Source organism: Panthera onca, chromosome D4 (genome assembly GCF_046562875.1).
Source record: "Panthera onca isolate mPanOnc1 chromosome D4, mPanOnc1 haplotype 2, whole genome shotgun sequence".
Taxonomy (NCBI): domain Eukaryota; kingdom Metazoa; phylum Chordata; class Mammalia; order Carnivora; family Felidae; genus Panthera; species Panthera onca.
In genome coordinates this window covers 88,504,710-88,555,861 of record NC_138351.1, presented here as the reverse complement: position 1 = coordinate 88,555,861, position 51,152 = coordinate 88,504,710, and the positions used below count along the sequence as shown (strand labels likewise).

General features: G+C 59.0%; 1 protein-coding gene across 1 annotated transcript; it reads right to left on the bottom strand.

The window, feature by feature from the left end:
- Positions 1–3,081: 3,081 nt before the first annotated feature.
- Positions 3,082–44,716, bottom strand: PRRX2 (paired related homeobox 2). The gene is made up of 4 exons (XM_078436384.2): positions 44,203–44,716; positions 5,667–5,857; positions 4,420–4,598; positions 3,082–3,548 (listed from the first exon to the last, which is right to left on the bottom strand). Exons 1-4 carry the CDS (start codon positions 44,498–44,500, stop codon positions 3,413–3,415), a joined length of 804 nt encoding a protein of 267 aa, XP_078292510.2. The 5' UTR covers positions 44,501–44,716; the 3' UTR covers positions 3,082–3,412.
- Positions 44,717–51,152: the final 6,436 nt, after the last annotated feature.

Genomic DNA, 51,152 nt, shown 5'->3' with positions numbered 1-51,152 from the left:
ACGTGTTCTTACCCCCATTTTACAGAGGACGAAACTGAGGCCCGGAGAAGTGCTCTGCCCAAGGTCAAACCGGTCTGTTTCTCAGGTCTGGGGTTTTCCGAGAGCCGGACTGCCTTTTCTCTTTCTCCCAATCACCTTCCTTTATTTCAGACGGACAAACAAAAAATAGAGGCAGATGCTTGCAATCTCCTCTCCCAAGCGTGCTTGGCCAAAGGGGCAGAGGGAGGCCAAGAGAGGAAGGTTCCAAGTTCTCCCAGCCTGGGACGGGGCCCGGGGTACCTTATCCTCATGGAAAATTCTATCCCAGGACGGCTGCCCACACAGCCCAGCAATCAGGGCTACAAGAGTGACAGCAATGTTTGAATAGATTTTCTGTTACGGGGGGGGGGGGGGGGGGGGGGCTGCTGTGCTCCCCTCCCTCAGCTCCCGGAGCAGCATATGTAAACGATTAAGACGGTTTGTTTTCTCTAGCGTGCTTGGGAGGAAGTGACACCGAAATCCTGGTGGCCCGACGGCAGGGCCAGCGCCTCCGTGGGAAACGGGCCCCCAGCTTTTTCTGCAGCGGGTGTTGTTGGGACCCGCCTTCCCCCCACCCCCCAACCGGAGCCCTCCGCCCAGTGTGACCCCATCTCCGCCGCAGGCAGCCCCGACCTGGCGATGCTTCGTGAGACCCTCCCTTTGGATGAGACATAAACCGATGGGCCTCCATCCAGTGGCGAGGGCACCGCTCTGGACCCCGCGGGCCGGCCCTTCCCTCGTGCAGATTCCTGGGGTCGGGGGTGGGGGACACGGTCAGCTCCTCACGGGGGAGGACGCCACTCCCTGCTTGGAAAAGGACGGCCCAGCTCTCGTGTGGGTAGAAGGGCAGGCCAGCGTCTTCCCGACACCTCTACCAGGCGGGCCCCGCTTCCAGAATCTCTTTCTCCCAGGCTCATCCGCGTGCCTAAGCCACATCCTGGCCACCTGGCCGTCTCCCTCAGCCCGTCATCTGGTCATTAACCCCTGCCCTGCTGTGTCCGGAATACCTCCCAGATCTGCCCGCTCTGTCCCCATCCGGTCCGGGCTCCTGTCCATCCAGCATCTGCCCTGGCCCCCGCAGGGGCCACTCTGCCTCCACTCTCAGCCCTGGGGCCACTCCTCCACACGGAACCCCGGGGGGCGTGTCCCTCCGCCACGGCTCCCCACCGCCAGGATGACATCCAGAATTCTCCATCTGGCCCCACGGGCCCCACTTAAGCCAGCCTCTGCTCCTCTCCGCCTTCATCCTGCATGAGGAGATCCAGCCCGGGAACTGTCCCCGCTGGCCCCGAGAGACAGCTTTTGGCTCGTCCCGGGGCCTTCACGCACGCTGTGCCCTTAGCTAGAAACACTGTTCCCCTCCCCACCCCCACCCCCGCCTTGGCCTGGCAAACTCTTCGTCCTTGCAGGACGCCGCTTCCGGGAAGGCTGCCCAGATGTCTGAGACTAAGTTTGGGGCTCCCCGGGCCTGGTGTGGCCTCTGCCCCGAGGGACCCTGCGTCAGTTCTCTGCTCTCTCCTCACACAGCGTGTCATGTTTGTTCAATGAATGAGTGGCAAAGGGAGGCCCAGGAACCACTTACCGGAGGCAGAGGCCACATGGAGGAAGACGACGCGGCTCTGGCCGCACACACTCCCCCACCCCCACCCCACCCCAGTCCAGGGCACAGGTGTCTCCCCCGCTCTGGCCCTCGCAGTCAGGGTGAGCCCGAGCCCCCTCAAGACATCCGCAGGACGCCCCCCCCCCCACGCCTTCAGCCGGAGCCCGTGCCTCCCTCACCCTCAACGGTGCCCCACGCTCTCCTGCGGACGGAGTCCCAACCGTCCAGCCGCAAGGCAGTCACACGGGGAGCGTCCTGGGGCTCGTCTGCGCGTCCGAAGGAGGCAAGAAGCTCAGTGCGCGAGAACCCCGTTTTCGTGGCGAAATTCCAGCTGAAGGGTGGGGAGGGGTCCTTGTCTGACTCGCAGGTATGATTACCATACCTCCCAAGACACAAATGGGGATCGTCCCCGACACAAGGATTGTCCCCGAGGCTTTGACCCGTTTGGGGGTCATCAGGGGTGTGCAGCTGATGGGCGGGAACACGGACGCTTTGGGGCCCTTGGCTGCAAGGGCAGGGCAGACTCCGGGACAAGAGGTCAGCTGATCTACCCCATGGGCTGTGACCGCCGTGTCACCGCGAGGGCCATCGCCAGGAGGGACTGGTCGCCTTCGTGCCCTCTGGGGGTCGGGGAGCGCTGTCCTACTTACTTGGGGGCTGACTGAGGGCCCCCTCAGCAGAAATGACTCTGAACTTCCCTGGAGGGTGCGCCCCACAGAAAGAGTGGTATGGGGCCAGGCGGAGGGGGCCCGGGCTTCCCGCAGACTCCCTTACAAGTGACGTCATTGGCTGGTGGCACATGTGTCGTCTGTGACCCTTATCGTCTGCAAAAAGGCGGGTGGACTTGGGTAAGGTCTTCTGGTGTCCTTGGCTGTTGGGACCACTCCTCCATCCCGGGGGGCCACCCGGGACCTCCACTCTGCACTATGTCTGGGGCATTTGTCTCGGCCGCTCTACAGTCAAATGCCCAGGAGGGTCCCCTACGTCCTGCAAGCCCCAGAGATAAGGAATTGAATTTCTAGCACCTGCCTCACACACTGTCAGCTCAGCCCAGGAATCCATGGTCACCTACCCTGCCCCCCACCATAGGGCAGAGGGGATACTCCCTGCCCAGAGGGGATACTCCCTGCCCAGAGGGGATACTCCCTGCCCAGACAGGGAAGGGATCCCGCCCAGTGTCACACAGCAGGGCTTTCTCCCAGATGCCTGGGTGTCCACGGGGTCCAGGGCCGGTCTCTGATTTCCTCCCCCACTCCCCAGCCCTGGGGCTCTGCAGGGTGATGGAGAGCTTCGTGCAGAAGAAGGCTGGGACATGAGGGCATCTGGTCCTGCCATGGCTGCTGGTCCGAGCATGGCCCAGGGCCGCCCCCACGACGGCTGCAGGCCAGAGCAGGGTCCCAGAAGGCCATCCCTCAATTACTTTGCTGCCCTCGTCCGCCCGCCCTTCCTCAACCTTTTTGGGGTTTAAAAAAAAAATTTTTTTATTTCTTAAAGACAAAAGCTTTTTGGTTTTAATACACAAAATAAATGCAGTCCTTGTGGGGTTCCTGCTCCACCTCTGGCCCAACCCCCCCCAAAGGTCATGGGCCAAAGTCTCCCACGGCTGTAGACGGGGGCCTGAGCCAGGCTCCCGGGATCTCAGCAGCCTCTTGGGCCCGGGAGTCCAGACTGGAGAGAGGGCCCAGGAGATCCCTGTCCTGGAGACAGGGGACAGGAGAAGGGCACTCTCCCGCACGTCTGCCCTCTCTGCCGTTGTGAGACCAGGCGGGCAGCTGGGTCCTGGTGGGCCGACCATCAGTTCACCGTGGGCACCTGGCTGTGGTGCAGGCTGAACTCCTTGGCCTTGAGACGGAGGCTGGCGATGCTGTTGGCCATGTTGACTCCCGGGGTCGCAGGGCCTGAGCCTCCAGGGCTGTAGGGCGGCACCGTGCTGGGGGCGACAGAAGATACCAGGACACTGGGCTGTGGCTGACGTGATGCCCGAAGCTGACCACTTCTGGCTGCCAGCCCTGGACCCCAGCCTCTGGTCCTCCCGCCTCCCTTCCTCGGTTTACCTTCCCGGCAAGCCCTCCCCGCCACGGGATGGGCATGATCGGGGCTGCAGAATTTGGGGAGGAGTCAGAAATGCCCACAGACAGCACGGGGACACAGGCAGCTCCTGTGGATCTGTAGGCGTCCCTCCCTGGATCAGGAGCCTCCGGAGAGCAGGTCCTGGGTCCCGTCCCCGCCCCCGCCCCCCTCCACCCAGCACCTGCACTGGGCCTGGTGCACAGCAGGATGGAGACACGGCAAACCACCTCTTGGTGGCCCTTCCGCTCCGGGTAAGGACAGGGCAGGAGAGCTGGCCAACATGGGATCACGAGGACTCTGACCCCACAAGCCGACCCGCCGGATCTTGCCTCCCACAAGACCAGGGCTCCAGCAGAGTGACTCACACAGACTAAGGGACAGGTGTCACCCTTGGAGTTGTGGGCACAGAAAAACGACTCCCTGGCACCCCTTCCCTCTTCCTTCCTGCCCTGCCGCCTTTTTCCAGCTTTGACCAGGACAAAACTGCCCCAGAACGTGGCTCTGGACCCCAGCCGGGTCCCTGGGACAGGGGAGCCGTGCCCTCAGCCCTCCCTGGCCTCCCAGGGAGATCGGCACACACACGTGTCCCCACACGGAAGGCCCAGGCTTCAGGGGCGCCTGGGCACCATGCACAGCTGTCTTGAGATGCTCAAAGGAGCCCCGGGCCCTAAGAGGCCGCACGGGTCGCCCAGGCTGCTCCCCCTCCCGCCAGAAGGGGTTCCTGCTCTCACCTGTAGGGGGACGAGGCCGTCCAGGAAAGATAATCGGGGCTCAGGGTGGCGGGCCGGGGAACCACGGGCTGCTCGATGGCAGCCTCCTGGCTGTAGGACTTGAGCAGCGAGGCGGAGCGGTTGGCCAGCATGGCCCTCTCGTTTCGGCGGAACTTGGCCCGGCGGTTCTGAAACCAGACCTGGGGGTGGGAAGGCGTGCTGAACGGGGCACAGCAGGCTGCAAGGGGGGACCCCAAGTCCTTTGGGACGGCGGTGCGGGCCCGCTCTGCCACCAGCTCTGGACGGGCAGCCCCACGGAGCCTCAGCTTCCTCCTCGGGAAGATGGGGATGCTAAGGCTGCTGGGTAAGCGTGTGCAAAAATGAGCACTTCACCGTGGTAAGGTTGCAACTAGAGAGGGGCACTTGGCTCAGAGCGGGGTTGAACGCTGCAACACGGCGTTTAGTCACCCAAACCTTCCACGCCGGGCACGGCTCCAAGCCCGCTGACAAACATATTAACCAGGGGCGCCCGGGGGGCTCCGTCGGTGGAGCGACGGACTCTGGCTCAGGTCATGATCTCGCGGTCCGTGAGTTTGAGCCCCGCGTCGGGCTCTGTGCTGATGGCTCGGGGCCTGGAGCCTGCTTAGGATTCCGGGTCTCCCTCTCTCCCTGCCCCTCCCCCGCTCATGCTCTGTCTCTGTCTGTCTCAGAAATAAACATTTAAAAAAATTTTTAAGGGGCGCCTGGGTGGCGCAGTCGGTTAAGCGTCCGACTTCAGCCAGGTCACGATCTCGCGGTCCGTGAGTTCGAGCCCCGCGTCAGGCTCTGGGCTGATGGCTCGGAGCCTGGAGCCTGTTTCCGATTCTGTGTCTCCCTCTCTCTCTGCCCCTCCCCCATTCATGCTCTGTCTCTCTCTGTCCCAAAAATAAATAAAAAACGTTGAAAAAAAATTTAAAAATAAAATAAAATAAAAAAATAAAAAAAAATTAAAAACTCCCAAATATATCCACTACTTTGGTTCTCGTAAGAACCCCAGGAAATAGACCCACGCGATCCTCATTTTACAGGGAGGCACCAGAGAGGTTAGGTAACCTGCCCAAGGCCACACAGCTGGGAAGTGGCAGGGCTTGGCCTCGAACCTCGAACCTCGGTGCTCCGGGCCTCGGACGCTCCCGCTCTTAATTACCGCCCCTCCGCAGCAGCTGCGCCCCCCAGACGGCGAGGGGGCTGCGCGCTCCCGCGGGCGCCCGCGCGTGCGCGGCGCTCACCTGCACACGCGCCTCGCTGAGGTTGACGCGCCGCGCCAGCTCCTCGCGCACAAAGGCGTCGGGGTAGTGCGTGCGCTCGAACACGCGCTCCAGCGCCTGCAGCTGGCTGCTGTTGAACGTGGTCCGGTTCCGCCGCTGCTTCTTCTTCCGCTTGGCGGCGCCGCCGCTGCGCCCGGGGCTCGGACACTCACCTGCGGAGGGGATCGGGTGTCAGCAGGTGCAGCCCCGCCCCGCCCCGCCCCGCCCCCGGAGGTGCCCAGGGGGTCCCGACCCCCCCCCCCCCCCCCACTGGCTCGGCAGCGTGCGCTGAGCGCTCTCCTTGTGTCTCCCGCAGCGGATGGATGGAGGGTCCAGCCCCGAGGGCGGGAGCAGATCCCTTGAATTCTCTCCTTCACGCATCCCTTCATTCATCCATCCGTTCATTCTTCAACACGTATTAACTGAGCAGCTACTGTGTGACCGGCGCAGTGCTAGGGCCCACGGGGAATATAACAGTGAACAAAAGCAGGCAGATTCCACAGGAGGTGGAAATGAGCCAGAGGGTGAATCCCAGCAGAGGAGCCGACCGAGGGTCTGTGCTGGCCTCTGGTTCAGAACGGGCGGCTCAGGTAAGGATGCCCAGCACAACCTTAGGGAACGCACGGGGTCAGCAACCCTTACCTTTTAGGTCCACCCTGTCCTTTGAGAGGACGGGTTGGGGGCGGGATTCAGCCACTATTGCCACATCGATGGGCAGAACTGTTGACTCTTCGTCCCCAAGAGCCCAGGTCATTGCCCACTCCTCCAGGCAGCCCTCCGGATCACCCGGGTCCACGTGGGATCCCCTCCCGCGCTCACGGGCACCACCCGCGACACTGCCCAGGTCAGCCCTTCCTCACCTATCCGATTTTCTTATTAAAAACGTACATGATAGTAACAAAGTAATGTCATTGCTGGTGGCAGGAACGGATTCGAAAACCAGAAGGGGGTAAAAAAGTGACACGAAGTACCCTCCTCTCCCCGCGCTTTACCAGATTACAAATGTACCTTTAAAAAACTTACAAGCATGAGACCGTGCTGAACACATTGGTGCTTCAACTTCCCTGTTTTTTACTTGATAATATTCCAGACATTCCATCTCGCAGACAGCAAACACAGCCCTCTTTATCTGGATTGTTTTGCATACTCTATTTTCTCTCGTGTTCCCTCCCTCCACGCGTAGGGACTTAGTTTTTTTAGGTCCGTTTTTGCTTTTGCTGGAGCATCGCTCTTTGCAAATATAATAAAATACGTACCATATTTTTCCTATCAAAAAGTCGCCTACGACGTCCTGCCCCCCCACCTCACCTCTTCCCCACTTAGCACCTATCTCAGGGATCCCTCCATCCAGGGCCCAGAAATCATTCACATTCCTCTCCCCAGCCCCCCCAAGGCCCTTGGCTGGGGGACCGTCCCCTGGTTTATCCTCCCAGAGTCCTATGGATGGGCCTCTGGCGTGTTTCCAATCTTCCGCAACTGAAAGAGTGCCATGATGAATAAGCTCGTGAAGACATGATTTTCTATTTTTGCCAGTGTCTGTTTGGGATAGATTCCTAGAAGCGGGAATCGCCGGGCCAATAAAAAACAAAAAAACCCCAAAAAACCGCTAGATGTGGCCAGGTTCCCGCACCAGCCTTCCCACCAGCGGTGTAGGCGAAGGTCTGTTTTGCCCAGTTTGGACAACAGAACGTATTGTCGGCCTTTGGGAGTTCAGTCCACGCCTTGTGTTTTTTTTTGCTTTCCCCGGCGACACGTTCCCTTCATACATTCAGTGTTCCCTGCACAATGCCGGGTATTGGCTCTGCTGAGCATCTAGAACATTCCAGGCCCGGCAATGGCTACCACTCAGTCCCTGCTTTCAAATAAGATCCCACGCGAGCAGGGTTTATTGCCTCTGGGGCAATCCACTGATTGGACTTGAGGCTGAAGTGGTCCACGGGACTGGTAAATGATCGTGGGGGCAAAGAGGGGGTCTTCTCAGGCAGGACTCAGGGAATGCCCCGGGCACAGATGACCTTACAGCTGAGTTTGGACCAGAAGTTCCCATCTGAGGGCAGTTCTGCCTCCGGGGGGACATCTGACAGTGTCTGGAGATAGTTTTGATTGTGAGGACCGGGGGGCGGGAGGTGCCATGGGGATTGAACGGGTGGAGGCCGGGGGCTGTCGCTAAATACCCTTCAGGACGAGCACAGGCCCCCACAGCGAAGAATCTTCTCGTGCACCATGCCCACGGCCCTGGCTCAGCGGGATGTTCAGGATGGTTGCAAACACAGGAGACACAGGCTGGGGAGCGACGGGGAATGCGAGTGGTCCCAAGGGAGCCGCCGCGTCCCCTGGCCTGGCTCCAGCCTTCTCCCCTCCCCCCCGGAAAACGGAAAAGTGGAGGAGAATGCCTGGTGCCTGTGACCGTGTCTCTGCCCCGCATCCCTGTCCCCTGGAGCGGGAGGAAATCTAAACCAAAACAACGAGGGCCCGTGAGCTGAAAACCGGGGGGTGATCAACAGCCCCGAAAGCGGGGACAGAAGCTTCTGGAACACCAGCCAACCCAGAGACGACTTCCGTCCCCCTTCAGGCAACGCCGATTGGGCACACACCCAACGCAGGAGGCATTTCGGCCAAAAAAGGAGACTTTTTCGAGAAGTTTCCGAGCAATCCCAAACGGAGGGTGTCTAAATGAAAACCATTCTTCAGCTTCTGCCCCGCCAAGTGGGCGTCGGAAGAGACTGGGCTCTTTCGTCGCCGGTTTAAACCGAGTAGTGACTTGGAGCCGGAACCCTCACGCAAAGGCATTTGTCGCCAGGTCCCCGACAACCTGCCACACCAGCCCCAGCTGGGCTCCTCGCCGGTCTGGGGTCCGCTCTCTCTGGGGTCACAGCAAGGCCGCTCCGACGGGGGCCGCTCAGCCAAAGCTGGTTTGGGGCCACGGGGGGTGCCAAGCGGGCCACCCGCTCCCTAACCCCCACCCTGGGGGGTGTGACCCCATTTCACACACAGGGAAACTGAGGCCAAGGTTGCACCTCTGGGTTGGAATTCATGTTTGTCAGAGGCTCGGCCGGCCCCGGGGCTGTAGGCTCGGCCTCTCCTCCCTCACCCGCCTTGCTCCCAGGGAAGGTGACGCAGGGGTCTGTCACAATCTCAGTCCTGGCTCTAGGAGGCCTAAGTGCGGAAATGCCCTTGGGTCTCCATCCCAGACTGTGGGAAGTACGTCCCTGGGTCCCGCTTTTGTTCCGAAGGAAGACGTCACCTCTGGAAGCGGCAAGGGACAACACACACCGTGCCCAGAGTCACATAAAGTTCCTAAGAGGAGCAGAGCTTAATTCCGTGCCGAGAGCATAGTAAGTGCTCAATAAATAGCGGCTGCCCTTAGCATTGTCGCTTATGAGGGAGCCAAGGGTCTTTCTCCCCAGCCCTTGGGTCCCCTCGTCCCAGCCCGCAGTAGAAAGACGGGTCTGTAGTCCCTGCTGGGCAGAGGCTGAGAGGTGGCCGAGGCCGAGGACGACTGAAGCATCGTCCTGAAGGTGACCCGGGGCTCGAACCCACCGGCTGGCCTTCCCACCGGCTGGCCACCGGCTTCCCAGCGGATGTGCTGGATATTTGTTACCCTAAGTCCCTGAGTCACCGCCTGAGAAATGTATTGTGGTGGGCGTGTGTCCCCCTGGGGGCTCCACGCTGGGACTTTGAAGCATTTGGAAAAGAAATAAATACTCACTAAGCCTCAGGCCAGCGATGGCTGGCCCCGCCCCCCCCTTTCCAAGTCGGGCTAGTCCCCAAGTTTCCTTTTGTTCGGTAAAAGTCCTGCTTTTCTCTGGGGTTGAAAAAGAAAGCCTGAAACCGCCTCTCTCTCTCTAGGGGGAGAGAGAAAGGTATTCAGACGGGGGAGGCCCGCCGCCCACGCTCCCTCTCTCTTAAAACCCCCTCTCCCTTAAAACCGAATTACTTCGTCCCCCGGTTACATTACAATAAAAAAAAAAAAAAGAATGACTTGTGCACAGTTTTCTGCCATTAAATTATTTCACACGTACCATTTATTTAGCTGACTGAGGGCCAAAGACATTTAAAAACTCCACTCTCAGCCAGATAATCGAGTGGTCCTGGCTTCTCTCTCCTGCACCCATGGTTTTTCTTATTCCGTGTAATTTAAGGGTCTAAATAGTCTGGAGGGAATTAACTGCAAATTCTTCCTAAGACAAATAAACCCAGCCTCTTCGTTTCTGCCTTCCTCAAGCTGTTGAGAGACACCCTCTGTTTGTTTTTGCTTCAAATAGTCAGTTTGTGCCTGACCCCGGGGCCGCGGCGAGCTCCAACCCAAATAAATAACTTTTATTAATTAGCATTTATTCTGACCAGAAAAGCAGCCCCTCTCCTCGCCGCCCCCCCCCCCCCCAATGTGATCTCTGCCAACACGTTCGCAAAAATAAACAACGGGTCCCCAGGACCTTGATGTGGATTTAACAAATTAACACCGGCCCTTGGTCAAAGGAGCTCCAAGCTGCAGAAATATTTACAGCCGGGAAAGTCTGAGGAAGACTGGAGAAAAGAAGGTGGAGGGCCCGGAGGGGCCTGCAAAAGCTTCGGGCCCACCCCCCAGGTCTCCTGGAAGGGACGAGGGTTCCTCTGAAAGACCCCTGGTTCTGCCTTGTCGGGGCTCAGACGGGAACCCTGGAATCTGTCCTTAGCTGTCTCCGGTGCCAACAGGGGACACCCGAAGGGAAATGTGTCGCCTCTTCAGGTGAGACGTGAGAGGCCTACAGCCCCGTGGCTGAGGGGGAATGATCTCCAGCAGAGTGGCCAGGGCAAATCTGTTAGCGACTCCCAGCCTCTGGAATCTCCCGGAAAACTGGGAACAACAGAAATGACCTCATTAACCCTCCTATGGGCCTTACACGAGGGCCCCTAGCCCACGATTCTACAGATGAGGCACCTGAGGCTCACACGGGACAGCAACATGCCAAAGCCATAGGACTCGTCAAGGCCGGAGCTGGGATTTGAACCTGCCGATGGGCACCAGGCCCAGGTTCTTGAACACCTTGGCGCGGTGGGGGGACCGGCCCTAAGAGGCCCGCACCCTCGTTCCTCCCGCAGCGGGATTCTGAGAATCTCTCCGTGGGCTTAGGGTGAACCAGGAGGAGGGACACGGAAGGCAGCAGCTGGAGAAGCACAGGAGAGAAGGGTGCGCGGGCCGCCCAGCCTGGGAGACAGGGCCAGAGGGGAGCACGGCACCCAGTCAGGCCTACGTTCGAAGGAAGAACAGAAGCAAAGACGGGAGGGGGGAGGAGGGAGAAAGGAGAAGAAACATGGTCCCTGGAGCCTTCTGGAGAAGGGCTTCCCTAGGCGGCCGGCCCCACTCCAGCCAGGATCCCAAGCGAGGAACCTTAAGAGCTGGTTTCATGTCCGGCCAAGCTGGCATTGGTCCCGGACACTGAGGGACCAGGCCTAAGACACAGGGGAGGGGCTCGGGTCCTCGGGTGAGATCACACAGGCAGACTTTCCAGCATCACCTCCCCGGAGGCCCCCAACAGCCTCAAGAGGGGCGGGCAGGGAGGGCTGTCTCTGTCCTACAGAGAAGGCAGAGGGAGGCCCAGAGAGGGGCCGGGACCTACCAGGGGTCACGCAGCAAGGAAAGCCCACTCCCGCGGCCCTTTTTCTTCTCGATACATCCCTGGTAGCCAGTCGTCTGGGATAATGGAGAGAGGAGGTAGCCCGCCCCCCAGCCCAGGGCTGGGCAAATCCAATGATGAGCACAACAGAAGGACAGAGGCTTTCTCTTGAGGGCCTTTCTGGCTCTATCCAGTGGATGGGGCCACCCAGGCCACCCTGGTGGGCAGAGCCAGGGCCTGGACCTCAGGAGGGCTGGTGGTACTCACATTGGACGTGCCCACCCCTCACTGCGGACCCCTTCTGCATACCATTCCTGGGCTTTCCACCGCCCCCCTCTGTCCCTCCCTGACTTTTACCTTCAGCAGCAGAATGCCCCCTCCTCCAGGAAGCCCTCCCAGACCCCTGTCATAGCTGTGCCACACTGTAGAGTAGACGTGGGGTCATTCGTCCAGCAGGGACTGGAACTTACTGGGTTTTGTCTCTCTGGAACCCATCACAGGACCTAGCTCAGGGTAAACTCTTCACAAATATTTTTTTGAGTGCTGGGTGAACGAGGGAATGAAAAACCTGGGACTGTCACGCCCATACTCCCCTCACAGCCCCCAGGCCAGTGACCGGTGTGGCTACAAGGGGGCCTAAGCAGGCTTCGGCCGACCCTGGAGTCTAGAGGAGGCTGGGGGAGGCTCCCCCGTGTCCCCTAGAAACCTCAGCAGAGCCCTGGAGGCAGCTGCCACGCATTGGGGTCTCTCTAGGCTCTGGAGCCTCTCCTTCACATGCACAAAGGTCTTGGGGTGCTGCATATGCTTCCACAGGATGACTGGACCCCCTCCCCACCCCAAGAAACCCAGTGCACCAATGGAATCTACCCTACAAGACCACATGAGCTCCTCCCCACCTCAGGGCCTTTGCACATGCTTTTCCCTCTGCATTCCTTCTGCCTCATGCTTACCCAGTTTTTAGTCTAGACCTAAATTCCCTGCCCTGAAAGGCTTTCCAAGCCCCCAGGCCAGGCCAGATCTCCTCGCCACAGGCTCCTGGGCTGTCTCCCTCTCCTGAACGTCTGCAATGAAGTTGTTCTTCTGTTCTGGTTCTCCACTTTGTGCTTGTCTCTTCCCTTTAGCTCAGCTCTAGGAGGTAGGGACTGTGTGCGCCTTGTCACTGCTATATCCCCGGGACTGGGCAAGAAGTTTGGTCTCAAAAAGATGTCTCAATATAAATGAAGGAAGGCCTCCCTCCAGAAAACAATGGGAAGTCCCAGCATCCAAACCCAGTTCCCCCTGCCCTTCAAAAGGCCAGACAATGGTTACTTAGATGGGACAACTCAAAGCACAAGCCAGTAAAGAAAGGAAGATAAATCAGACTTCATAAAGATTAAAACTTTGGTGGACACCATCAAGAAAGTGAAAAAGGGGGTCGGGGCGCCTGGGCGGCTCGGTCAGTTGAGCGTCCAACTTCAGCTTCGTCACGATCTCACATCCGTGGGTTCGAGCCCCGCGTCGGGCTCTGTGCTGACGGCTCGGAGCCTGCCTGGGATGCTCTCCCTCTCCCTCTACTCTGCTCCTCCCCCACCCTCTCTCTCAAAATAAATAAACATTAAGGAAAAAAAAAGACAGTAAAAAAGACAACCCAGAGAACGAGGAAAATATCCACAAATCGCGTATTCGGTAAGGGATCGTATTTAGAAAATATGAAGAATGCTTTCCACGCGACAATAAAAAGGCAAACCATCCCATTAAAAATGAGCAAAAGGTCCGCATCGGCGTTTTCCCAAAGGAGGCATGTGAATGGCCAACAAGCATGTGAAAAAAGTGCTGGTCCTGAGTCATCAAGAAAACGCAGCACGCAACCACAAGGAGATGCCGCTTCACACCCAGTATGACGGCTAGAATCAGAAGGCAGATAATAACAAGTGGGGACAAGAATTTGGAGACATTGGACCCCCCCCCCCCCCCCCCCCCGTGCACCGCTGGCGGGAAAGTCCAATGGTACAGCCGCTCTGGAAGAGTCTGGCAGGTCCTCCAAATGTGAAATTCTGAGTTACCATCTGACCCAGCAGTTTCACTGCTAGGTATCTACCCGGGGCGGGGGGGGGCGGGGTGAATGAAACCTACGTCCACACCACGATACTCCAAACAGCCCGAACTTGGAGACAACCCAAAAGCCCGGCCAACTGATGACTGGGTACACAGAATGTAGTCTGTCCACACAATGGAATGTTTTTTGACCGTAAAAAGGAACGAGGTGCTGATTCATGCTCTGATGTGGGCGAGCCTTTAAAAACGTTATTTATGTTTAAAAATACCGTGCTACGTAAAAGCAGCCCATGCCATCCAGGAAGGGCCGCATAATGAAGGATTCCGAGGACGAGAAACGTCCAGAACAAGCAAAACCTAGAGAGACAGAATGTCCGTCGGCGGCTGCTAGGGCCTGGGTGGGGTGGGGTGGGGTGGGGTGGGGGGGATGGACAGTGATGACCGAGGGGTGCGGGGTTTCTGTTTGGGCTGCCGGAAAAAGCTCTAAAATCTTGGCGACGGTTGCACAAGTGAACATATTAAAACTCACTGGCGTGCACACTTTAAGGGGATGATTTGCATGGCCCATGCAGTATATCTCAATAAAGTTGGTCTATAAAAAGAAGTACACAGGAAAGGCTGGGGGCAGAACGTCTCCATGGGAGAGGGGACATGTGGGGCTGCCACCCCTGGGGGAAGCCAGGGGGCAGATACAGATTAGGCCAAAGCCTCTTCTCAGGCCCAGGAGCCTTTTGAGAAATGGCGTCACTGGGCCCAAGCGGGGAGCAGAGACAAAGCTACTGGGCAGAGAATATCTACGTCCTACTCTCAGGCACAGAAAAGGGCCAGGGGGTCAAGGCCAGCTACAGCTGGCCATCTCAAAAGCTCTGGGTTTCCCAAGCCACCTCCTGTGTCCCACACCCAGGCCTCTGGCTTTAGCAGCCCAGGAAGGAGCCAAGGGTTCAAACTTGACATCGGCGGTCGGCCCAGCCTCCTCCGCTCCCCACACCCCGAAACCACCTCCAGAAAGTGGGAGCACAGGAGGGAAGGGAGTCGGGGAGTCATTCAGGAGGAAGAGGAGCAGGCCCCCCCCCCTCCCCCGTTCACAAGTTGGTCAGAGAAGGAGGGCAGTGTCTGTCCCGTCTGGTTTTAATCTGAGGCTGGTGGCCCAATGCCAAATTTATTGTCAGACCTCCATTTTAATAAGGGGTTGGTATTTGGAGGCAAGCTGCCCTCGTTAACCACTTCCAGACCGGGGTGACGTTGCCGCTCAGGGGCCAGCGTGGGGTCCTGCCTCCCAGTTAGGAGCCTGGGGAGGGGGGGCCTGGCAAAGCCTGCAGCCGGCACCTGCTGGGAACCGCGGTGAGCCCTGATGGTCAGGGAGAGAGACGTTCGGAGAGCTCGGTTCCGAAGAAAACCCGCCAACGGCCCTGGGGGCCTCAAGCCTGGTACTCTCGTCTTCTCGAGGGCTCAGACCCGCAGGGCCCTCACAGCTCATCTGTCAAAGGCCTTTATTTTTGTAGATGCGGAAATGGCGGCAAGGAGGGGGGCGCTGGCTTGGCCAAACGCTCCCAGCGAGGCACTGGGGTCCCACGTTCTGCCCCCGGAGGCGAGGTGCGATCCCCGAGAACACACGTGTGCCTACCCCCCCCCCCCCCACTCCCCGCGTCCCTGGGTTCCCCGGGACCGGGGAGGACGCGGCTTACCCTTGACCCAGCCATGGGGCACACTTGGGGACAGTGGGGGAGGGGCAACCCGCAGCCCACCCAGAGAGCAAATGACTGCCTCCCTCTGCCCCCCAGCATCTGAGAATGGGGAAAACTCCCCTGTCCCTCGCTTCGGGGCCCTCAGTTTCACCATCTGTGCGCTGGGGTGAGAGGAGTTACCATCGCCCCCCCACCCCGTCCCCGATGGAACAGTCTGGGGCTCCCCCGAGAGCTCGACACAGACAACCCTTCTCCCCGCTCTGACTTTTTTCCCCAAGGGAAACCTAGGCCCTGGCGCACTGGTCCTCCCCCCCCCCCCCCCCCCCGTTTCGACTGAGAACCCCTGGAGGAATCTGAGGAATTCTACGGGTCCTTCCCAGAAAAACACAGGTGCACACAAAATTCTGCATGGAACCTCGTTCGGGTGATTCACGGACTCGGAGAATCCGGTCCGCAGACCCCACCCTGTAAAGTCAGCGTGACGGAAAGACAAGTCTCTTTTGCCCCAGAAGAACCCGCCCCCTCCGCCCCCTGTTCCATCTTGGGGTCCCCACCGGTCGCCCCCTCCCACCCCAAGGGAGCAGGCAAGACCGAGGCCGTGCCCATTAGCCCCTCTCCCGAGGCCGGCGGGACCTCGCGGAGCCCTGGCTCTGGGTCCACGCCGCGCTCCCAGAGAGGGTAACCTTTAAAGCACCGCCAGAGGGTTTTTATGACCCGCTGGTGAGTTCCAGGCCTTCTGGAAAATGTGTCTGAGGCTCAGCTCAGAGGAGCTCCAAGGCTGTCTTGACTGTTAGGCTGCCCTCGTCACTGCAGCTGGGCCTGTGGGTGAGGACATGGGACTCCTCCCCCTCCCTTTTCTTTTCCTTTCCTTTCGTTTTCTTTTCCTTTCCTTTCCTTTCTTTTCCTTTCTTTTCCTTCTCTTCTCTTCTTTCTTTTCTTTTCCTTCCCCTCCCCTCCCTTCCCTTTTTCTGTTTTCTTTTCTTTTCCTTCTCTTCTCTTCTCTCTTTTCTTTTCCTTCCCCTTCCCCTCCCCTCCCTTCCCTTCCCTTTTTCTGTTTTCTTTTCTTTTCTTTTCCTTCTCTTCTCTTCTTTCTTTTCTTTTCCTTCCCCTCCCCTCCCCTCCCTTCCCTTCCCTTTTTCTGTTTTCTTTTCTTTTCTTTTCCTTTCTTTTCTTTTTCTTCTCTTCTCTTCTCTTCTCTTCTCTTCTCTCTTTTCTTTTCCTTCCCCTTCGCCTCCCCTCCCTTCCCTTCCCTTTTTCTGTTTGGCCTCCGTTTACTAAACTTTATTACGTGCCTGGCCCTGGGTTATAGAGCCCTGCCTTCGGAAACGTGGAAGGCACCGTTATTAAGCCTTGTTCTCAGTGGGGGATGGGGAGGTTCAGAGAGGGGAAGTCACCGACCCGGGTCACCCAGCCAGGCTATGAGGCAAGCAATTTATGCCTAGTCTCTCTCGGTCCCCAAAGCGGTTGCTCCCTGGAGGAGAGGGTCTCCGGTTAACCCTTTCGGGACCAGGGTGAAGTTGCTGCTAAGGGCCCAGTATGGTTTCCTCTGTCCCAGTTTTTTTTTTTTTAATTTTATTTTTTTAACATTTTATTTATTTTGGGGACAGGGAGAGACAGAGCAGGAACAGGGGAGGGTCAGAGCGAGGGAGACACAGAATCCGAAGCAGGCTCCAGGCTCCGAGCTGTCAGCACAGAGCCCGATGCGGGGCTCGAACTCCCGGACCGTGAGATCGTGACCTGAGCCGAAGTCGGCCGCTCAACCGACGCAGCCACCCAGGCGCTCCCGCTCGGACTTTGCGGCAAAGTCTCTCCCACCCACAAGTGTGGCCACCGCGGGCTTCAGGGCCGCAAGCTGGGGATGGCGAGGCACGACACGAAAAGCAGCGATGGGCGCTCTTGCTCTGCCCCGTCCCATGCGGTAGCCGCGAGCTCCGCGCAGCCGTCTCCGTTCACACCGATTCGAATGAAATAACAACATAAATCCCGTTCCGCAGTCACCCGAGCCACGTTTTCAAGGGCTCGACGGCCACAAGTGGGACGGCACAGACAGGGAACATTTCCATCGTTACGGAAAGTTGTATCAGCGGGAGCTGCTCTGGCATTCCAATTTTTCTTCTTCTTTTTTTTTAATGGGGAGGGAACAAACCACAACAAAGACCAGCCCTGAAGGACCTTTGAAAGAAGAAAAATCACCCCTCGATCCCACCATGCCAGCCTATCGGTTTAGTTTTTTGCGGACTTTTTGGCCCGCGTCCACACGTATCCAGCTTGCACCTGAGTCCACTTAACGGTGCGCATGAATAACATTTTCTTTTTGGGACGAGGCATTGGTGAAAAGGCCAGGATTAAGATCAGACATGCGCAGCAGAGACAGCATGTACGGTTGCACAGGTTGTGCACTGCGCAACTCCAAGGGCACCATCCCCATAGACTATAGTGTACCTGGTGCCCCTATAGTTGTGCAGTGGACAACCCGCTAGACCGCCCTCTGCTTTCTGGAAATAGCTGCATTCAAGTTCTGGCTCCACCTCGCACCAGCCACGGGAGCTCTGTGGACACGTGGCTTCACCTCCCGGAGTCTGGTTGCCTCACTGTAAACGGAGGCAGCGGTACCTGACGTGCTCGGACAACGCCCCTGGCACCTCGGAAGTGCCCAAGTCACTTAGCTATTATGTCGGCGACGACTACCACCTCACGATTTTAGGGGGCGGGTTCCCCAAGATTCACTCCCTTTTGCTGTGAGCCGCACAGACCGGGGCTCAGCACGTGTTGGTTGATGTTCATTTAAGCTCCGCCCTCTTCGTCAAGCTCACCGTGAGCGGCTGCATCATTTCGCCTCGCGGGGGTCCTAAGACCACCTCCCTAGTCATTCCCCTCTTGTTGGACACCTACGTTCTGCCCGATTTTCCTCTGTCGTCAACCGCCGCGGAAATGGCTCGAGTCTTTGTCCTCCCGCTGGATTTCCAAACTCCACCCACTTCGGCGGAAGTTCCTACAACCTCTCTTCCAGGACCTTCTGGGCTCTCTCCTGCCAGAACAGGTTCCCCCCAAGAGTATTGAAGCTGATGCACCCAGCACGATGGTTAAAAGCTGGACTCTGGAATCAGCCTGCCCGCCCCCTCCGCCCGGGGTTCGAATCCTAGCTTCACTGCTCAGGACCCTGAGTAAGTTACAACCTTTCTGTACTTGGGTGCTCCCGTCTAGAAAACGGAGATGACCACCTATCCCTTACGCGGATTGAATGAGTTCACATTTATACAATTCTGAAAACAGCGTCTGGGACCTAGTACATGCTACGTCACATCAGCCATGAGTATATTATGTGGGGTCAGATGGGTCTCAGTTAGAGTCCCAGACTGGCCATCTAGTGGCTGGGCGACCTTTGGGCGAGTTACTTAACCTCTCTGAACCTCACGTTTGCATCTGTGTTGTGGAGACCTTGGCTACTGAGAGGTCTTGGCGCACTGAAGTCTCACTCCCAAACACTCCGAAAGGTCACCTTTGCCCCAGGGCTGGTGCCTTGCCCCCCCCCCCAACAGAGGCTTCCCCGAATGTGCCCCCAAAAGTCTGTCCTTCGCGGACGCTTCCACAGAAGCTGGGCTGCTTCCAGCAGGAAGCCCTCCCAGTCCCAGACTGAACTTGCCTCTTTATGCTCAGCGCCTGGCACGTAGTAGGTGCTCAATAAATACTGGATGAATAACTATATGAATGACTGATTGCAAGAATGAGTGGATGGATGGATGGATGGATGGATGGAATTGGGGGCCGAAGGGGAGGTAACCCCAATTCTCTGGCCACCCCAATCCGTGAAGACTTTTATGCACTATAGATCGGGGTGAAGTGTACGAGCTTTCCCACTCTCCCGACCCTCCCATCTGAAGAAACGAATGTATTTATTCTCTAAATTTGGGGGCCAGAGCCTGATCCAGTGGGCCTGGGTCTCCTCACGAGTGACGTGCTCCAACGGTCCGGCGGTGGCGAGAACGGGAGCCTCCTCTGCAGCAGGGGGAAACGGCCAGCCGGTCGGCCACCCGCGTCTTGCCCTCTCCACGCCATCCCGAGCCCCTGGGGATGACGCAGCAGGTACAGGAGCCCTCACCCCACAGGCACCTGCTTCCGGGCGCTGGTGTTTACGGGGCGGATGTTCCCTTCCCCCCACTCAGCGTCCCAGCTCCCCACTTCTAGGAGCCTGGAAGGCCAGGAGCAAGCGCTCTTCCCACATATCTTCAAAGGTTTTCTGTGCAACACTCTTCCCACGAGTCCGGGAAGGACTGCAAACCGAGGGGACCACCCCAAACCCCAAGGCCCTGGGTGACGCCCGCCTCCTCCGCAGCCAGACTTGGGCCGGCCCAGACCGACAGCGCCACCCTGTCCCGTGCTTCCTCTCTGCTCTCCACGAGGCCTCCATCTCGGGGGACCAGGGTGCCCCCTCGCCACCCCCGCCCCCATCTTCCTAACTTCCCCTGCTGGGAGTGGTCTTCTGCTGGGGGCCCGGTCCCTTGCTCACCACAGGACCCCAGAGGGGGCCCAGGGAGGGAAGGAGGGAGTCCGGAAAGGCAGGGCACCCCAAGCCGCCAGGGGAGGCTGAAGCCCGTCCTGCGGTCGATGCCGATTTGTTGCCAAGCGGGGACAGGCCTCGCTGAAACCCTTGCCTTTACCCCGGCGGCGGGCGAAAAGCCCCCTCGCGCATCCATGCGCTTCCAAGCGGCCAACCCCCACGTTTCCTTCGCCCCGTTTCCTGCTCCCCTCCCTCCCACGCTGGCCTGTCTCAGTGTGGCCCAAACTCCTCATCTTAGGGGAAGCTCTGACTCAGAACTTGAAAAATCTTACGCACTGACTTGAGAAAACAAACTTGGGGGGCGGCCGGGAAGAGTCCCCGGTCCTTGGGGGGAGGGGGGTGGGGCTCTCCAAGAGGCCATCCTTCCCTCCCGGGGATGAGGCCAGCGGGCTGGGCGGACCCCAACCGGGGAAGCCCCGCGCCCCGGGGGTCGCTTTCCCCGCCGGGCCGGGCGGGGCGCACCGGCGCTCGGCTGGCGGGTGGCGGGTGGGGGCTGGGGTCGCTTTTACGCACACGCGGGGCCGGGGTCGACCCCGAACCCCGGGGGGCGGGGGTGGGGGTGGGGGTGGGGGTGGTGCCCGGCCCGGCGCGCCAGCCGCCGCCGCCCGCCCCGCCCGGCCATGTGCGCGCCAGCCCGTGCGTGCGAGCGCGCCGCGCCGGTGGCGGCCAGAGCGGCGCCGCGGCACATCTGGTTCCAGGCGAGCCCCTGGCGCCTGCCTCGCCGCAGACCCGCGGCCCAGACACACAGACGTTAATAGATCGGCGCGCCCAGCCCCGCGCGGCCCGCGCCCGCCGCCGCCAAGCCGCTCAGCGGGAGTGCGAGGCGGCCGCCCGCGCGGGAGGGCGGGCGCGCAGGGGTGGGCGCGGGGCGCGCGGGGGCCGGCGCGCCCGCCCTCCCCCTCCCCCCTCCCCCCTCCCCCCTCCCCCCGCCCGCCCTCCGGCTCCGACACCTCCCTCCCACCCCCGCCCCCCAGCCTCCGCTCCGTCCCCGGCTTGGAACCGGGACCGCCCTTTTCCCGTCCCGGGAACCCGAGTTCACGGCGGCCTCCGCCAGCCGGTGACCGGCGCTGCCCGCTTGCCCCCGCGCGCACGGCCGGGCCAAGCGCGGGGGTGCGGGCGCCGCGAGGGCGCACCTCCGCGCACCGTGACCCTCTGCGAAGACGCCGCTGCCATCGCGCGTCCATTTCCCGGTCGGGAAACTGAGGCTGGAGCGGCCGGTCGCACCAAGGTTACCCATCGGGAAGGCACCCCAGCTGGCCTCCCACTGGGGCGCAGGACTCCGCTCCCCCCACCCCCCCACCCCCCCAGGCGGCTCGGCATCAGTTTTGCCGCCTCCTCAACTCCTCACGCGCACACCCGGAACCCAAGGTCACTGGCAGTCGGCGAGGCAACACCGGCCTTTGCCTGGGGCGCCCACACCCCCTTTCTCGGAGGAGAGCCTGTCCTCAGCTGCCACCCCTGAGGCTTCGGCTGAGGTCCTCCGACCCCAACACCTGGAGGCGGTGAGGCTTCCGGGGGGGGGGGACAGCTCAGCAATGTGGGTGGATTCTTTCTCTCGGTTCCAAGCCGACTCCTCCTCATTCCGAAATGCTCCCGAAATCAACCCTGCAGCCCCGGGGTGCGCTTCAGGCCCACCCCGGCTCCTCCGGAGGAAGCCGCCCCGCTTTGGAAGCGCCTTATTTTTATTATTCGAGGGTAGACGGCATGTCCATGTCTGTTTTGCCTTTAAAAGGAAGCTGTGAGCCCCCCCCCCCCCCCCAGTGGCTCAGTCGGTGTAGCCTCCCACTTCGGGTCAGGTCGTGATCTCACAGTTCGTGAGTTCGAGCCCCGCATGGGGCTCTGTGCGGACAGCTCGGAGCCTGGAGCCTGCTTCGGATTCTGTGTCTCCTTCTCTCTCTGTCCCTCCCCCACTCGTGCTCTGTTTCTCTCTCTCTCTCTCTCTCAAAAATGAATAAATATTAAAATTAAAAATAAAAAGGAAGCTACGATCTTCAAAGGATCTCCATCTGAGCGGGTTAAAGTGGGTCGGCCAGTGGAAGCGGGTTTCCTTCTCTTTAGACACACACACACGCATATACACTACGGCCTTTAGCCCCTAGAGGTAAGCACGTGTGCTTGCAAATTGTAAGTAATTTGTTGGCTGCAGGTTAAATTTTAGCATTTCCCCCCCCCCTCGCAGGGGACTTTATAAGAAAACGGACCCACATCAAAGTGCCACGTTCGCCCTTAAAACTAGGAGAAGAGCATTTTTTTTTTTTTTTTTCCCGGAGCTGCTTACACCACGGGGGAGTTCTGTTCAGAACTTTCCCATTAATACCCTCTGAATTCACTTGGGGGGCTTGTTAACGTGGGCCATCAGAAACTCTGGGTTTGAGAACAAAACCACACTTTTAAAAACTTCCCGGCCCGAAGGCTGATAGGCTCTGCGACGACGGCCTTGGCGAATGCGCCCAGGCGTCCAAAGCCCGTCTGGTTTGACTCTCCAGCCCAAGCCCCACGTTAAAGTTCTGGGCTGGGGGGGGCCCCATCCCCCACCCTCGCCACCCAGAACGGGGTGCCGGGAGAAGGGCAGCCTGGTGCAGGAAGGGGAGGCTCCTGCAAACTGGGGGCTCCTAACCCAGCTCCCAGCCCTTATTCCCCCCCCCCCAGAGTAAGATATCCACCCCCCCCCCCCCAACGGTAAGGCACGCCGAGCGGGCCTGGGGGCCACTGAAGGCCAGGCCACTGGCCGGGACTAACAGACAGGGGTTCCGGGTGTAAAAACCAAACCAAAGAAGCAACCTGGCCGAGTAGAGCCTGGAGTAAATGACAGTGAATTTGGAGGGAGGGATTCTACGAAGCGGCTGCCACTCCCTAAAGGTGGTTTCTTTCTCCTGGTACTGAAGCTTGCGACAGTTTCTGGTCACAGGGGTCTGTGACCAGACCTTCCATCTGGTGGCCTCCCCCCCCCCTCCTTCCTTAGCCAGAAGCCTCTGGACAGGATGCCGACCGCAGGTGCCCAGGGTGGGTGGCTGGGGAGGGGAGGGGCGCTGAACCTCCCAAGCCAGAGGCCCGGCCCAGCTCTGAGGCCTTTGCTTGACCACCGGGGCCACGTGCCGACACCGTACGAGTTCGCGTGACCCCGAAAGGGGCTCCCGCAGCCACCCTCCACGGAGACCCCTGTGTGCCGGACCCCCTGCACCCGTGACTTTCCAGAGTCCCCACATCTGCAACCCCGGGAACCAGATACCCTCATCAACCCATTACACAGATGTAGACACAGGATCTGAGAGGACGAATGGCGTCTCCAAGGTCACACAGCCGGTTAGCGCGGGACTAATCAGGCACGCGACCCCGATGCGCCTTCCAACACCCCTTCTAATCGCCTGGTACAGCTGTTTGGGACACTGTGTTAAGGAAGATCCTGAGGGGCCCTGGTTGTTTGCCATGGGCTCAGGAAGGGGGGTCTGATTGGAAGGCGAGCATCTGTCAGTCCTGAGCCTGGCTGCAGCGTCCTTGTCGTACAGAAGCAGAAGACAAGAGACCAGGAAGGAGGCACCGTGTGCTCAGGGGCGCGGGGAGAGTTCCAGACAAAGGCAGAGAGGGGGGCGTGGGTTTTGCTCCCCTCTGGGGGCTCTTTCCACCTCAAGGGTTGTGTCACATGGGCCATCGTCTCACTGCCCCTTGGCCCCTGACACACTCATCTGTGACACGGCTCACAGAGGTGCATTTGAAGAGACGTATGTTCGGTTCTGCCTCCTTAAGGAAATAAATGAGCGGCAATCTGGCATCTCCAGGAGGCAAGCCCTTGTCCAGGGCCCCAGTGGCGGCGAGAAAAGTCGTCCTACCGCCTTTGACGTATTTAAAATAGGGATGGGGCGCCTGGGTGGCTCAGTCGGTGAAGCACCCGACTCTTGATTTCGGGTCGGGGCTTGAACTCACGGACCGTGAGATCTCACAGTTCGTGAGTTCAAGCCCCGCATCGGGCTCTTCACCGACAGCGCGGAGCCTGCTTGGGATTCTCCTCTCCCTCTCTCTCTCTGCCCCTCCCTCGCTCACGTTCTTTCTCTCTCTCTCTTCCTCAAAAATAAATACACACTAAAAAAATAAATAGTTAAAAAAAAATAAAACGGGGACCATATTCTGCCCACTGCACGGGAATATCACATTGCTAGTAATGTGGGCAAGCCAAGATTCACCTCGAGAGAACAATTATTTTTAAGACCGTACCATGAAAAAAGTTTTTTACAAAATTATATTGTAACCAACCCAAGTTTTTTTTTTAATTTTTTAATTCTTATTTTTGAGGGAGGGGGGAGAGAGAGAGAGAGAGAGAGAGAGAGAGAGAGAACATGAGTGGGGGAGGGGCAAAGAGAAGACACAGAATCGGAAGCAGGCTCCAGGCTCTGAGCTGTCAGCACAGAGCCCGACGTGGGGCTCGAACTCATGAACTTTGAGATCATAACCTGAGCCGAAGTCGGATGCTTAACCGGCTGAGCCACCCGGGCGCCCCTAAACAACCCAGGTTTACTCTCGTTCACGGCTGGTGGGCATACAAAATGGTGCAGCCACTTTGGAAGCCAGTTGGTCAGGTTTTTTTTACGAAACTAAGCCTGCTCTTAACCATGTGACCCAGCAATCGCGCTTCTTGGTATTTACCCAAAGGAGTTGAAAACCCACGTCCACACCAAAAGCCGCACGTGGACGCTCACAGCAGCTTTATTCATAGCTGCCAAAACTTGGAAGGTGAGCAGATGAACCGTGGTCCATCCAGACAACAGAATATTATTCGGCTTTAAAAGAAATGAGCTATCAAGCCAGGAAAAGAAATGAAGGAACTTAAAAAAAATTTTTTTAATGTTTATTTTTGAGACAGAGAGAGACAGAGTGTGAACATCGGAAGGACAGAGAGAGAGGAAGACACAGAATCCGAAGCAGGCTCCAGGCTCCGAGACATCAGCACAGAGCCCGACGCGGGGCTCGCACTCACGAACTGGGGCTCGAACTGCGAGATCGTGACCCGAGCTGAAGTTGGCCGCTTAACCGACTGAGCCACCCAGGCGCCCCAAGAAATGAAGGAACTTTAAATGCATCTTACTAAGCGAAAGAAGTCAATCTGAAAAGGCCACACCCTGTATGATTCCAACCGTATGACATTCTGGAAAAGGCAAAACTATGCAAACAAGAAAAAGGGGTGGGCATCCGGGGGAGGGATAAACAGGTGGAATACGGGATTTTTTAGGGCAGTGAAACCATTCCGTAGGATACTGTAGTGGTGGGTATCTGTCATTATCCATTTGTCCAAACCCTACGGGCGGGGTGCCAATGATGTGCCAGTGTGCGTTCCTGAACTGCGACAGACAAACGTAGGAGGTTGACACTGGGGCCGACCGTGTGGGAGGGGCGGGGGACGGGGATGAGAACTTCCTGCTCACCTTTGCTGTGACCCTGAAACTTCCCTAAAAAAAATAAAGTCTATTTCGAGGGAAAACCAAAAACAATTTTTTTTTTTTCAAGTTATGGCTTGTGGTATGCTGCTAAACGTGTCACAACCTAAACGTGTCACAACCAGTGACCCTTGATTTATGTTTGCCAGTTTCTGGGGTATAACTGCTTCCACCACAACCAATTTCTAGCTACAATGTAACACCAGCGAAGGCAAAACCAGGAGCCACGCAGAAGCACAGGGCAGTCTAGTTATTCCCGCTGCCCAGATCCCATACATGCAAATGACCCCAAGGATATAAATAATAGTAAATGTAGCAAAATGATAAGAAGGGAGTTTGGAGTAAATGTTGCCCTTGCTTTAAATATAGCTTGTGTAGTTGGGAGTTTATGTAATTGAACTCCCGATGGCATCTGTGTTTGACAATCAGCTTCCAAAATCCTGCACATTTTTAAAAATGTTTTTTTTTTAATTTATGTTTGAGAAAGAGAGAGAGACAGAGTGTGAGTGGGGGAGGGGCAGAGACAGAGAGGGAGACACAGAATCGGAAGCAAGGCTCCAGGCTCCCAGCTGTCAGCACAGAGCCCGACGCGGAGCTCGAACTCGGGAACGGTGAGATCGTGACCTGAGCGGAAGTCGGACGCTTAACCGACTGAGCCACCCGGGTGCCCCTAATACTGCACATTTTCTAGCTGGCACTCCTGAGCCACTATGGTTTCTGGCCCACCCAAGGGAGGTGTTTGGCCCAGTTACCCACCTCCTGGTCCAGGCACATCCGATTTAGGATTTTGAGAGCAGGTATTGTGTTGACAGTGATAGGTGCATCTGTCCCCCAGAACTGTGGCCCTTGGGCGGCCCTGTCAAGCCCCGGATCCTGCTTACCTGGTCACTAAGGTTCAGATCCTTCCCAGCAACCTGAAGCAACCTGTGTGTCTAACATCACCTGCCCTGAACACAGGGGGCCTTTCTAAAGCGAGTCATTACCCTCAAAAGTGTGCCCAAAGGGCTGACAAGTTCTGCCAGAGAAGACTCAGGTTTCGTGCTAATTCTCAGGGAAAGAGGGACGCACCCCGCAAAACACAGGCCACGAGAGAAGCAGGGGATGGGCTGGGGAAGGTGGGAGGGATGGGGGCTGCAAGCTGAAACGGGGGTCCTAGCTGTAGGTGCTCAGCACAATCCCTGGGGGGTGGGGTGTCCGCCTTCGGCTCAGGTCACGATCTCACGGTTGGTGAGTTCGAGCCCCGCATGGGACTCTGTGCTGACAGCTCAGAGCCTGGAGCCTGCTTCGGATTCCGTGTCTCCCTCTCTCTCTTTCTCTGTCCCTCCCCCGTGCGTGCTCTATCTCTCTCTCTCTCAAAAATAAATCAACATTAAAAAAAATAATAATAATAAGATGCCAAGCCGCACCCAGCCCTCCACCCTCAAGAGTCTGACTCAACAGCTTTGGGCTATCACACAAGCCAGGGTCGAGAACCACCCACAGACAACGCCAAATGCATGGTCTTGGAGTCGAGCCCCAGAACTAGGCCACTTAGCCCAAGCGGGCCTAGTTCTCCATCTGCAAAATGGATCGTCACCGGCGATAACTCGGGTAGCTAACCCCACGGCGCCGGGCAGAAGGCAGGGGACTGAGAAATGATGGGCTCTGGAGACATCTGCGGAGCCACCCTCGCGTGCAGGGCACCGAGCCAAATGCACCACCCTGGGAGACGAACGCTGTCGCTTACCCCGGTTCTACGGAGGGGGCAGCCAAGGCTCGGGGAGAAGGAGGGCCTGCCCAGGGTCACCCAGCTAGCTGGTCGGCAGCGTTAGGATTCAGACCAGAGCGGGCAGGCTTTTGCTCTAGATGTGAGTGCCCGGGGAGCCCAGAGAAGCCAAGAAAGCTTAAAGGGGAGAGATTTGGAGAGGAGGTGGGGGTGCGGTAAGGAGCGTGGGAGTGTCTCCCGGTGCCACGGGACCAGTACCTGTAAGCCACGGGCCTCTCGGCAGACGGCAACGTGCAACGTTCCCGCCAACGAGACCCTCGTTGTCCCTACCTCCCTGGGAGCCTCAGCGGAACAGTCAGAGCGAGCCACGTGGACCCGGGGAGCCCTCGCCCCCCTTTCTCCTTCAGAGTCGCTGAGCCTCACGCTGCTGTCCGTGGTGCTTCTTGGAGAAAACAGGAGTTCGGTGTGCTATCGCGGGGGTTCTGGGGGTGGGGGCAGGAAGGCGCGGAGAGGCATGGTCCGTGCCCGCACCGTGGAGCCCGGGTGGAGGGTGGCTCTTCAAACAGCCCTCCTTCACTCCCGGGGACCCTTCCGGCCCTCGAAGCCCTTTCTCACCCACCCTTAGAGACGGTGCAAGGGGGATCCGGTCATCGACTGGCTTTACGAAAGGGGAAAGAGCCCGGGAGAGTTGACGTGGGCCGCCCAAGTTTGCCCAGCTGGGATCTGAGCTCGAGTCTGCCCGCCCTTAGCTCCTGGGCCGTGCTACCTTCCTGCTTCCCATCTCAGGTGGGTATAAGAAGACCGCCATCCTCGCTGGGTGCTTAGGATGATTCCATGGGCTCGGGCACAGCGGCCAAGGTGGCCTGCAAATCAGGCTGCTGGTTCTGCCACCTCGGCAAGTCAGTTCGTCGTTCCGCGCCTCAGTTTCCCTGTGCGCACAGCACACCTCTCAGGGACTGTTGTGAGGGTTCCGAGGGGTGATGCCCGGAAGGCGGTCGAGATATGGGACCCGCAGGTGTCACCACGGCTGACAAGCATGCGTCCGGCCCTCTGTACCCCTCACCGGTCCGGAGGGGGGGGCAGTCGTACAGGCCAAGCTCCCTGCCGAGCCACGAGGCCCATCTTTGCCCCCCTCCCTTCCACGAAGCATCCTTGAATGCCGAGGGCAGCCCATTCGGAGTCTGACTCGGAGTCTGGCAGGCTCCCAGGACTGAGAAAGCAACCTGCTCCCCACCCCCATCATATGTCCCCAATCCCCCCGCTGCCGGCGGCGGGGGGGGGGGGGGGGGGCTGCGCTGCGGGTGGCTGTCCCTCAGCCGGCACCAATCAAATATGGAAAAGAGTCTGCCACAGGTTGGGCACATTTGCTTAATTCTACCCTAACCAGGGCCTGGCCCCCACCTGGGCAGCTCTGATTTCATTAGCATTTTGCCGAGACCCTCTCCCGCCACCAGACCCACGGGGGGCCTGGCTAGAACTCTTTTCCACCTTGCCCAACCCAGTCTTCACCTCTCACCTGGGGCACCACTTCCCGTGGGAACCCTCCCCTCCCCAGCCCAGAAAAGCTTGGGGACCTGTCTGCCTCCCCCCACCGCTTCACCATCACTGGTTAAGCTCCCTTGGACGGCACCAGCCTGTTTCCCTCTGTCCCTGTCCAGGGTCATCTGCTTTGACAATGGTGCCTGGTGCTAGGTAGGTGCTCAATAAACACCGGATGAATTAATGAATGACTCACAGCCCAGCTCCGTTTAGCCTTTAGAGCCACAATGTCTAGGGCCCAGGAGCTTTTTTTAAGAGCCCAGGAAAATGAAAGATGGGAAATACAGTTTTTTTTTAAGTTTATTTATTTATTCTGAGAGAGAGAGAGAGAGGGCACAAATGCAGGAGGGGCAGAGAGAGAGGGAGACACAGAATCCGAAAGCAGGCTCCAGGCTCCGAGACATCAGCACAGAGCCCGACGCGGGGCTCGAACCCACGAACCTTGAGATCATGACCTGAGTCGAAGCCTGACGCTTAACTGAGCCACCCAGGCGCCCCTGCGATAGAGTTTTCTATAGAGGCTCCAGGATCCAATGTGGAAGGGTCATTAACAAATGGGGGAGGGCACGTTGACCGCACATGACGGCAGGTCAGCCGGACAGGCAAAGTCCGCCACCGCTCTCGGCTGTGGATAAAGGGTACTTGCCATGGACTCTTTGCTGTCATGGGAGGGGGACACCGCTACCGGAAGGGGGTCCTATGTCCAGCAAGACCCTGACAGGCCCAGCTGCCAGGCGAGGGCAGTGACAGCCCCCTTCTGAAGCTACCTCCGTGTCTTCCTGCCACCAGCCTTCAGCCCAGGACACAGAGTGTTCAGATTCTGCAGGCACTGCACAGACCCACGTGGCCAAATGGACTCGCTCGGCCCCGAGAGGGGGGGAGCACGGGGCCTCAGTGACACGGCTGCCTGCCCTGCTGGAAGGGGACAAGACGGCAGAAGGGTGGCCCCGGTGCCACCTGGAGAGACACTGGTTGCTTTGAGGGTCACGGTTGAGACACGAGGTCCAGCTCCTCTAAACACGGGCTGGGTGACCTCGGGAAAGTTACTTGACCTCTCTGAGCCTTGGCTTCCTCGTCTCCAAAGCGGGCACATAAAGGCCCCCCTGTGAGTATTAGGTGAGATAATACATGCCAAACAAGCACAGCAGGCCCCCGTGCTATTTGGGGAACGCCTCCTTGTAAGTGCAAGCTCTGTTGTGTCGGGCTGCACCCCTCTGGAGGACCGGCCTCCTTCCTTTCCTCCTGGCCCAGAGGGTTTGGGCGAAGCCTCTACCCACACAGCCCAGCCCTCGGCCAATCGGCACGAAGCCCCTCTGTGATTGGTTCGGACGTGGGCAGGGACCCAGTCCTGGCAGAGCAAGACCCTGGGGGGGAGCGATGCTGGCCGCTCCATTGTTGAAGCCCTGGATGGAGCCGGGCCTGAAGTCCCGCCCTGCATTTTTGAGTTACGCACATCACGATCTTGCTTTCGCCTAAGCTCCTCGCTCAGGGCCAGTTTTCTCTCCGTTGTGGGTGACCGCACTGACTAGCACACTGCTGGAGCCTCACCTACATCCCTAGCCTAGCAGCACGAGGGCGGCGGGCCCCCCCACGAGGGGAACCCCCTTCCTCCAAGTACAGCACCGGAGAGACCTGTGGACCCGCCTTTGGCAACCGGCCTCCTCTGCTCGTAGCCCTGCCCCTGCCACGTGGGCGGTCGCGGACCCCTCTCCCAGCTACGGTGGGCCGGGGATCTTTGCAGCCTGTTCGGAGGGGCTCTCGTGAGCCACAGCTCGCACCACGGGGAGGGCAGGGATCCCCCTGCCAGGGGCTGGCTGTGCAGTCCTGGGACGGCAACTCCCGTCTCTGAGCCGCGGAGGCCCCCCCTGTGCTTCTCAACTCGGCGGAATTTACTGGCACTGGACTCAATTCCCCGTCTGTGTCATTATCAGTTAATTGCCTGTCTCCCGTTACCTGGAAGCCGCTTAAAGGCTGACGGCTGGATGTCTGCCCCGTGGCTGCACATCGCATGGGGCTCAAGAAGTATATGTTGAGTAGAGGAACCTCCACTTCTCACCTGTAAAATGGGAGTGTTGACAGCCTCCTGTAAAGACGGAGGTGCGGGGGGGATGTGTGCCCTGGGCTTAGGCCTGGGTGAGAGCTTCCTCTGGGGGGGGCGTGATTTGTCACTCTTATGAAGGGGGTCCCCGCAGGGGCTCTCTGTGGACAGTGACGTCACCCAAAGAAGCGAGGTTGATGGCTCGCCAGAGCAGGGCCAGGAGCGGCCTGGGGGGGTGGGGTGCCCACCGCGGAGACCTCGGCCTGTTGTTTGCATGTCCCCTCCTCTCCCGCCCGTGCCAGGGCCAGCAGACAAGGGGAACAGACGAGCCCCGACTCCCCCTGCCCTGCCCACGGTGGGGCTCGGGGTGGGCAGAGAGCTGTTGCCTTAATATGGAGCTAGTCTGGGCTGCGACAGTTTCTGTCCCTTGCTGGCGAGAAGAGGGACCCTAGGGACCGGCAGATGCCGGGGTGGGGCGGGTTCCTCCTCCCATTCTCTCAGGGCCCCGCATGTGAGACGCTAATTACAGCAATGGCAGTAATGATGGAGCACAGCCTAAGCGCTTCCCAACTCTGCGTCCCCACAACCCACTTGTCATTATCCCCACTTTGCGGATGGAGAAACTGAGGCCCGAAAGGGAAAGCCCTTCGCCCCAGAGAGCCGTCTGGGGTTGGTCGGACTCACTGGCCCCCACTCTGGACCTCCTCTCCCTGGGGCCCTTTGGACACACAAGGAGGCCACCAGGCTGCAGGCTTGGCTACGAACTCCTCAGAACTTCTGCCTTCCTGACGGCGGCGGGGGGGGGGGGGGGGGCATGCATGTCAGAGACCTGCCTGCACCGGGGGAAGGTAGAGACGAAAATCTGCCGTGCAGAGGACACCGGTTTGAAGAAAGCAGCGAACATTCTTCACGATCCGCTGAGCCCAAGAAGCTACTATGGAACTCTCCAGAACCCTGAGGCTCTTCTGTGGGGGCTCCGGGTTGACCCCTGGGTGCCGAAGGAGATGCACCCTGCCTCCGGCCCCTTTGGAATGGGACAGGCCCAGCTCTCCTAACCACCTCTCTGACTGGGGCTCCCTCCCATGCCGTCTGCCCTGTCCACGGACCCACTCTTCACTTAGATTTCCATCCGGGTCTGGTTTTTCAGGGGTGGAGGGAGGAGAGGGTTTAGGGAGAAGCTGAGAGCTGGCAGCCGGCAGACGTAAATCTGGTACCTTCTTTTCTTGGTCCCCCAAGCTCTGTGAATTTCCCCCTGCCATCTGCCCCCATGAACTTGGGTGTGCCTGATCGTCACAGAACCTGCTTCCGGTGGGCAGCAGGAAACTGGGGTCCTGAGCAGAGAAAGGAGCCCGCATCGAGATCAGCTTTCCCACGAAGGCAAACACCGTGTCTAACCCAGCTCTGCTGGAGCCCTCGGATCAGTTGAGAGTGTGTGTGTGTGTGTGTGTGTGTGAACACCTGTTCTAGATATGTGGCAAGAACCCATCCGTAATCCCTGAGGGAGCATATCTGAATATCTCAGCCTTCCTCCCTGAGCCATTTTATGCACAGACCTTCTAGAAGGGGCAATTGATCTCTCATTTGAATTTTTAACCTCAAATGCCACATTATAAACATACTTGCGTTGTGTTTTATAGACGGCATTTGTCATGAAATTATACGTATATATACAATATGGGCCACGGGAAATAAAGCAAGAGGCTCGCTCTGCACGGGAACAAGCAGCCCGTATCAGCCAGGCTGGGGCTGCAGCAAATCCGTGCCGTCCTTCCAGAGAGGGGACCCCAGGTCACCAGGCAGGGCTGGGCAGGGGCAGTGGGGCTTGGGTCCTGCGGGGGTGTTGGGGGGGGCACCCAGGGCTGGATAATCTGTCCCCTCTTTGGAAAGCATAGTTAGATCCCAGCAAAGGCCGCCAGAGCCAGCTCCTGGGACCCAGAACTCTGTTCCTGATCTCAGCTCCTTTTCCCGTGGGGCCTCGGGAAACTTCTCCCTCCTTGGTTTCTCCATCTGTGGGAGGGCTTGGCAGTCCTAAACTGGGCTGCTTCCTCCTCCCACGCGGCAGAGAGAGCGAACGCGGAAACAAATTGGCCAGGGGGGCAGAGCACTGAGCCCCGAGCTGCTTGATTTCACCAACTCTTCAGGACAATCCAAGCTCCGGCTGCTATCGTTACGCCCATTTTGCAGACGCAGAACATGAGGCTCAGGGAAAGAAGGCACTTTCCCAAGATCGTCAGAGATCGGGGGGTGAGGCTGGGGCCAGAATCCCACAGCCAGGCCAGACCCCACCAGCGACATGTCCGGCCCCTGACAAGGCAGGGGAGCCACTGGGACCAGCTGTCTGTTTCTATGCCGGTGTCGCCATGGAGCCACACAGGGGTCCAGGGAGGCTGTCCCTGTCCCAGGGTCGAGCTGGAGCCTCTGTTCTCTCCCATAAGCAAAGCCTGGAGAGGCTGGACGAGGTCGGAGTGAGCACAGCCCCAGGGGCCCTGGGCCAGCCAGGCTGAGAAACATGCTGACAGCAAGGGCCTCAGACCCGGGACCCCCGTGTCCTCAGTACATAGCTCATCTTTCTGGGCCTCAGACTCCCCGTCTGGAAAACAGGGCCAGAAGACTACCTTCCTCCTAGAGTCTCCGGGAGGGATTGATGAGAGGAACCACGGAGGGTTGAGCAAACAGCAGGTGCACGATAGATGGTCCGGACTGGTGGATGATCGTGATGAACATGAACATGCCCACAAATCAGCCGGTCCCACTGCCCCGACCCAGCCACGAGCACCCCAGGTCCCCTCCGTCCTTCCAGGGATTTGCGGCTGGACGGCCTGGGCCGACCTTTCGCCTTGTTAACGGACCCGCGGATGAAGCTTCGATCTCAGGATTGTTGCAAAGTCTCTCCTCCCCGACTCGGGATCCCAGATCTCAGGGTGACTGGGCCCTGGGCAGCCAGTTAGGGCTTGTGGTCAGCTCCTTTGGAGACAGGGGCACCCTGGGCGCTCTGGGCAGCCAGGCCACCTGCTGTTCCCAAGTGAGCCGCTCATATCCCACACGACAGGCTCACTGGCTCACCAGGAGAGCTCCTGGGGAGGCCCTGGGTGCTCTGGATACTCCAGGCACCCACAGACGAGCAGGAAGCGTTCTCACCGCTCCTCATACAAAAAACGGCGGGTCTTGGGTCAGGCCTTGCTCGCTGGCCCACCGCCACGGGGCTCCCTCACACCCCTCTGCTCCTGGAACAGCCGATCTCTTTCCTACCTCTGAGCCTCTGTATCCGCTATTCCCGCCACCCGAGACACCCTTCCCCCACCTCTTCTTCTGGCTAACTCCACTCATCCTTTAGGTACAGTCTGAAATTCCGCCTCCTCCAGGAAGCCTTCCCAGAACCTCCAGGCCAGGTAGGGGGCCCCTTTATCTGTCCTCAGGGCAGCCAGGACATCTTCGTGGCGGGGACCACACTTCCCTTGATCCCGCTGGGACCCCAGGACCTAGCCCACCCCCCGACATGGAGTAGGTGCTCGACAAATATTTGTGGAAGGAGGGAGGGAAGCGTTCACGGGATGCCTCCCCCATTCTCTTCCTCCCTTGAGAGAGAAATCAGCCCCTCGAAAAGGCCGCCCCCTTGGGAGCTCTGCTCGGCCCGGACTCGAGTTCACGGCAACAGCAACGATCGCCTTTCAACAGCGACCTCGCTTTCGGCCGCGTTAGATCTTCGCCTTTTCCTCTTCCCTTCCCAGTGAAACCAGAGCAGTCCATTTTTACTTCTTGTCTCCGGCAATTTCCCGCTTCGAGCCCTGACACTCGCCCTGCCTGGGGGTCAGCCTGGGGTTGTGATGGCAGGGCAGACGGCTCTGGGGGAGGGGCCTTCCCGGGGAAAACACGACGTGTCTGGGAAACACGAGATTCCCAAAGGCTGGGGTCCCTTCCTGGCCCCCCCCCACCCGGGCCCCCGGCCCCAGCCCCTGCGTCGCAGCACAGCCCGGAGTCCCCCTGCCGGACCGCTGGGGGCGAGGCTCTGCACAAGGGGGTCCCTGGAAAAGCAGCGCCCTCCTCAGGGGCACTGCAGAGGTTTCCAGGTGAGAACCAGGAAGATGGGAGACGCAGTCCCTCCCTGTCAGGGCTGCTTGGCCACCTGGGGGCCCGGCAGGGGGTGACCAGCCTTGTCCCTAGGCTCTGGGGATCACCGCACATTTCCTCAGCGGCTTTGGGCCACCTCACTCTGCCTTTCTGAGCCTCAGTTTCCTCATCTGCAAGATGGGGATAATGCTTCCCTGCCCTCCTAAGGCCGCTGAGAGAATTCAGCAGCGGGCTGCACGTGAAGTGCTGTGCTGAGCCAGGCAGGTGGGGACGGCCGGCTGAGACCGCAGGCCGCGACCCTGCCTTCGCGCTCTCCTCCCCGGTGAGAGACCAGGGCTCCCCCATCCCCCTGGTGTTTTCTCCCCGCACGATGTCTCGGAACAACACCACGTGTGCCCTGAATGAACGGGCAAATTAACGCGCCCCAGCCCGTCACCTTGCAACCCCAAAGCAAGGCATATCTTAGAGAGGGATGGGGAGGGCTGGGGCTTAACGGTCTCTTCGGGGGACGACGAGAAGACCTGTTTTCTGTAGCTTCACCATGACGGGAAACAGGGGACAAAGTGCCAATCTGTCTCTTCTCCCACCGTTGGGCTGTTTTCCCGGACGGCCCTCCCTCGGTCTGGGAAGCGGCCAGAAGATGATGCTCCGGGTCCCGGGAGGGGGGTGGCGCTCAGGTCTCCCGGCCTCCGTCTGGGCATCCACAGGCCCCTCTGCCTTCCGGGCCCGTGCGGTTAGTGGTGGGGACTCTGAGGGGACGTGGGGCCTCCGCGAGGGCAGGGCTGGCCTGTGCTGTCTCGGGCCTCGCTTCTCCGCCCCCTGTGTAACCCCAGGCTAGTCGCTTGACCCCTCGGAGCCTCCGTTTCCCCGACGGTAATCAAAGCAGCCGACACCCTTGCTGGCCACCTCACGCCACGTATCCCCCGCCAGCCAGCTCTCGTGTTTCCCCAGATCTGTGAAACGTGCCGAGGCCACACGGCTGGCGGGGGGTGGGGGGGGAGGACCCCGCTGCACTGTCCACCCCCCACCCCTGCAAACACACCTTCGGATGACTGCTTCTCATCAACAGGGAGAGAGTCAGAGGAAGGAAAGGCGGAGAAGGAATCCCCCGGGCCGCACAGGGTGCAGGGGCCCAGGAGAGACGGGGGACGGGTGCCCGGCTCCCCCGAGGGCCCTGCGACCCCCCCTGGGGAGGGGGGCGGCCAGAACCCGAGCCCTGATCGGCCTGGCTGCCCGCTGGCTGGACCGGCCGCCCGCGACAGCATCTTGAGAACATTAGGGGCTGCTGTTAACAGATGTTTTCTGTTACGTGTTATTTGTTAGTCTAATGAAAAGAGGTGCACTGGCTTTCAAGACCTCGGCGTTCCGCGGGGGTTTTATATGGGAGGCCGGGGCGCGGAGCTCTGGCGGCGGAGAGGCCCAGACCCCTGCCAGGCGCGCCCGGCGGCTCGCGCTTTGATTCCGAGGTTTGCAGCCATCCGCGTGGTTAATTCCAGCTCTGGTTAAATGTCACTTTTAATAACGCCATCTCTGGCGTGGAGATGTCTGTGCCCACGGCAGGAGGGGAGGATGGACCGGGAGGTGGGATGGGGGGGGGGGGGCCAGGTGGCCGCCCTCCTGGGACCCCCCGGGGACCCACCCCCGCGAGGGAGAGCCGCGGGCGGGCGGGACGCCGGGAGGGGGTTTTGAGGGTTCGGTGGTGCCCGCCACTCTAACGTGCACCCCCTAATGCACGTAGAAGTGTGTGGGAACCTGTTAAATGCAGGTGCCCGGACCCACGGAGCACCATTCCACGGGCTGGGGTAGAGCCCAGGAACATGCCTTTCAACCGGCTGCCCAGGTGCGTCTTTCTGGGGCCACATGTTGACCCACAGCTGGGTCCAAACCCCCTCAGACCAGCGACAGGCCACGTCCAGGGCCCCACCTACGACCCCCTGAGCAGCAGTGTCACAGACGTGACAAACCTTCACCCGGTCGGGTCTCAGGCGACCAAGATGCTTTGCTCAGGGCCCGCTGTGGAAGCTCCCAGGGGTGCCTGTCCCGGCCTCCTCCCCTTTCACTGCCCCACAACAAGAAGCTTCCCCAAAGACCACGGTCCCCCCCTGGGCCGCCAGGTCCGAGCTTCTTGGCTTCTCTGTAACGCCTCGCCCCCCGCCGCCCCCCAAACTGGAAGGTCCCAACTGCCCCTCCCATGCACAGAAAAGCAGAATGGATCATAAAGAGGGACCAAAAATAATGCCTTCCAGAGCCCGCTTCATCTTTTAGGATGCAATAAGATATCGCCGGCTGTAAAGTACCCCATGTGGACGGCGCCTGTCATCACGGTGGCCCCTCGGAGCCAGGCTGGGGACAGGCAGCTTCCCAGATGTGGAAGGGACACAGAGCAATAGGGGCCAGACTCCCAGCGGCGGTGACAGCATCTGGGTGGTTCCGTGACCTGATTCCCAGGACATCTTAAGATGCCACGACTCCTGGGCTCTGGCTGGGGGCGGGGTGGGGGGGTGGGGGGGGTGGGGGCTCTGCCCCTGCCATTGCCAGCAAGCCCACGCTCCCGGGGAGGCCGCAGCTCCTTCCTGGCAGCAGCCCTGGATGGGGAGCACCCTGCCTCCTGCCTCCTGCCCCCTGTGCCCTCGCCTACCCCCCAGAGCACCCTGTCTGCTCAGCACGGGAGCCCGTGCAATGACTTTCCCCACCTCTGTCTAAACAGGAAGCTCCCACGGTGCTCTCCTACTCACCACCTCACCAAAGGCACTTAACCCTTGGCCCGTTCCAGAGCCTTCTGGCCGCTCACTGCTCACTGGCTGCCTGCGGCCGCCCTGCCCACTAAGAGCCTGGACGCGATCGCTTGGGCCAGGCTGGAGCCCTGGCGGAGGGGCGTGAGCGTTGTGGGCGTGAGTGTGTGCGCGCACGTTCGTGTGTGTCGATGAGGGGGTGTGTGCGAACGAGTGGGCTTGTGTGTACGGACGCGAGTGTGGGTGGGCGTGAGAGGGTTTGTGGGTGCGAGTGTGTGTGTGCGGGGCGGGGGGGGGGGGCGCGTCTCTGTGTCTGAAACGGACGGAGGCAACGGAGGCAACCGGACGGTCCTGTCGCGAGTAAATGGGTTTCTGGGCAACTTGTACAACCGGCCGCTCTGGGCCAGTGCCTCTAAGCTCACTGGGCTCGAATCCAAAAGCCTGGGCGGGTGGTAGGGGCTCGAGGCCTGACACACAGTGGGCACTCAGAAAACGACTGTGGAATGAATGAATGAATGAATGAATGAGTATGGGAGCTGCGGTCAACTAGGAAAGGGGGCCGTCCTATCGATGTTCCTCAGAGTCAAGGACCCTCCACTGCTCTCCTGTGTCCGGGAGGCTGGAGATAGGCCTGCGGAGGGTGGGATAGGCCATTCTGGATGTTTCTGGGCAGGAGAGGGTCCCCCACTAGGCTCACACCTTCCCAAACCTCCCAAGCTGGGCGGCCCCCCAACACTGCCAGGATTGCTCGTCTCCCCCAGGCCGGGCTGCTGAAAAGACCCCTCCACAGGCTGCCTCATGCCCCCTGAGTGCGGCCTGGGAGTGGCCACCCCCGGTTGGACCAGCCCGCGTTCTGGGGGCTCCGGGGATGGCTTTAGGCAGTGGTGGAGAACAGGGCCTTCAGAACTGGACAGACCTGGGAAGCTTCACGGGAAGCTGTGACTTGGCGAGTGGCTCATCTCCCTCGTGTAAAATGGGGATGGGGGGCCACCTGGGTGGCTCTGTTGGTTCAATGTCCGACTTCGGCTCAGGTCACGATCTCACGGTTTGTGGGTTCGAGCCCCGCGTCGGGCTCTGGGCTGCCAGCTCGGAGCCTGGCACCTGCTTCGGATTCTGTGTCTCCCTCTCTCTCTCTCTCTGCCCCTCTCCCATGCGCACTCTCTCTCACAAATAAACATTTAAAAAAAGATTGGGGGTACTAAAAAGACCCACTTCCGTGGTTGGTGGGGAGACAACAGGGGTGAGGCGGGTAGAGCCCTGGCTGGCACGCGGTGAGCACTCGGCGAACGTGCCTCTCAGGGCCGCTGGCCACGGTCACGGCCTCACCGGCACGTCCCCTCTCTCTACTCCCGCAACCGACTTCTCACTCCAACTCCAGGGCAACCCCGGGCCAGGTCCCGACCCTGACGTGCCGTGTGTCGGATGTGTTCAGGGGACCCGCCGGCTCCCCGTTAATCACCCCCCAAGATTCACTTCCATCTGGGGTCAGCCACTGCCCTTTGGGTCTTAGACACCAGGACCGCCCCTCAGGTTTTGCCTCAGCCCATTTGACCCCACGTCCCCGCCTAGGACGAGCCACTGGAAACCCTCCTTTGTCTTCAGAAGTTTAGAAACCCTGAACACGGCACAGGGCCTACCCCCACAGCCCCACTCTGTGCAGCCCTCAAGGCCTAGCCCTTCCCACCTCTCCATCCCTTTAGTTCCCCAAACAAATCCCGCCCCTCCCTTCCCAGCTGGGAGGCCTTGGGCAGGTTGCTTTGCCTCTCTGGGCCCCCTCAAAATAGGGATGGTAAATCACTAGCCCTGCCTGATTCCCAGGGCAGGCGTGGGCATCCCAGTGAGCTGCCATGGAGGCCCTTTATTGAGAACCTACTATGTGCTGCCTCCCGCACCCACTCAGGGCGCCCTGCACCTACAGGGACATCAGGTCCGTTCTCCCCCTGTCGTCTTTGGCAATGCCTTCTGGGCCTCAAGTGTGGTGTGCAAACAGGCATTCTCACCACTGCTCCAAAACTACTTTTCCAGAATCTTCCGCGAGGGAACAACGACCGCTCGGGCCCTGTTGAGCTTCTGCCCTTACGGGGTGCTAGCGGGTCTGAGGGTCCCGTGCCGCACCCCAAGCTCCAGACAGATGATTTACTAGAGGACCAAGATGACCCTGGAACCTAGAGGACAATGAACTAAACAGGGAGTGCCCACCCCGCTGACAAAAAGCCAGAGACGCGCCCCTCCCGCCAGCCCGGCCGACCCAGCAGTTCTCAAACTGGATTCCCCTGGGCTCCCAGCTTCTAGGCCTGGCTCTTCAGCGTCTCGCTCACCCTCCTCTCTCCCTACCCAGGGCATAGGCTGGGGGGCTGCCCTCACCAGGCCCTGCCAAGATCCAGACCCCAGAGACTCCACGTTCCTGCGCGTTTTCTCAGCCTGGATCAAATCACGATGAAAGGCGGGAGGGGCCCCTCCAACATCTGGGCACTGCCTCCCCCTTTCAGGTGGGAACTGAGCCCAGAGAAGGGATGTGACATGCCCAAGGTCACACACGGAGGGGGCAGCAAAAGCAGGGCTCCCACTGCAGACAGCTCTGCCCCCGCCCTCCCACCCCCCGGGGCCCCCTTGAAATGGATGCCAGGAAAGGAAGGCCAGAGGGAAGAAGGGTAGGCTCTAGGCCCCCCGGGGGGCTCAGTTGGTTGGGTGATCGACTCTTGGTTTCGGCTCAGGTCATGATCTCACGGCTTCGTGAGTTCGAGCCCCGGGTCGGGCTCTGCACCAAGAGCACGGAGCCTGCCTGGGACTCTCTCTCCCTCTCTCTCTGCCCCTCCCCTGCTCACTCTCTATCTCTCTCTCAAAATAAATACATAAACGTTAAAAAAAAGAAAAGGAAAGCAGGGATTTGAAAAGGTATTTGCACACCGTACTCACAGCAGCATTTGTCACAACAGCCAAAAGGTGGAAAACATCCACGTGTCCACCGACACGTGAACGGATAGTCAAAACGTGGCACGTGCGAGCGCGCACACACACACACACACACACACGCACACGCACTCAGCGAAATACTGCTCAGCCGTAAAAAGAAAGGAGATTCTGACCCATGCCTACGACATGGACGAACCCAGAAGACATCCTGCTAAGTGTCACAAAAGGGCGAACGTCGTAAGCTCCCGCTTACGTGAGGTCCCTAGAGTTGTCAGATTCAGAGAGACAGAGAGGAGAGTGGGGGGTGGGGAGTCAGTGTTTCAAGGGGGCAGAATCTCGGTCTGGGACGCTGAGAAAGTTCTGGGGACGGGCAGCAGTTGGCGGCTGAACAACGGCGTGAATGCGCTGAGCGCCCCTGAATGGCTAAAGGGCTGAATCTTGGATACATTTCGCTACAATAAAAGTTTTAAGAATTGAAGGCAGGTCGGCCAGTCTCTAGAACTCAGGGGTCCCTTCAGGTCCACTACTCCGGGGAAGGGGCAGGCCCCCACCCTAAACCAGGTTCACCCTTGGCCTCCTGGCCCCCCATTAGCAGATGTGGCTGAGGGAGCCCAGAACCCCCCACCCGGGGCTCCAGCCCACCCTCCGGCCCAGCCTGTGCCCTCAGCCTCCAAGCACCCGGCTGTCCTGAATCTCCGGGCAGTGGACCCTCGTGGTCCTGAGGTCTCCAAACCAGGTACCAGCCAGATGGCTTTGGTGGGGGGGGGGGGGGGAAGGGCTCCCGGGCTGGGGGCCTCACCCGGCTGGCTCCAGGGGCCGTGTTTATTTTCACAGTGTGTCCGCATCCCTGTTTCCGCCCTGCCCACAGGAGGGAATGCTTTAAAGAAAATCTCAGTTATTAATGTGGTTTCTTTTGTTGTAAGTCACTGCAAAGACAGCAAACGAGGGTTTATTTTCCTAACGTGCTTGGCATAGCTCAGCGCCCGGCGCAGACCTCAGCGTTTGATTTGGGAGGGACACGAGACCCTGCTTTGCTCTGAGTCACCAGCAAAGCCACAGCCTTCCCGGCCAGTTCCGGGGACGCCTGCTCTGGGAAAATCACTGGCGAGGCTCGGCTACATCTACTGGTGGCTTTGTGAAAACAAAAGAGAAGAAAAAAAATTTTCTTTTTTAATTTTGAGCCTGCTCTCCTGGCAGACTGAAAATGTATCAATTTTCTAACTCATGAGTTTCTCCATTAGCCCTTAATTTTTAATGGGGGGGGGGGACATCTCTCTTTGGTGTCAGTTGTTTTCTTTGGACCCAGAAACAGCTCCAGAAGCCACAGGAAAACCCACTTCTGAGCATGGGCAAATCTTCGGCGAGGCGCCAGGGCTCCAGGCGGGCCCAGGACTGGGGGACGAAGTCACAGCCCAGGGCCCCGTGCCTGCTGGCCTGGGGTCTAGAGTCCCGACACCCTGAGGTCTGGTTGCCTATTTAGGAAAGGGGTCTCGTGATGCAGGCTGGGTTCCCCGAGATCCCGGGAGGGAAGGTTCCTTCTCCCCCACTTTGGAGACTTCGAGACTCAGGAATCCACAGTGAGTGGCAGTGGGAGGGGGCACCTGCCTGAGGAGGGAAGGAAATGGAAAAAGAACAGAGCGGCCGGCCTCTGCCCTCTCTCTGCAGGCCCAGACGCAGAGAGCAAGCCGAGGGAGTCTCACGGGCCAGGGGGACGGCCATACAGTGTCCCCTCCCCCCCTGCGTCCCGCCTGCCTCTCCGGGGGGAACTCTGCCCGCAGCGGGCACCCCTGGAATGCGCCCAGTTGGCCTTGGGGAGACGCTTGACTCTATATAAAACATTTGGATTTCATGGACTAGCGATTTGCTTCCAATCTAAGGAATGAGTATAGGGTTACCTCCTTTTAATTTTGCCAAGTAAGGACATTAAAATCAAACAATCTCCAATTATCATCCCCAGTTCATGAAAGAAAGGGCGTTTTAACACCACACGTGAGGGGGAAAGATGTGATCCCCAATACAGAGAAGCCTGGAAACTGAAACGTGTAGCTTCCCGAAGAACCCTCCACGGTGGCCATGCAGGTTTCAGTTTCACAGCTGAGTGGGAGATGCTCGCTTCTGGGGGCCAGACCGCTGCCGCCGCTCTTGCCCCACCCCACCCGACCCCACACCCAGTGCGTCCCCTGTCCCCAGGGCCTTGGTGCCCCCAGGGTGCGGAAGCCCCATCTAGGAAAGGAGAGCCCCCCTCACCCCCACCGCGGGCTCTCACTGAGGGTGGCCGGGCTAGGGTGGGCAGGGGGGTGCTGGGGAGGCCCCCTACCCACTGAGCTCCCTGGGGGCTGCCAGCGGCCCTGTCCAGGCACTTGTGTCCGCAGCTGACACAAGCAGTTCTGGGACACCCCCAGAATAACCCTGCGTTTGGGAAACCTATGCTGTGTCCCAACAGCGGCGATGCCTTCCACCGTCTCTCCCCACGGCTGGGCTGGAAACAGGCACCCAGCCCCTGGCCAGGTCTCGAGGGCAGGAAGCCCGTGCCTCCTTCCTTCTTCTCGCGGCCACTTCTGCGCCCCTCTCTTCTCTCCTGTCCTTCCTTTTGGCCCTTCCTTCTGGGCTTCACCTTCAATTTGCTCCTCCTTCTCTCCCCACCCCCAGCGGGGGTCCCCCATTCGTTCAGGTAAAATCAGAGACCTCTCCTCTCCTCTTAGGGGAAGCCAGCTCAGAGCCAGCCGCTCCTCCCAGGAGCCCTGGGGTCCTGGAACGAACTCAGGCTGGCAGAGCCCCTCTCCTCTTGCACCAGAAGGCGCCCACTTTGCCCCCGGCCCAAACCAGACACCTGGCTTCCACTTTTCCATCAGGGAAACCCCAGCTCCCGCGGGTGGGTCGGCCTGCTTCGTGCTCACCCTGGAGGGTGCAGAGAGATGCCGGAAGGCTGTGGCTGGCGGGCAAGTGGACGCCCCCAGGAGGGAGCCAGCAACGGCCAGACGCGGCTGGCACCAGCTGGGTGCTCTGTGAGGTGCCGCTGGGAGTCAGGCACGCCTCACGTACACACATGCTCCTGGACAAGGTCTCAGGCGAGGCTGGAGTCACCTCGGTGCCCCCTGCACCTCCTCTCATCTGAAAAGCAGGGCATGTAGCCAGCCAGGGGGGCGGGGGGGGGGGGGGGGGGCGGGGCACAACTCCCCTGAGACCTGGAGGCTGGTGCAGGAAGTGGGGGTCCCCAGGAGGGGGTGGGAAGGGCTCTTAAAGGGGCCCAGAGCTTCTAGCAGGCCAGCTGGCTCCCCAGAGCTAGGGGACCTGGCTGTGGTCTCAGCCACCCTAGCTACTCTACAGGTTGTAGGACAGCCATGGGGACTCCCGTCCTTCCTCGGCTCCCACGAGAAACGTCCAGGGCCAGGCACCTTGGCTGTATCTCCATCTCTCCCTCCCCACCCCTCCCGGTCTCACCCAGGGCTCGGGCCCCAGTGATCCTGTACGACTTTCTGAAAAAAGCCACTTGGGTGGGTTGTTTGTTTTTAAAGCCCTTTCCTGATGACCTTTAACCTCGGCAGAGGAGAGAGGCCTCGCTGGCTCCTTAGGGTTGGGCCAGTCCATCTAGGAAGCCGCCGGTGGGGTAAACTGGGGGTGGGGTTGGGGGGGGGGCAGGCATCCCCACCCCCGCCAAGGAGCCCATCTTAAGACCTAGCCGCAGCTGGGGTGGGACGGGAGGAAGCGGGGCGGCCTCTGAAACCCAGGCGTGTGACCCGGCTGCCCTGCCCCTCGGAAGCCTCGGTCTCCCCGGCTGTGACTTGGCAGTGATCGCACCCACTTCCCGGGCGACCTGGCGGGGCGGCCGCGAGCGCTGCCCACCCCCCTCCCCCCCCCCCCCACACCGGGCCGGGCACCAAGGCGGCACACGTCCCCGCCGTTCCCACGACCTGCGGCGGCGGCCGTGGCCGAGGGCGGCCGAGCCCCTCCCCGGGTCCAGAGCCCCGGTCCCCGCAGCCTGCCCGATCGCAGACCGACGGCCCCCACCCGGCAGCCGCACCCCCGGCGGGTCCCGCGCCGCGTCCGCGCCCCGACTCCCTCCCGTCCCGGACCCCGCGGAGCGCGCGTCCCCGCGGACCCCGCGCTTCCGTTCCCACGCCCCCCCCCCCGCCCCCGCCCCGGGCCCCGGCCGCCCCCCCCCCCTCCGCCCGGGCTCCCCACCCCCCACCCCCCGCCCCCGCCCCCGCCCCGCCCGCACTCACCGTCCTGCGGCGCCGCCTCGCTGCCGCTGCTGCCCCCGGACGGCTCCCGCGCCGCGCCCTCCCGCGCCTCGGCCCGGGCCGCGGGGCGCGCCGCCAACCGCCCGGCCGCCGCCACCTCCTCCAGGTCCAGGAGGTGGCTCACCGTGAAGTTCTTGCGCGCCTGGGCGCAGTCGCCGGGCCCCAGCGCGGGCGGCGGCGGCGGCGGCGGCGGCGGCGGCCCCGGGCCCAGCGGCGGCTTGTCCAGGGCGAAGGCGGCGGCGGCGGCGGCGGCGGCGGCGGCGGCGGCCGCGCTGTCCATGCCCGCCAGGGCCCCGGGGTCGCCGGCGCGGGTGGCAGGCGCGGGTCGGAGCGAGCGCGCCCCGCGGCCGCCCCGCGCTCGGCCCCGCTCCCCGCCGCCTGCTCGCCCCCCGGCCGCCGCGGCCCGCCCGGCGCTGACGTCGGGGAAGCAAACTTTCTCCCTCCCCTCCGCCGCCTCGCGCTCTCCAAGTTGCTAAAACGCGAGCTCCTCCGGCCGCACGCCCCTTCTTGAAGCAGACCTCGCCCCTGCCTCGCCTCCTCCTCCTCCTCCTCCCCGCGCCGCGCCTCGCCCGCCCCCACCCTGCGGCTGCGGGGAGGGAGGGGGTCCTGCGCGGAGTCCGGCGGGGGGGGGGGGGGGGGAGGGAGGGGGAGGGGAGGGGGGGGAAGGGGTGTCCTCCCCGCGCCCTCCCCACCCACAATGTAAGGAGTGGGAAAGTTCAGTGTTCGTGGCGGGGGGGGGGGGGGGGCGGTTGTAAATCCCCCCCCCCCCCCCCCCCCGCCTCCATTCAGAAAGTCCTCCTCGGGTGGAGGGGGGCGACTCTGAGACAGCTGAGGGGGGCAGGGCCAACTCCCAACTCCACCCTCATCACCCCCCCCACACCCCCACACTGTGCACCCCAACGCGGTTCCTAATCTTCTGGGAAGAACCCGGGGTCCGTCCTGTTCACTCCACCTGGCGGGAGACCCAGAAAGCAGCACGTTCTCAAGCTTCTGGGGTGTAGGCGCGGGCGGCCCCCAATACACACGCCTGGTAGCCCACCTCCAAGATGCTCCAGGCCCTCCCCGGGGGAAAATCAAGCCGATAGGAAAGAGTTTCCCTCCAGAATTCCTACTTGACGCCCAGAGGACAGACAGCCAGACCACAGCCAGGCTGACAGATGGGTGACAGGGTAAGAGAGCCGCAGGCTGGGGTCTCTGCTCTTGGTTGGTTTTTCAAGGAAAGCCCTCCAGATACCGCAGGTGTCTCCCCGGGGACAGCCGCCTGGAGACCTGGCCCTCTGTCCTCCCTGCCATCCCTGCACGGTGGTAATGTCAGACCAACAAAAATAATAAGCCCGTGGAGAGGGGCGGGAGGGGGGGAGGCCTTCCGGGTGCCCTTCCTGGGCCTCTGCACGGATAAAACCCAGCCTGTGCGCATCCCCCCCCCCCCCGAGAATCTGCAGAACCGGCCACCTGGGTTCTGCAGGAGTCACCCCCACCCAGAGAGAAGGGAGGGACCCCTAAGGTGGGGCGAAGTGTCCCCCAGGTGGTGGTCACCACAGCAATCCACGGAGGTGCACACGTGGGCAGATCGAGGGTTTGGAGAAAATGGGGTTTCTCTTCTTCGGAAAGAACCGGCTGAATGAAATACCAGTCTCCGGGGCGCTCCTGGTGGGGGGGGGGGGTGTTCAGCAGGTGAAATCTAGGGCCTGTGGACCTGGGAAGGGCCCAAGAGAGTATGTAGATCCCATTCCCCGGCATGACAGGTGGGGAAACCGAGGCAGCAAGGGCAGAAGCTCCCTCCGGGGCTGGGAGGACCATGGAAATTGTTCCGTCCGAGCCCTTCCTTTGAAGAGGGGGCCGTGAGGAGTACGGTGGTCGGGTCTCAGTCCCAGTGGCTTCGTCCCTGAGCTCGTCCTTCCATCCTGCACATTCAGAGACATAATGTCCTGTATCTGTGTATGACGGATGGTGTTCGGCCCCCGCCTCCTGGCTTCAAATCCAGACCTTGACTTCCTCGCCGTGGGCCTTGGCAGTCTGTTTGGACTGCTCCTCTTGGTTATCTCCTCTGTAAAATGGGCTGTTAGGGGCACTAAATAAGTTGATACGGACATCGTGGGGCACCTGCTATCCAGTGAGCACCCAGAGAGCGTCAACAAATTTGGTTTTTTTTTTTCGGCATTTATTCCTAGAAGCGGTGCAGGGCAGTGATGGCGAAGTCAGACTCCGGAGCTGGAGGGACGTGGGCCTGCATCTCTTCCCTGCCGCTTGCTAGCTGTGTGGCCTTGGAAAGGTCACTCAGTAGTTCTCTCTGAGTCTGATCCGTCACCTGTACGTAGGGATAAGAAAAGAGACCAACCCGATACCTGAAGTTTTGTGAGTCGGACACTGTTGCAACTAAGGTCGTTGCTCGTTTTGAAATATTTATTTATTTAGAAAGCGTGAACACGAGCAGGGGGAGGGGCAGAGAGAGAGGGAGACAGAATCCCAAGCAGGCTTCGAGGCACAGAGGCGGATGCAGGGCTCAGGCTCAGGAACCACAAGATCATGACCTGAGCTGAAACCAAGAGTCAGTCGCTCACCTATTGAACCACCTAGGCGTCCCTGGGGTTTTTTTTTGTTTGTTTTTGTTTTTAATTTTATTGGATGTCATTGCTATTGAGTGGTTACGACCCTTGTCAGTCCTGGGGCCGGGGGCATAGGCCACTATTCCAAAGCTGAGCCCTTGAGCAAGAACTCTGGGCCTGATGTAGCCGAGGAAATGCCAGTTAACCCGGAGAAGGCAAAACTCATTACCCCCCAGGGACGCGGCTAGGAAAGAAACCATTTCCATGGTGATTGAGATCAAGGCCGGATGTCAGCCCAGAGGGGGCAATGAAGGGGAATTAAGATCACAGTTGAGAACCTCAGTTCAACAAGGGTTTACTGAACCAGGCCCTGGTCCAGGCAGCAGGGATGGGGAGGAACAGGGGGGCACAGAGAGGTTCCCTGCTCTCCAGAGAAGGTTCCGCAGAGAAGGAGCTGATCCTTAATTAGTGACTCTGCTAGAGGTTGGATCCTAGGTGAGACCATGAGCTAAAGTGCCTGTTTGTCCCAGTCTCAAAAGCTCACATGCTTTAAAAAAAAAAAAAAAAAAAAAAAGTTAAATTCTTATCGCAGAAATAAGATGCTTGATGTGGAGATTTTAGGAAACATCAATAAAATTAAGAAAATAAAAGTGACTGGGGCCTCTGGGTGGCTCAGTTGGTTAAGAGTCTGGCTCTTGGTTTTGGCTCAGGTCATGATCTCCTGGATCGTGAGTTTGGGGAGTTTGAGCCCCACGTCGGGTTCTACGATGACAGCACGGGCCCTGCTTGGGATTCTCTCTCTCTCTCAAAATAAATAAATAAACTTAAGAAAACAAACAAGAGAAAATAAAAATTACATATGACCCGCTCCCAGATGTCTCTGACACACAGTAGGTATTCAATACATGTTTTTAAGAAGTCGGTTTAATGAATTACACCTTAAGTTAACCAACTTGGATTTAAGTCAAAAATAAAAACAATAAAAATAAATAAAAGTTGGTTTAGTGAAAGAAATTGAAGATAATCACTATATTTATTCAATACTGAAGATCTAGAAAAGCAATGAGACAAGGAAAAGGAATGAGCTAAAAATAATCTGAGTATATCTTTCCAGCTTATATCTGTATTCTAGATGGAGAAAGATCATCATTCATGTTTTAAAAGTCAAGCTACATTGTAACAACTGTTTATAACTTGCTTACTGTGTCTTGTCTACCACTGTTTTTTTAAATGTTGATTTATGTATTTTGAGAGACAGTGAGAGAGGGAGACAGATCATGAGTAGGGGAGGGGCAGAGAGAGAGGGAGACCCGGAATCCGAAGCAGGCTCCAGGCTCTGAGCTGTCAGCACAGAGCCCGACGTCGGGCTTGAACCCGCAAACCACAAGATCATGACCTCAGCCCAGGTTGGATGCTTAACCGACTGAGCCACCCAGGTGCCCCATTCCACCACTGTTTTTAATGAACCCCTAGTGATACATCATTCCCTGCTGCTAAACATCCTTACTTAGGTTCTTGCTAATAAATATCCGGATATGGTAGACGAATAATAGCCTCCCAAAGATGTCCCCAGCATAATCCCTGGAATTTGTGGATTTGCTAAAGCGGAATTAAGGTAGCAGATGGAATTAAGGCTGCCTGTCTACCCGAAGGAGATCCTTGTAGATGACAGCGTAATCACGTGGGCCCTTCCAAAGGGAAGAGGGAGGTAGGACAGCCTCTGTCAGAGTGATACAATTTGAGACAAACGCCACTGGCCAGTACTGGCTTTGAAGAAGGAGGAAGGCGCCCACAAACTCAGGAAGGTGGGAAGCCTCTAGAAGCTGGAAAAGGCAAGGAAAACAGATTCTTCCTTAAGAGATCCCCCCACGGGGGAGACATGGAGCACCGCCCCCCAGCCGGGCCTTGATTTTAGCCCCGGACTCTCCGATCTCCAGAACGGAACGGTAATACGTTTGTTATCATCTTCAAGGACTAGGTTTGTGATCCTTTGTCACAGCCCAAGTAGAAACCTCCCGCGCTGGGTCCGAGATTCTGCGAGAGATTGAAGGCTTTCGATCATATTGCCATAGAGCCTCCTCCGGAAAGGTTGTCTCAGTTTCTCTTCCTGGGTCTCTGCGTCCCGGTTAGCACGAGGTATTTTATTTGTTTGTTTGTTTACGGCAATGTCTTTGTGGCTTTAACACAAATGAAACGTGCACATGGGCTGTCTATTCATTTTCCTCCCCACGCAGCCCGGTGTGGGGACTGGTGACCGTCGGCCCGCTGGCTGAGTTTTCTACAACCGCCTTGCGGTTCTCGGAGGAACCGTTGTGACCAGTCCCATACGGTAAGATCTTTTTTGCACACCGGCATCACTGTGACTTCCGGCTCCTTGATGTTGTGGCCCAGAAGCTTCTGGAAGCCACTGGGTGGCCCACCCTTTATTTTCTTGTTGCTCTTAGAACCACCGTGGGGCATCGAGAACTGGCCCCTGAATCTCCTCCGCGTCCTGTGGTCAGTGCCAGTCACACTTAATTTTGACCTGTCAGTCGCACTGGCACCAAATGAACTTCTTGGGGTGTGTGTGTGTGTGTGTGTGTGTGTGTGTTTGATGATCTTGGACTTCACCGGGGGCCCGAGGGCAGCATGATGCCAAGGAGTGAGTACCTTAGGCAGTGCTGAGGCAGAGCAGTACTAAGAAATTATTTTAAATTTGGAAAGGCGTCTCCCGTTTCAACCTGCCTACGTTGAATGGCTGCGGAAGGTAAATATTTTTGGTATCTAATGACCTCTCGCGTTTCTTATCTGTAAGAGGTCCGTCTATAGTCACTACCCATTTTTCTCCCGCCATAGTTCTATTTCTTCTGGAGTTGAATCGGCGTCATTCCTCAGCCACAACAACGACAAGACACTCGACTGTCCGTCGTTCAAGGGCAAGGCCCATTTCACAGATGGGTAAACTGAGACCGAGAATGGCACGGAATCCTACGGCTCTTCTGGTTCATCTAATCGGCCCCTGTGGCCGTGTACCCAGGAGCCTCTTCCGAAGGAGCCAGTTCAGCAGGGACAGCAGAGGCACACGGGCTGAACTGCGCTCACTCTTGTGCGTCTGGGGAATCGTAAACAGCGCAGGCTGATGTGACTCAGACGTGACCAGGCATGACCGTGACAGATCACAGGGTTCTGTAAATATTGTGTCAGGCTGCGATCACAGCGGGGCTCCCTGCTCATCCCAGACCCCCGTCCACCCTGTGGGAAGTGGAGTCGGGCCCAACGGGGCAGGACATCTGGTTCTCTGCCTCAGCTCACTGCCCGAACTTTTCCCAGCCTCAGTTTCCCCCCTGAGGATCTCCCGGCCGGGATATCCTGCTGAAGTGACTGGTCCTCAGCTCTTGGCAAGGGTTGAACTATTATGCCCCTTTGAAAAATATTTCTGCCTTACCTGCAAATCCAAAAATTGACATGGGCTCCATAATGGCAGCGGCTCACCTTAAACCACATTGTCTTACCTCGTCCTCCCAACTACCGTGCGAGGAGGGGAAACCGAGACCCAGGAAGCATAAGCTTTGTGTTCCAGTAAGTTTGTCAGGCTGTTGACCATCATGCCAAGTGGTTCCATGAGAATTTAGGACTCAGAAGCTCTGTGTTTCTCTTGAAGGGTTACGGTCTCCTTAAAAAAATAAAATAAATAACACAAAAAACAAACAAAAAAACTCCGGATATAACTAGACATGGCCGACGTTGCATTTCCCTTTTTGCCTTGGCTAACCAGGAACTCCAAAGCTAATGTTAAGACATAATCGTTGGTTCTTGGGGCTCCTGGGTGGCTCAGTTGGTGAAGCATCCGACTTCGGCTCAGGTCGCGATCTCATGGCTCGTGAGTTCGAGCCCCACATCGGGGCCTGCACTGACAGCTTGGAGTCTGGAGCCTGTTTCAGATTCCCTGTCTCCCTCTCCCTCTGCCCCTCCCCACTCATGCTCTCTCTCTCTCTCAAAAATAAACATTAAAAAAAAAAAAAAGACATAATCATAGTGATGTTATCTGTCCAGATGGCAAGTCGGTGTATTAGCTTCTCTTTCCTTCTCTTTCCATGTCGCCTTTTTTTTTTTTTTTTTTTTTAAGATGAGCCAAATGCAGTAGTGAGAAGGGGGCGAAGAATAGAATGAAGAGCCCGATCCGTAACGGACTAAAGTTGTGTTCACTCACCACCTTCGGACCAGCCTCCACGCAGCCTTTTGGTTTTCCTGTTTTGGTTTCAGAGTTTTGGGGTTCAGAGTTTTTGGTTCAAAAACCAAAAAGCCTTTTGGTTTTCCTGTTTTGGTTTCAGAGTTTTGGGGGCACAGTAGCCTTGTGTTTGACACTTTCCAGCAGCGGGACTGGGTCACTTAACCTCCCTGGATTTC

Bases quoted from the DNA above. Each gene is read 5' to 3' on its own strand.
- PRRX2 (XM_078436384.2), bottom strand. From the start codon at position 44,500: ATGGACAGCGCGGCCGCCGCCGCCGCCGCCGCCGCCGCCGCCGCCGCC. The intron at 5,858-44,202 runs GTGAGTGCGGGC...TCCCCTCCGCAG, and splicing joins CGAGGCGGCGCCGCAGGACG to GTGAGTGTCCGAGCCCCGGG. The intron at 4,599-5,666 runs GTGAGCGCCGCG...TCCCACCCCCAG, and splicing joins TCAGCGAGGCGCGTGTGCAG to GTCTGGTTTCAGAACCGCCG.